General features: G+C 43.1%; 2 protein-coding genes across 4 annotated transcripts; one reads left to right on the forward strand and one right to left on the reverse strand.

The window, feature by feature from the left end:
- Positions 1 to 15,723: 15,723 nt before the first annotated feature.
- Positions 15,724 to 54,677, reverse strand: Il20ra (interleukin 20 receptor subunit alpha). Of its 3 annotated transcripts, none has more exons than XM_037200365.1 (8): positions 53,941 to 54,677; positions 52,899 to 53,285; positions 31,714 to 31,849; positions 25,909 to 26,090; positions 24,480 to 24,655; positions 23,686 to 23,830; positions 19,123 to 19,262; positions 15,724 to 16,933 (listed from the first exon to the last, which is right to left on the reverse strand). In XM_037200365.1, exons 2-8 carry the CDS (start codon positions 53,011 to 53,013, stop codon positions 16,169 to 16,171), a joined length of 1,659 nt encoding a protein of 552 aa, XP_037056260.1. In that variant the 5' UTR covers positions 53,014 to 53,285; positions 53,941 to 54,677; the 3' UTR covers positions 15,724 to 16,168. The 3 variants fall into 3 exon arrangements, with proteins under 3 accessions (XP_037056260.1, XP_028717527.2, XP_028717535.1); XM_028861694.2 differs by having other exon boundaries at positions 25,909 to 26,087; positions 53,941 to 54,675; XM_028861702.2 differs by lacking the exons at positions 25,909 to 26,090; positions 52,899 to 53,285; positions 53,941 to 54,677 and having other exon boundaries at positions 31,714 to 31,783.
- A 3,168-nt stretch (positions 54,678 to 57,845) lies between these two features.
- LOC119086842 (lactoylglutathione lyase-like) lies at positions 57,846 to 60,479 on the forward strand. Its single transcript, XM_037200340.1, has one exon. It carries the CDS (start codon positions 57,974 to 57,976, stop codon positions 58,526 to 58,528), a length of 555 nt encoding a protein of 184 aa, XP_037056235.1. The 5' UTR covers positions 57,846 to 57,973; the 3' UTR covers positions 58,529 to 60,479.
- The last annotated feature ends 1,305 nt before the right edge of the window (positions 60,480 to 61,784 follow it).

Below are 61,784 nucleotides of genomic sequence, written 5' to 3' on the forward strand. Positions count from 1 at the left end.
CCGTCAAGATGAAAACAAAACTTAGAATCATTGATCACTAAAAATCGAACACCGCAGCACTTTAATGAGCTAGATGTAAGTGACAGCTGCAGCCTGGACTGAAGCCATAGAACAAAGCTCCCCAGGCCACCGAGACAGCTTCCACAAAAATCAATGCCGTGAAACTCCTCCGCTTTATTGCAGGAGAGGGACTCACGGAGTTCACACTCTTGGTTTAAATGGTGTCCAAATAAGTGTGCTGATTGGGTTTGCTGGTCCCCAGCAGATGAAAACAACAGTTTCTTAAGTAAAATGTTGAGAGTGCTTCTAAAATATGGAGAGTGATTACTGATTGTTTTCGGGGGGGGGGGACCCACAATTGTTTGAAAAAAGCCAATGACACGTGTGTCGTTCACCACTCTTGAATACTTGTGATAGCCCGAGTGAAGGGCCTGCCCCTAGCCAATCACAATACGCATTCCCAGGGTAGAACAGTCAGAAACTTGGTGGCTACTTCAGAGAGTTATAACATAAGCATAAAACAACAGTATAATAATGTGAACGGAGACTGACTGGGCTTATGCACGAGCAATAAGCTAAATGCCTTTAAGTGCTCCCGACGAGAAGATTAAAAGCCTGAATTAAGACAGTGGCTATAAAATTGGAGAGTGGATCTGTAAGTTTGGTTTTCTGCTTTCGTGATTAAACACTGGGACTAGGCAGCTTATTTGAGCTTACAGTTGCCGAGGGTCAGAGTACTTGGTGGAGACAGCATGGCAGTAGGTAAGGCAGCTGGAACAGCCAGGCGCTCACATCTTGAACCCAAACACAAAGCAATGGCGGGAGTCCTTAAACTCTCAAAGCCCGCCTCCAGTGACGTACTTCCTCCAGCAAAGCCACTTCTTCTGAACTTGCTCTCACAGTACCACACGAAGTGAGGACCCAGTGTTCAAATGCACAGCCCTATGGGGGACACTGTCCCTCAAGCGAAGGCCCTGCTGAGACTTGAAAGATCAAAGCAGTGAACAGAGTTACTGCTGAGGTTGTGAGACGAGGTGCAAGGGAGGAGAGCGGGCAGAGCGCGAGAGTTGGGCTGGCGTGAAAGTGTTTGGGGCTCCTAACTCTCTGGAGAGCATCATTTTCATCCGGCTGACATTTGAAAGGAAGGCTTGGAAATCATCAAAAAAAAGGTCAAGGGAGCACAAAATCCACTTAGTAGTGACTTTCCCTGCCAGGGAAAGAAATGTCTCATTTTAAACCGCTGGTGCGCAGAGAGCGTGGTAAGTTCCTTGAGGGCAGAGCACGCATTGTTTATCCTACATCCCCAGTGCCCAAATATGGCAGATAATTAGTAATAATAATGCATTCATTTGATTCCTAGAAACCAATCAAAGTCACCTTGCCCTTTTCTCAACATCTCCCAGTAACACATAAAATAAGACAAGTGCATAGATGTCTTTTGTCCCTTAACTCATAGCCGCGTCCTCAGATTGGCTTCTAACTTGCTATGTAGCTGGTCTTGAACGCCTCATCTTTTCTCCACGTCCTGACTCCTATACCAACACACCTGACCAGATTTATCTTTCAACTTGTTTCTTGTCCAATGGGACAAGAGCTTGCGATATCACCCTTTCCATCTCTTCAGGCTCCAGCTGGTTTGTTTGTGTTGTTGTTGGCTTTTTTTTTTTTTTTTTTTTTTTTTTTTTTTTTTTTTTTTTTAAAGCTGCTGATGCTAATCATCTGCCTGGCTCATCAGGAGCAAGGAGCACCAAGAGAGATCTCCCAATCTGTGAGTCTACAAGCCATTGGCATCCTGTATGCTTACATATCCAGGCCAGGACTGCCACTCCCTCAACAGAGGAAGCTTCCCTTTTCCAAATTGTGGAGCAAATTGTGCCCTGAAGCTTTCCCTCTCCCCAGTACATACCTAGGGGTGGGAATGGGATGGGAGCTCATCTTTACCTGCAAACAAATCAAGACATACTCAAAGGAAAAGATCTGAATTAGGTCAGGTTTGGACACAGAGAAAGAACAGTCTAGATGCATTATGGAGCTTCTCGGAAAAGAATGCTTTCATGATTTTAGTTACTGGCGGCTACTGTGGCAATTACTTTAATTTTTTTTCCCCATTTGGATGTTTAATTTTCAAGTCTGAGAAATGGAAGCATTTTATCCTTTATCAAATAGTTCTGAGTCATGGTTGATCTCTCTGGGAAAGAAAAAAAAAGCAGTTTAAAATCTCAGTTGGCTGGGAAGCAGGAACACAAACAAAACAAAAATCTCACAAGGAAACAAGATCCCAAACCCCTCCCAATCATGTCCATTCTTGCATGAAAACTATACTCTATTATCTCAGAGTCCGATCACCCAATCTGTGAGGATGAATAGCACTTTGCACTCCTAGATCTCTGGTTGGCAGCATCATCGTGTGTAAACATTTAAACTACAATGGCAATACAGCTGCGGGCTTATTAGTCTCTTGGCCAGAGGAACCGTTTTTGCTTTATCTGCTTTCTTTTGAGTCTTTCGGAAACTGTAGCGACTTCCTACAAACCCGAGGTAAGCTGTTTTCTCCTTAGAGAAACTCTTGTACGGAGTTCATTCAGGAAAATAATTAGCAGGAGAGAGGGAGGCCTCTAAGGTTGCCTGGAGCAGATGCAGGAGCCAGGACACGCGGGCAGCTCTGGCTCTTACCATCTTACTTACCGCCCCCAGTGAGGGGCCATGGTGACGAGATAAGGATTTGGTCAAGATCAAAACTGACCCAGTGTGGGAAGAAGATAGGAAGAAAGCAAAGCCTGAGGGTGGGCAGCGGGTGGGTGGGGCAGGGTAGAGACTCTATTCCATTCCCGAACCGGGGAGGGGGTCACAGACATTGTCATCTCCCTATTAGGAAAGGTTCCAGGACACGGCAGAGTTTTCTGAGAAGACTGTGAGATCAGATGGAGTCATTTTTGGATACAAACGCCTGTGGCTTCTCCTGCGCAGTTCAAGGAAGACTTAATTGCTGTGCGCTGCCTCCCTGCCCTCCTCTTCCCGCACTTCACCACCCACCCACCTTCCCGAAGCACATCTGCAGGCTCCACAGAGACGTGGCAGGCAGCCATGAGTCTGTCCCACACTCGGCACCATCTCAACTGCCAGACTTGCTGGGATTCGGCACGTGAGGACAGGAGAGCACAGGGTACCCGAGCAGTCTGAAGAAAGTTCCTTTGCCTTGGTGCAAAACAACTTCCTAGGAACAAAGTAAAACCCGGAACCTCCTGGGCTGAAGAGACAGAGGCTGGAGTTTGTGCATGCTTTAATAAACGAAGAATTGGTTGTGTGCGTTGTTATTTTTGGTGCTGGAGACTGGAGGCAGGATATTGCACTTGCCTCTCCATGGGGCTGCAAAGAACTCTCCCATCCCTGTTTCCAAAGTATAATTCCAAACTCAGTCTTTTGGACTCAAGCTGGAAATGTAAATTCAAACCGGAAATGGTCATATTTACTCACTCCCCCACTGGACATGTAAGGGCTTTGTAAAATCCTTGATAACTTTGAATCCTTAGTAATTTTGCTTTCCATCATGTATAACGTGTGGCCTCAGAGGATACTGAATGGATTAAGACAGTTGCTTATACAATTAACACATTTGTGTATCAGGCTCTAACCAAGCCCAGCCCAGCTCTCCTAAGTGAACTTCTGTCTGGTACCTAACACTAAACCAGAAGGAAGTTCACCCCACTGCACAGCTCAATTGGGTCCACTGACTTTTTTATTTACAATGATGGACACCCAGTCCACGGTGCAAGCACTCTAGGCAAGCTCCCTGTCACTGAACGTGACCTTCAGGTTCTTCCAGTGGTTCTCACCCTTCCTAATGCTGTGTCCCTTTGATACAGTTTCTTGTGGCATGGTGACCCTCCCAACTACAGAATTATTTCATTGCTACTTTATAAATGTAATCTTGCTACTGTTACGAATTGTAATATACATTTCTGATATGCAGGGTATCTGATGTGTGACTCCTGTTGGGGTCTGGACCACAGGTGGAGAACTGCTATTTTAGACCATTACAGTTGAAGCATCCCTGGGCTGACAGCACTTTTTCTGGGGTTGACCTGAAGAACCACTATTGTTCTTACCGACAGCAGTAGGCTGTTGTTTATTTCAGGATGGCTCATGTCAGGTGTCGTTTCCTTATTTCTGATGCATTTTGAATGTTCCTATCTGAGCTTTTATGACGTGTCTGCCTTTTTAACATGGCTAGAAGGATACTACTTATTGAATTCTCACTATTCCATTTTCAAAACTTTTGCTAGAGGCTTTAGTCCTTAAAAATGCACTAGCCCCAAGGCTTCTCTGTTCCTGAGGGTGGTACCAATCACAGATTAAATATATTTAATTTCCTCTGTTCCTCTTTCACATAAATTTTAGGGGTGAGGAAGTAGCTTAGTGGGTGTTTTTAGTTTGTGGCTGTGAAGAGACACCATGACCAAGGCAACTCTTATAAGTAAAAACATTTAACTGGGGTGGCTTGCTTATGGTTTCAGAGGTTCTGTCCATTATCATCAGGATGGGGAGCATGGCAGTGTGCAGGCAGATGTGGTGCTGGAGCTGAGAGTCCTACATCTTGATTCAGAGGCAACAGGAAGTCCACTCATTGTCACACCGAGTGAAGCTGGAGAAAAAGACCTCAAAGCCGTCCCCACAGTGACATGTTACCTCCAACAAGGCCACACCTCCTAATAGTGCCACTCCCTTTGGGGGCCATTTTCTTTCGAACCACCACAGTGGGTAAGAATGCTTGATACACAGACATGAAGATTTGAGTTCAAAATCTCCAGTACCTATGTGAAAATTTAGGTGTGATCTTGCATGCCTGTAACATTGCTGCCATGGGGAGAAGGGCAGAGACAAGGGGACCATTGGGCTTGTTGGGCTGCCAGCTCTGAGTCTCAGTGAGACACTCTGTCTCAGGTGAATAAAGTGGAAAGTAACCTCCATAAATACGCCTGCAGGGGCACACACACACACACACACACACACACACACACACACACACACAAATGAAAATTTTCAAATGTCACAAGTGATGCATACCCATGGTTAAAAATGAAAACAGGAAGGAAGGAAGAAAAACCATGTACTTACATGTATATGTTTAGAAATAAGTATTTTAAAAATATGCATGTATACTTATAAAATATGTATAAAATACATATTATAAAAATTTCATTGCTTTGAAATCTTTTCCTGTTTAACATATTGTGATTATTTTCCTTAACTCAAATGGTGGTCTAATTTTGCTCTGTAGAGATGCAGTGGAATTCACTTAATTGATCTTTTTATTGGAGATGCAAATTCCTTTTAGGTCTTTGCTACTGGAGATGGCAGGATAGTATCTTAGAGTTTTGTCCCTGTGCATTTGCCCAATCTTTTTTTTTTTTTTTTTTGACATAAATTCACTAGACTCAGTTTCTTTTTGACCACAGCTCTGCTTGTAGCCTCAACCTGTCTGCTTTGATGTGAATTGACTTTGGTGATGCAGACGATGGTGTTGCCTTTATGGGACTCTTCATATTCATTCCTCTGGTGTGGACTCTTGATTTTAGCTGCTGTTTTTCGTGCTGTTTCTCACTTTGGGTTTTCTGGGTTAGAGGCTGTCTGGAGTGGGCCAGGCTTACCTTGATAATCAAGTACTCAGGCAGCCTCTCTGACCATCTGGCTGGCCCATGTTATCTTTTTAAAGTTGATGGTGCTTACTGAGCCACTTCCACAGTCAAGTTGGATAGATCAAATTGAATAGATCTTATTGACTTTATCACATTGTATCAGTCTCATGTGCAAAGCTCTCCAAGGGCTTCCCACAGATAGAAGAGTATAGTCCTAGGTACTTCTACAGTCCCTCTCTCTGTCCCTTGTCTCTGTCCCTTGCCTCTGTCCCTTGTCCCCTCTCAGCCGGCTGCTCCTGCTTCACTATGACCAGCGGCATCTCTCTCCCTCCTCTCAAGGACACACACACAAGCCAGGAACTGTGCATCTCCCCTGACCCTTTCCTGGTCCACGGACCCCTGTCTGGATTGGCCTTTGTGTATTGTAACTCAAAACCATCTTGAAACCCGAGGTCAGTTAGACTTTTCTTCTGTGGTTTTCTTTTGAGAAGCCCTCCCACATTAAACTAAATCTTATGAAAAAAGGAGAGGCTTTTGTTTAAATTCTTCTTAACATTCTTAGCAATAGATGTCCAGTTAGTTTATCACTACCTAATGAATCTACACTGTCCTTTTCTATTGAACGACTGGTGTCCTTATCAAAGCTCAATTGAATACATTTGCATGGCTTTATTTACTGACACCAGTTCAAATAATTTCAAGATGTATTCATTCATACTTTCCATCTGCAGATATTTAACCGAGAAACTACAATGCGATAGGTACTATTTTAGTTACTGGAATCATAGTAGTGGAAAAAAGATTAAAATCCTTGTCATTTTCATATTGAAAAAACAACCTTGTCCCAAAGCCACAAATAAATGAAAAACATCCTTGTCTTGATAAAGTTGACATTGCAGAAGTCATGTGGCATATTACATATTGGAGACAATCCTATACAATAAAGAAACTTCCAGAGGCATCACCATCCCTGACTTTAAGCTCTGCTATAGAGCTATAATAATAAAAACAGCTTGGTATTGGCATAGAAACAGACACATTGATCAATGGAATCAAATTGAAGACCCTGACGTTAATCCACATACCTATGAACACCTGATTTTGGACAAAGAAGCTAAAATTATACAATGAAAAAAAGAAAGCATCTTCCATAAATGGTGCTGGTATAACTGGATATCTACATGTAGAGGAATGCAAATAGATCCATATCTATCACCATGCACAAAACACAAATCCAAATGGATCAAAGACCTCAATATAAATCTAGCTACACTGAACTCCATAGAAGAGAAAGTGGGAAGTCATCCTGAACCCACTGGCACAGGAGACCACTTCCTAAATACAACACCAGTAGCACAGACACTGAGAGCAACAACTAATAAATGGGACTTCCTGAAACTGAGAAGCTTCTATAAGGCAAAGGACCCTGTCAATAAGACAAAAAGGCAGCCTACAGAATGGGAAAAGATCTTCATCAACTCCACATCTGATAGAAGGCTGATTTCAGAGGTAATTATAAACTGTTGCACAGCCAGGCACTTCGTGGGCTTCCGGTGCACCTGCTTGTTCACCACAGACTCGGGCTGACTGTCGTACACCACGTAAGGTACAGGTGATATGAACATACGCCCTTCCCCTCCCATTGCCTCTCACTCTCTTTCCATGATTTTTAACCTGTTGAGAAAGTCCAGTAGTGTGATTATGCAGACCTGAGACACTGAGCACAGTAGGAAATGGGGAGATGAGTCAAGCTATAGTTAGCCATGTAGTCATACTCCAGCAAAGCGACCTTCGTTCTAGTGTCACCTACAATGTCCCCGTGACAAACATCCAGGAGAAAGAATCTAAGGAAAGGATGGTTTCTTCTGGTTCGTGTTCTCAGAGGTGTTAGTTCGTGATTGGCTGGCTGCATTGCTAGGGGTCTGACAAGAGGCAGAAACATCGTGAGGAAAAAAATTTGCTCACCTCATGCCAGGTGGGAAGCAGGGACAGAGAGACAAGAGGTCAGGACTAGACGTGCTCTTGAAAGGCATGCTCCCAATGACCTACTTCTTCCAGCCAGGCTCCTCCTCTTTAATAGTCCATTGGGTACAAACTCAGTACATTGACCCACTGATGAAGCTAGTGAGCCCCTGTGATCCAATTGCCTCTCAATACTGCCATGACCTGGGAACCACGCCTTCAACACGTGAGCATTTTGGGGAAACATTTCATATCCAAACCACAATAACTGGCTTTGGGGTATTCTGGACAACCGAGTCAAGACCAGAAAATGTTATTCAGACTGAGGGGGAACACAGGCAGTTTCTGCCAGCTCTAAGTCTATGACTTATTCAGACCCTTGGACTGTGGCATTGACTGTATAATGTCTAGACTTGGTACAGAGTTTGGAGATGGGCCCATGATGACTTCTTTGCCTGTTTGCATAGTTTTTCCTTTTTCAATAACTCCAAATTTTCTTCAAGAGAAGTAAGAAGGAATATGCTTAATCATGGGAAGAGACTGGACAGGGAGGAAAGGATGAGGTTGAAGAGTCACACTAAGTTCTGGGAAGGCTGAGCTCAGGGCTGCCTGACCAGTGCCGACTCCTGAGTGGAAACTTCTGAATTGTCATGAGTCACCTTCCAGGAGAGAAACTACATGGCTCCTTGTAGGCATGTGGCCAAGGACAAGATCATGGTGGTCTGTGGGAAACACACTTTCAAGCTACTGAATTGCTTGGAAGAAAAAAGAAGGAAAAGAAGAAATAAAGATCATTCCAATCATCCCAGGTAATTTTATTTTTACATTTTATATTAGATATTTAGACATCGGAGACATTTTGGAGACCATCTATTTTAAGCCTTTACTCCATGGCAGGGGCTAGGGGGGAGGTGGGGTTTCTCTCTTAAAAAGCTTTAGGATAAACCAGTCTATGCTTCATCCATCCAGTGATGGAACTCAGCCTCATGTGATCAAGAATCAAGATTGCCACTTAATTATTGAAAGTTCCCCCTGACTTGGAACTGAACCCTATCTTTTAGCAAATAACTGTGTCCTAATTCCAGTCTATGACACACCAGACTGTCTAGTTTCCCCTTCACTGGAGAATCTTTGCCTGTGGCTCCTTCAGAGCATCACTAAATCCTGGATTCCATTCTTGCTTCTCTGTACATCTTAGACTCCAGATCCCTTTAAATAGCTTTCTGGTTGATTAACAATCTTTCCAAGGTGTAATGCTCAGAAGGAACAGTACAACTAGTTTTTTTTAAAGCTAGGATGTAGTTGAATGCCGATAAATGTCTCACTTACACTTACTTGTACTTCTGATTATACAAATATCTTAATTATACTTCTATTTTTATTTTTATTCTTTCCTTTTGTTTTTCTAAATTTCTTTGTTATATGTGGATTAAAGATGTGCCTACTTGAAAGTGTTCTTCAAATTTGTAATTATGCAGTCTTTCATTTTGGAAGTCAGTGACAATAAGCTACCAGGAAATGTGAAACCCAGAAAAAGCAAAGTCATTCTATTTAATAATGATCACTCTGCATTTGTAACCAAGGCCAACGTAGCAGGGGAAAAGACAGTTCCCTGAAGTGAAAAGATCAAACATTTTGACATCTTTCTTTTCTGCACACTAAAGTCTGTTGACAGAGACCAATCGTTCAGAAAGGAAAGATGGTTGCATTGGTCAGAGGGACTTCCTGCTTCTGTGCCTTTTTGACTTAGTATCAATACCTGTGAGTGGTGAAAAGGTGCCTGCATTTCAAGTTTGTGTGAATCACAGCCCTCTTCATCTCCTGCAGGGTTCAGGTGTTCCTTTCTTGAATAATTATAGTTTTTAGGAGAGTCTAGATGCTCAGCTTAAGTTCTTCAGAACAGAAGGTTTACAAGTGAAAATAATAGCCTTGCCATTCCAAAGGCTTTGACCAACATCATGAAGTCAGGAATCAGTAATGGAACCTCTGAGAATGCCATTAACGTATACCAGGGACTTTGGAGTTCCATTCTTGCTAAAGTAAATATACATGTAAGGGCACATATAGCATGCTAAATTTGAGGAAACATAATAAAAGGAGCACTCTGTCTATACTTTCATAAGGAGAATATTACAATTCGAATGATCACTCCTTCCCCACTCTGTCCTCTGATTCCAAAGGGAAACTGTGATTTTGCATATTGCATTGGTCATTTGTCCACGTTCCTTTATAGTTTTGGCACTTTGTTCTTTTAAAAGCAAAACAGTGAATTAGACCACCAACCTCACATCTCCTTTTGGTGGGGTCGGGATGGAAATCTTCATGTTTCCCCTCTCACATCAAATATCTTGAAATGTCTACATATTAAAGCAGCATGAGTAGATTTAAATATATCCATCAATCTCCATCCAAAGACTGGGGGATATACGAAGAGAAGGCATACTATGTAACATATCACAATTACATAAAGCCCTTTGGAGTAGTGTCTAGCTTTTTGTTCCCCATGGAAACCAGTTGCAGAAGTGCAAGTGGCTGGTCATGCATCTCCCTATCAGCGTTCATCTGTTTCAGTGCTCTGTGTGTGAGGGGAAGCCTGTGAGTACTGCCTTACCCAGAGATGACAGATCCAGAAACAAAAAAAGACATCTATTGAGCAGCATAAGGCAGAACCTGAACGCCTATGCTTCCTTAGGCAGCAGAAGGCAGATGTATCTCCTTCTGCTGGAAGGAGCTTCACCCCACCAACACAAATATTAACAGGAGGCTGTCATATGATGCAAAACTGCAGCTGACATTAGGTGGGTAACCACTCAGGAAGAACCTTAATCTCGATTTTCCTGGAATTAAAATCAGAATGAAAAACAATGGGAAACGTTGCTAAATATGAAGATGAGAAAAGTAGTATCAGAAGGCTGTGGCTGCCCAGGCGGGGAGGCGATGGTATGGCTGCACAGACATGGCGGCCTTCGATCACCTGTCTGCGATGAGGGTCAGCAGTCTCTCATCAGAGTGACAGAGGACCAAAGGCAGTACCCATAGGGGAAGATGCATCTGACAGTCATCAGGGAACTTGGGAGAGGTAGCGATCATCAAGAAACAATGTTTTTAGAGACTCAGTCATATCGAAAGCACACACTATGTATGTTCTAGAACAACCAGGTCCTAGTGTATGAGAATGGATCCAAGGTTCTGAAAGCATGGAGAATGAGGCAAGCAGATTCAGGGTAGATGCTGTAGCTGACTAGGGACTTATGGACAGAGGCTTGGTCCTGCGTAGCAGCAAGAACAGTGGATCCTGGTGTTTAGATGCAAGGTAAGGGGCTTATAAAGTGGTTGAGACGAAGGTGACTTCATCCAAGCTGAAACGTACCTAGTTTAGCTTAAGCTAGTATCAAGGACATGAGCTACACGAGGTGTAGGCCGCACCAGGCTCTAGTCATTAAGTTCCACATGTACTTGCTATGATTTGAATGTGAATTGTCCCCAGAAGTCTCCTGCACGTGAACAGTTACTTCCTGGATGTGGTGCTGTTTTGGGAAGTTGTGAACTTTTGAACATGAGCCCTGGGAGGCAGATATGGGGTTGTAGGCTAAGCGGGGTGTGGGCTAAAGGATTATAACCTCTGGGCTTCTCGATCGATGGAACTGTATCAGGCCACATCACAAGCTCTCATTACCCCGGTTAGAGTCCCAGTACCATGCCCCTGTCAAGAACCTGTAAGCTAAGATAAATTCTCCTTTGGCTAAGTTGCTTCCTGTTGGGTGGTTTTTTTTTTTTTTTTTTTTGTCCCAGTGAAAAGGAAAGTATCAAATACATTATCGGTTTACTTCTTTATAGTGTATTGGCAAGCTTTGTGGTAAAACCAACCAGGGATACTCTGGGCAGTAATGTCAGTTATAGCTCAGAATTGCTACAGTCATGTCAAATTGAATCCTTATGGAATCTATAAAGCCTCCCACCCCCCGCCCATGTTTTTGAAAAAAGGTCCCATATAGCCAAGGCTGGCTTCAAACTCACATAGCTAAGGCTAGCCCTGAACTCCTGATTCACCCATTTCCATTTCCCAAGTGCTGGAATTACAGGCATAGCCATCATGTGTGGCTTATGCAGGATGCTTAATATCTTCAATTTTTGGTCACTGTTTTTTACTATTACAAAGCAGAAATATTATGCTCAGAGAAAGTAATTCCCACTATGCTGTTAAATTCTGCCACAGATAAGACTGGTACACCAACGTGTAGTCATTATTAAAATAAAACAGTTAATAAGACGTTTGTGTGTGTGTGTGTGTGTGTGTGTGTGTGTGTGTGTGTGTGTGTGTGAAAGAACCAAGTCACAGACTAATTCAACATGATCTCCATTTAGGAGTATATGCGTATAAGAGTCTAGAAATTTCTACAGCAGGACTAATTTGGGCTGTGTAATTCTTTGTTATAGGGGCTTCAAAATAAAACATTTAGAATATTCTCAGATTCTATCTCCATTAGGAGCCATCAGATGCTTCCCTCAGAGGCGTGGCAATAAAAAACATGTCTCCAAGCCAGGTGTGATGGCGCATGCCTCTAGGGCCAGCCACTCAGGGAGCCTGGAGCAGGATGTCCAATAGCCTCTTGGTTTCCAAACCTAGTTCCAGGTAAACTTGGGCTGCATTGTGAGACTCAGAAAACAAAAACAAAAACATCTCCAGACATTGCTAATGTCCCCTGGGGGACAAAATGGTCCCAAACTGAGAACAGTTTCTCTGCCCTAATACACTTAGAGTGGTTAAATTTGTGTGGGATTTAATTACAAATAAAACTATTTCCATTTCTAGTTGGTTTATGATCAATATACATATACATATATATGCAGATATATTCATGCATTTTCTATAATAAAAATAAAAATTATTAAAATACCCAAAGCCAAACTATTAAAAATTTAGGCACTTTTTAAAAAATAAAGGCTTTGGAAAACAACTGTAGCTAAAAGATTTGTGGTTGATGTAATGTGAGGAACCAAAGAAGGAAAAAGTGAAAAACAATTCTAAGATAATTTAGCTTGAATTCATCTGGAAGATGTGGGGGTGGTAATGTGTGGGCCAGAGAGAATATGATTTATGACCCAGCCTTGATGATCAACTCTCTGTTTAATGCTCTCATTATGTTTATCACACTGGGCAGCTTGTGCTCTGGGCTGTACAAAGAGTTTTTCCCTGCTTTACTGATTTCCTTGGAGTGGGTACAACCCAGAGCATCAGCTCTTTCTCTTGTTGCTGGGAGACAAATTCCCTTTACCCACTCTCATCCCTTGGGCAAGATATTACTTTATTTTATTTTTTATCTGTATGGGTGCTTTGCCTACCTGTATATCTGTGTACCACATGTGTGCCTGGTGCTTGTGGACAGAAGAGGGCATCTGATACCTGAAACTGGAATTACAGATGGTTGTGAGCCACCGTGTGGGTGCTGGGAATTGAACCTGGGTCCTCTGGAAGATTAGACAGTGCTCTTAACCATTAAGCCATCTCTCCAGCCCCAGTGGTGGCATTTGCATGTATCAGTTGTTTAGGAGTTATGGGCTATGGGTATAGATTCAGTGATGAATGTTTTCATGAGTAAAAGAAATCTAATGTGGAAGCAGTATGTAGACCCTGGTTTTATCTTGAGTGAAAACCAGTGATAAGTTGAGTAGCACTGGTCAAGAATCCTGACACTTCACAGCTACACTTGTTCCTCAGAGATAGACTCCTATGAAGATGTAGAGGAGGTGTTGGGGCCTGACCACAGAAGAAAGGACCCAGGACAGTTGCTTCCCACATCTGAGACATAGTCATCTCCTACAAGAAATATGCCATAGGCTTGCTTGGATGTATGGATATGACTATCCATCACAGATGGAAAATATACCTTGAAAATGAATTTAATATGCTCTATTAGTTTCACATAGTCATAATAATATACCCGGCACAGGCTGCTCACAAAGTAAAGAAATATTGCCCTTTGGCTCACAGTTCTGGAGGTCTGAGCTAAAAAGGGGACAGCCTCCTGGATCTGGGCTTCTTTGAGGGCGGCATATAGTCAAGAGTGCACACAGAAACCTGTGTTCAGAGCACAAACCAGGAAACAAAGACTGGGAGACCTGAGTCTCACAATTCCCTTCAAGGGGGTTTCCCCAATGACCTAAGTCCCTTCTACTAAGCTTGAGGCCCGCGGTTGATTTTAATAGTACAGCCTTGGGAACCAACTTTTCAACATATGGACCTGAGGAGATACTCAATATTAGCATCACTAGCCCAGCTACCATGGTAACTCAGTTCGCCACAGAGCTATTTCTCCTTTGTGACCACAGGGCTGACTGGGAGCTGTGACTCCCCAGCATTAAGCCATTAACAGAAACAATGGCGTACCACTAGATACACAGCGATCAACTCTTAAAACTGGAGCTATGTAGTTTCTATAGAATGCATATATCTTTGATCCAATGAGCAAGTTGAAAATTCTAAGTTGAATCCTAAGTCAGGGATTCTTCCTCTGTCTCTGTCTCTGTCTCTGTCTCCCCCTGTGTGTATGTTCACATGTTGCAAGATGCTGAAATGCTGAATACTTTTGATATGCTTAAAATGACAAGAGACAGAAAGACAACCCAGAATTAGATTTCTCGTTTAAAGGCAAAAAAAAAAAAAAAAAAAAAAAATGTGGTTCGACATGGGAAGATTTCAGCGAAGGCACCGAGTAGGAAGCAAATTACTATTGTACTTTCAGGTGAGAAAAACAATGTGAGGCAAGGCATACATTTGCGTCACTCTCTTGTCAAGATGGCTTCTGGCTCTGACGCCGAGCACACAGATCGGTAGGGAATAAGGATAATTTCACATAGCCACCATTCCATGTACTGGCCTGCTCTAAGTGCCCCCTGTAGTCTAGCTCTTTTCATCCTCAAAACAGTGATCAGGAAGTTTTTATTTGTATTTCACTGATGAGGACATTGAAGAATGTAGTAGGTACTTCACAAACAAATATTTTGCAAAATTAATAAGCCAAACTCTCACCAATTATTTTCCTTTTTGCTCTTAAAAACAACCTATGCTCTCCTAATCCTGAACTTCATTTCCAGTTTGTAATATAAATCTGTTCTTCCACCAGAATCATTTCTACAAAGACCAAGGAGAACAGAACACTCTGATTAATATGATTATGCTCTAAATTAAACCATTAAATCAGAAACTGTTTGGATTTGTGGATAATTGCAAAAGACCATGACCCCAGAATCCATCTCTTCTACCAGGGCTGTCTGCTTCTGCCAAGCATATGACTAAGGAAATAGGATCATATCTGTCTTCCTGAAAGAGACTCTGTGGACTGAGTTTATAATTAAACAAATACATAAAACGTTGATGTTTCTGTAGGTCTAAAACATTGAAACACCAACCGTCTTCCATGGTTCAACTTTATAGATTCTGTCGTGTTTAATGTAGTGTGATGTAGAATTTAATTAAGTAGGGAAGACGCTGGGTAGTTACTGGAATTGCCAGGAAGGTGTTTTATGATGTACTTCACTTCCCACAATAAACGGCGTCAAACTTTAATAAACCCTTCCTCACATATTCATTTAACTTGCTTTTCTATGCCCCGTGTTTACTTACTACTGATTTTACTATTATGTGGTGAGGTCGTATTCATTCACACATTTTCCTAAGAGACTCTGCAGTATTGACTGCCCCTTCGTCAATTAATTAGTGATTCAGCATTTCAACCATGGAACATTGCTAGTTTACAGTTACGTAAGTATATTTTTTATCAATACATGTACCCAAATAAGTGTGGTATTCTATTATAAAATGTGGCAGGTCTTTCGGGCAACAATAGCTCTACTAAATTATTGAGCGGGCATTTTCCTGACTACAAAGGGATAGTCACTTAAGCTCACACTCCAGAACTGCTGCTCAAAAACTGATAAACACCGCCCCTTACAGAAGACAGACACACAAAGGCTGACCTGATTGGCTCATTTTGAACTTGGATTATCATGACTAAACAGTGAGTTGAGCTCTCTATATGTAAACCACTCTCCCTCCATTTAGTGGCACGGGTGTGTTTTGAAGTGTCCTAACATTCTCATAATCAACAAATTCTAGAAAAAAAGGTGTTTATAAAATAAATGACTTTTATGAAACATTTTACCGTGGTACATATGTATGATAAAAAAATCTAGAAAATAACTGTACTATAGGCATACTTGTTAGAAAATAATAAACCATGTCCACAGTGCAAGCTCCTGTAGAAAGTCTCCATCCAACTTGGAGATGCTTACTCTGTCTACAACAAAGCTCAGGGCCCTGTATTCCAGAAGTTCCTGTACTCCAGGATTTGCTATGGATTGGGACGATGGTCCTGTAGAAGTCAACCACCTGGAGGAGGCAGGGCCGACCAAGTGCATGAACAGAGACAGGAAAGTCATGTCTGACACTGGGAATCTGGACACAGGTTGACCTACTCGTCTCCATGGTTCACTCACTGGAATGGTTCATTCATTTGTTGACAGGCGCATGCCCTGTCACTGGAGACATCAAGTCAACAGGAAGTCCGGGTTTAGCTTTCCATGTGTACGTGTAACCCCCATTCCACCATAAATTGTACAAGATAGTTTTCATCTTCGTCCTCTGGCTTGTCAGGTGCCTGGTTCTCATAGAATCTGAACAAAAGACCATCCTCTGAAAGCCGGTCTCTCTCACAATGTCCGTAGTCCACAGGATCCTGGCCAAAGCTAGGTAAGGAAGGGATGCACAGCCTGCCAGTTTGAGGGTCCCAATCCACCAGTGTTGTGGATGACTCTTCCTCTGGCCCCTCTTCTGAGCCAGGATGCTCCTGTCCCGGGTGATGTAGGTCTTCAAGAGGTGGGCCCAAGTTTGCTAAAGCTGCCTGAGGCTCAGATAATTCTCCTGCTCTGGATGCCTCGTCCTGCCCACAGGACTGGTGGTCTTCGGCCTGCCTGTAGAAATCAGTTGGGATACCATACTCAGGTTCAGCGTCTGCCTCCCCTGTGGGCATGGTGCTGCTGAGCCATTCGTGATGGGCTAGGCGAGCATTTTTGTCTCTTTGCTCAGCACTACAGACAACATCCACCAAATGCGAAGAGTATCCTACATGCTGCCCCTCCATCTCCTCCAGATGGGGCTCCTGGCTCTCACTGAACTCAGGGTCGTTAAAGCTGGAACCATCACTGCTTTTTTCCAGGAAGCTCATATCCTTTTGAGAAATTTTAGAATCATCCAACACATTGAGGGTGATAAAATTAAGCGTAATTGTTTCAGCAGGCTCCAAGACTCTTTTAATTTCATTTCCATAAATCAAAATCTGCAGAGAGAAGAGAATGGACGTCACCTTCTCACTTTAGAGAGATGTTACAAATAGCGGCCAACTAGAACTTCCAGGGTCACCTGATGGTGTGAGACCTTCTCTGACCAACTCAGGAGAGGGCATTACGCCTGGCCTAGAGAGGACACTTCCCTCGACCCCCAAAACGCAGCCGGAAGTGAACTGTGTCACTAGTGAAGGTTCCTCTGGTGTGAGGCTCATGGGTGTCACTGAGAGAGGGGCTGCTGGTGAGTCAGTTAAGTTCTGGAATCTTCTCAATTCCTTGAGATTGGAAACTCTGCTAGATGAAGACTGGTGATGAGTAAGACAGGTGAAAGTGAATTCTGTTTGTAGTTAGTCAGCTGGGGCTGCCCAGACGACTAGCCCTTTCCCAGATAGACTGTGGATATGAGATGCACTCAGGCATCAAAGTAGGATATAGAAAGGGAGTATGATGTTTGGTTTCTATTGTCACCTGAGGAGAAACTCAATGAGGAAGTGTCTATGTCCGGATTAGGTTGGTCTGCGGGCAGGCACGCCTGTGAGAGATTTTCTTAATTAAGCTAAGGGAGGTGAGAGGGACACACCCTGAACATGGGTATCATCTTTTCCTAGGCTGTGCCATGGAGGCATTAAATCGTGCTTCTCTGTGGTACTCTGCTTCAAGCTCCTACCACCTACCACCCTTCCCCACCCCTGGCCCCAACTGATAGGCTGTAACCTGGAACTGTGAGCTGAAACAATCCCCTTCCCCTATAAATGGATTTAGTCAAAGTACTCAATTACAGTACCAGAAAAGGGAATGGATACAGGGATATAATGTTCAAATTGTGCTAGAAAAAGGCAAAAAGGAAAAAAGGGGCAGAAAAGGTTATTTCATCTGCTAGTATATGGGAAAATTTAAGAAGTCTAAACCATGTCAAGGACACACAAGAATAAAGAAAACCAATAAGGTTCCCATAACCCCAGCTACGCTGGAAGCTAAGAGAGGAAGGGCCAGCTGGAGCAATTCAGCCAGACCTTGTCTCAGAAGAAAAGACAAAGAATTGCTTGGAGATAGAGCTAAGGGGTGTAATACCGTCTGCATGAGGAAGGCCCTAGGCTCCATCCTGAGTACCACAGACATAATTTTTGTTCTGCTCTGGGGTCTGCAGAAGGTGGCTGTTATTGAGGGAAGCATCAGTGACAAGGTTCCATCTTCCTGTCACCCCAAGGCATGCTTTCATTTCACCATTGAGCATCCTCCCATCAGATGGTCCTGTAACATCTCATTTGTTTCTTCAAGTTGCTCCTCTTTCAGTGGATGCTCAAGCCCTGGCCTTGTGCCTCCTAAGCGTGTTTAGATTCCATGTTCCAAACCCCTACCCCCATGTCCCATTCTTCTCTTCTTTTCTCCCCCGGATGGCGTCTTAGCTGCATTTACTTTACTAGAACAAGCTGTCTTTATTTTCTAAAAGATCTAAGACATAATGGTGATCATAACATTGCAGCTCAGAACCTTACTGAAAATTCTCTGAAGACTAAATAAAGTTCAACCCCGAGAAGAGCACCACATACTCCCACTCTGCGGCCTGGTGCCTCCTCTCCAGCGTAGCTCCTCATGGAGGACATGATAGGTTGGTCATATGATAAGCTTTCCCATCATGGCATCCACCTCCCCTTTCCCTGCTACTTCTGCTTGTAATAAGTATCCTATCTCTTACCTCCACATTCTTGAACATGAGAACTGATCACCCCCCCATATTAAAGGTTTCAGGGCTTCATTGTACCCCATGAGTCCTCAAAAACTTGTTTTCTTTAGCCTTCACATGCTATCTCTAACGAGGCTTGAACTTTGAGAAAGACGGAGTGATCATGACCAGTTATTTGTTTAGCCCACAGCCTTATCTCAAGCACTCACTAATTATGAAAGTATTTCAAACCTGAGGAAGTTTTAGTGTTGGTATATTTGCGAGTGAATTCAGTACAAAGCTGTTTTTTGTTTGGTTTTGGGGTGCAGGTGGGGTCAAACCCAGCATGGCACACATGCTGTGTAAGGACTCTCTTACTCAGTTACTCCCGGCTCAGAATGTGTTTTAGAATTCATCAACGGCTTAAGGCCACTCCGCTGATGTGAGACTGTATCTGTTCTACCCCCTTCTCCTCTCTTCCTGTTGCCATAACAGTCTCCCACCATGCCAAGCACTCACCAAATTCGATGGGTGTTTTTCTTTGCCAACGTGGATGTAACGGTAAATTGAGTAGCCAATCACAGAAAAAAGAAAGACGATTACAGATGTGGGCAAGACATACCAGAAGATGACTTTAACCTTCAGTGCTGACATTTGATCTGTTAAAGAAAAATCATAGGTCAGGACTGGATAGTTGTGTTTCTCATCTATACACTGAGAAGTTTCAGCTAATATAGTAAAGGGTCTCAGAATTTGTCATCTCTCTGACAATGAAGTTCTCAAGGCACCGTCTATAAACTCACCCCCGTCTTTACAGTAAGGCTGCATTAATAATATTAGTTACTGGGTATTCTAAAATCTTACGTCAGGCTCTGACATCCATCCTGGCTCATGTATGAGAAAATCAATGGCTCTGTCAGCCCAGGAATTCATAGCTCTTCAAATTGAACAGCAGCACCCTCTTTAACGAAATCCCTAGTGCCAGACAAGGGAAACCTCCCTTTGAGTTAGTCAGAGGAGTCCAGGAAACTCCTCAAATGTTACAGACCACAGCCATTGCCCTTTGTGGCATCCTAGAACTCGAAGGTAAGACCCTATTACTGAAGATACCACACACTCTGGACACAAAAGTTGGAGAAGTCAAGCTGGTTTTGACCTAGAGGCCTTTTTTCTGAGAACCAGATCTCAGTATTTAAAGGTACAATGCAAGCTGCCGGGAGAGAAGCAATCAATAGTCCTACCCTACTATAAAGCCTGCAGACCTCAATAATGATCGGCATGACGTCATATACTCAAGGGTACAGCAGTGGCTCCTCCATTTTGGGGGTAACCAACAACCATCTAATTTGGCCTAGCGTTGGCCAACAGGAGGGAATTCATGGCTGATTCTATAAACCTCGCCAACTACCCATGGCTGGTGAGGTCATGGACCTCAGAGGAGACCCTACTACCTACTGCCACTTTCCTAAACCAATATCATTTCTAATTGCATTTTAAATACGTACCTGTATCCTTATACTCAAAGACAAGTGTAGCTCCTACCTCTCCCTCATCAAACAAGCTGGTTTTTTGCAGCAAAGACCATTACAGAAATCCACAACCGGACAAAATGCAGATAGCAACTGACTATGGAGTGCTCAGTCCCAACTGATCCATATACCTAACTGGTCGTTACATCGAAGGCCCAGGGAACATTCTGAAGTGTAGGCGGGACAATTGTAAGAGCCAGAGGACCAGGATGACTGCTGTGAGAGAGTGTCTTCTAAATGTGACAAGGAAACTACACCCAGGGAATCTAAACATCATGGCCACCTAAACAAGACCAGCTGACATGGCAATGTGGATGGGGAAATGTTTCAAGGCCCCAACCCATAGATAAAGAGCCATAGGCAATTAATGGCTGCTGAGAGAGCCATTTTTCTCCAGGGACAAGGACCCTGGTAGCTTAGCTATTTCCAAGTGGTCAGTCCTAAACATGTATACATAGAAACAACATTGAACTGACTGAGCAGGTTAGAGTGTGTGTGTGTGTGTGTGTGTGTGTGTGTGTGTGTGTGTGTGAGAGAGAGAGAGAGAGAGAGAGAGAGAGAGAGAGAGAGAGAGAGAGGGAGAGAGGGAGAGAGGGAGAGAGGGAGAGAGGATGAGGTCATGAATTTGAGAAGTAGTGGGTAATACACAGAGGGAGTGTTGGAGGGGAAGAAGGAGGGGCTAGATTATGTAAATTCAGTGCTTATATATGAAAGCCTCAAAAAAGCTTAAAAATTTTAAGTTAAAACAAAAGATCTCATACTCTGCCATGCTCCTGGTGGGTTTCATTGTCCTCTGTATATATTCAGTACGTGACATGAAGATATGGCACCCTCATACGGTGGCTAACAGATTCATTTTGTGCTGGTGGACCAGTCCTTCAGGGTAGAGCTAAAGCTAAGGGATAATTGTCGGAGGGTGATAACTCACTCTTGGTCCTGTTCAGCCGTAGGCCTATAATGACTGAAAGTCTGTCTAATAATGAAAAGGCTTAGTGAAGAGTTTGAAGAGGAATACCCTGGCTGGCTGCTGACCAGATCACAGAGCTGATGCCGGCTCCACTGTGCCTGACAAAGTGGTGGAGCTTGTGGGAACCACTGGAAGTTGGGCTGGTTAATTTTATATGCCAACTTGTATAGGCCATAGATATTTGCTAAACACCATTCTAGACATTCCTTTAGATGTATAATTTTTAGATGAGATTTAACATTTTAATGAGTAGATTGTGAGCAAGGAAAATTGCTCTCTATAATGTAGCTGATCCTCGTCTACTCAACTGATGCTCTTAAATAAAAGGGACTGATGGAGTTGAGTTAGAGGGAATTCTACTACCACATGGCCTTTGGGGATGAACTACAATGCCGGTTGTCCCTAGAGTCCCCAGCTTGATGCCTACCCTAAAGATTTTGTGCTTTCCAGCTACACAATGACAAGAGTTGACTCCTTAAAACCTGTGTTGTAGCTATCTATCTTGTTGTAAATGTTGCAAATGTTGGGCACTTGTCCTACTTTAGACGGGACCTGTTCTGGTTTAGATGGTAGCTCAGCCCTCAGCATAGCCCCTGATGTCACCATTAGACCAGGCTTATCCTGCCAAAGAAGATCATGACAAATGTAGCACATTTGCTACATTTTCATCTGGGAGGATTTAGTTGAGAAACTTCAGGGAACAGAGATATCTTTCAAGGCAAAGTCCCTAAAGAGACTATATATATATATATGGCAGTGTCTTAGAAGGTGTCATTGACTGAGTGAGATAGTACGGGAAACTTCAGTACTAGAAATGGTGTGCCTGTATCTGTTCCTTTTACTGCACCGGTGAGGAAATGGGCTCCATGTTCTTACAGGGAAGAAGCTGGTTGAGGTTGAGCTGTTCTTAGTTGCATTAGCTCTGCCGGTTGAGTAGACGAGCTCCTTCGGACAGTAGGTAAACGACCTGCCATTCGGCACTGATCAAACTGTTAGGGAACACAGCACTTATTCCAGACATAAAATGGATTCCTCCAGCCTGCTTTGTGTCCCGTTCCTGCTTGCTTGGCATTTGAGTTTTTTTTTTTTTTTTTTTTTTTTTTTTTTGGTTTTTCGAGACAGGGTTTCTCTGTGTAGCTTTGCGCCTTTCCTGGAACTCACTTGGTAGCCCAGGCTGGCCTCGAACTCACAGAGATCCGGCTGGCTCTGCCTCCCGAGTGCTGGGATTAAAGGCGTGCGCCACCACCGCCTGGCGAGAATCCTTTCTTGTCAAAGAGATAACATGAAAGAGTGAGACTCAAAAGTAAAGCTGTTCATATGTGCTTCCAACACTTTTCCTTTTCCTGGGGACTGTTTCACCTTGAAAGGGAAGAGGAACACAACAGGAGTGGGGTGGGGAAGGGGGAAGGGGGAAGGGTGGGACTGGGGCTGGAGATTCTTTTATTTTTTTTCTTTTCATTTTTCGAGACAGGGTTTCTCTATGTAGCCCTGGTTGTCCTGGAACTCACTCTGTAGACCAGGCTAGCCTCAAACTCAGAGATTCATTGCCTCTGTCTCCTAAGTGCTGGGATTAAAGGTGTGCGTTCTCAGTCAAGGATGGGGAAAGAACCAGAACCTGCAAGAGATTGAGAGCATGTTAGAGGGAGGACCAGAATGATAATGGATGAAGACCATCCTGATGAGGGAGGACCAGAATGATAATGGTTGAAGACCTCCCAATGAAGGAGGACCAGAATGATAATGGATGAAGACCATCCTGATGAGGGAGGACCAGAATGATAATGGTTGAAGACCTCCCAATGAAGGAGGACCAGAATGATAATGGATGAAGACCTCCCTGATGAAGGAGGATCAGAATGATCATGGATGAAGACCATCTGATGATGCAGCAGAACTTGAAGGTCTATCTGTCTTCCATTTCCAGGGTTTGAGCTGAAGTTCTCACTCTAGGGCAGACTTATTAAACAAACACAAGGCTCAGAACTCCAGGTCTCTTAAAAGAAGCACCCCAAACTACAGTTCCCTGGGAGCCTTGCTCAGAAAACACAGGAAGGAGGCAGAGAGAAGCAGCGGTAAGAGACTGATTCTGGTGATCCCACATCCGCCCGCAGCTGACAAGTGACAGGTGATGTCTGAAGGCAACTTAAGGGGCCTGTAATTTGTATCCCAAGGGAGATCAGGGCAGTGGCATTTGAAAGTGTTCCCAGGGCAATGCTTTGCTTCCTGCCGTATAGTTCTTGGGTGTTCTCCAAGGCTTGGCTAGAGGGACTATGGCTGGATAGATGAAAAATGATTCCTATGAAAGTTCTTATTCCCAAGGTAGGAAACTATGTTAACTGGGGAGGATTGTTGCCAGTGGACTCCTGCTGACGGTTTCCAGGTGTTGTGACAACCCTCCTTAATACTGACCAAGTTCAACGGCAAAACCTCAGACAGTTCAATGTATTTAGAGAAGTAGTTGTTTTACCAGGTTTTAGCCTGATTTTCATAGACATGGCTTTGTTAAGACTCTATCTAAACTGTTATATTTTTTTCTGTTTTATCAGCTTTCTTTCCTAAGGCTAGCTAAAGTCTCTTGCAGCTTACCTTCCAGAGTACTAATGCATTGCTTCTGAGAAGGCAGAGTGAGGCGAGGAGGCCCTGGGACAAAGGACTCCACATGGACACAGTACAGAGTGCTCGGTTCCAGCCAGCTGAGTACCAGTGTGCTGTTGGTGATACACTGTGACCACTGGGGTAGGAAATTGCAGAGATTAGAACCAAAGATGCCAGGACCTTCCCAGGAACAGCTCTAGATAGAAGTGAAAGGCCAAGTGCCACCAGATCCTTCCTGTCACTATAAGCTTTTATTTTTTTCCAACGTAGGTTTAAAAATATATTTTCATTTAGCTGAGCAGAACATTGTTAGAAATGGACCAATTCAAGGAGCACCACTAAGTAATAACTCAAGATAGAGTTCTTGTTTAACTTTGTCCTGTGTTCTTGCTCATATGTATATATATAAAAAATATTCTATATTATATATTCTAATATACAACTATAACTATAACTATATATATACATAAATATATATATATATAATATATATATATATATATATGCCTGGAAAATGATTGATAGATGCTGTGTAAGTAAAGACGCTTCATCAGGTAAAATGCCTAATTTCTCTATACTCCAGTTGTGACTTCATGCACTGTTAACAATGCACTTCTGCAGGGAAAGGCCTGAAGTCTCCTCAGCTCTCAACTGATCTTGTACAATATCTCTTTTGAATAGTGTCAGCTGCCACATTCTCAAAAGAGAACGGGAGCACCAGGACTGCCTGCGGCGGCCCAGAAAGTGACACCCAGAGGCTAGACCCCATCCCAGGCAGGGCTCACCCTTCTTCTGGATTTAGTGTCGTACAGAGACACGTTGTATCTCAGATTGGAGTATATTTGTTGCATAGAAACAGTGTCATCTGTGGGATTTCTTTTCCATTTCTCTGGTGCTGTCAGGGCAATAGAGATGGACTTCTCGCCACTTGTCAGGGCAACCTCTGGTGGGCCAACTTGTGCTTAGAGGAGAAGAGGGTATTAGCATTTTCAGGTGAGAAAAAACCCTGAGGTAAAGCTTCAGTACAATCTTACTTGGATCAAAGACCTAAAACCACCCTCTTATGGGAGATCCTGCCACCATAAAAGCCCAGAGGCTCTTTGCTGGCCACAGGATCTCTGTTGCAAGGACTCCACTCAGGTTGTGGTTCAAAAGCAGTCATTGGCAGCAGTATAAACACGTGAACAAGGTTGCTGTTCTGGAGAATTTTAGACACAGACACTGAAATTTACAAAATATTTTCTAGATAATTTATTTTTAAAATTTATTTATTTTTATTTTATGTGTATTGGGTGCTTTGCCTGCATGTGTGTCTGTGGACCACATTGCATGCATTGCCAGTGGAGGCCAGAAGAGGGCATCGGATCCTGTGGAACTGGAGCTAGATGTGGCTGTGAGCCATGTGGGTGCTGGGAACTAAACCTGAGTCCTCTGCCAAGAGCAACATGTGTTCTTTACTGCTGAGCCATCGCTCCAGCCCCTGACATTGAAATTTAAATTTCGTATCATTTTCACACGTCAAAAATACTATTTTACTTAAAAAGCTATTTTTAAAAATATAAATACTATTCTTAGCTCATGACCTCATTACCTGTTGAAAAACAGAGGTGCTAGATCTGACCTGAGGGCATGGGTTACCAGTCTCCCACTGGGCAGACTCCTAGAAAAGGCACCACCTTTTGGGGCCTCTGCAGCCCTTGGCTATTTCATTATGGTGGCTCTATCTGCATTCTTCATGGTTGGGTCAGTCACATATCAGGGGAAGGAAAATTATAAAAGCAAATGGCAGGAGTATTCTTGCCTTAATTTGAGTTACACCTAGAAACCACAGTACAATGCCAAGTTTAATGAAAAAGAGATTTTGTTGTGCGTTCAGGGTACATGTCAATAATTGACTAACCTACAATGTATTTTCTAATGTATAGCCTCTGCTATGATAAAACAATGGCAAGACAAAATCAAAGTTTGCTATTATTGACACCTGTCTTTAACTCTGAATCTGAGAGAGACCTTAAAGAAGCCTTGGCCAAATCTATCGATCTACAGATTTGACTTTGGAGTTCACCCACATGAAACACCAGGGCAGGTTATTCAACCGGTTCTACAGACCAGGGTCAAGCGGACCCTTTCTTCTGGGCAAAGTTGCCTATGAGGCCAGCGTATCACAGCAGGAATCCATATTAGTTATGCTTAGTGGACAGCGGCATTACTCACTTTCTAAGAAAGGATAGAACCGTCCCGTTTCAACCCATTCGGAGCACTTGGTTTCCTGAATGGCCTTCACCTTGGCATAGTACTGATGCTCATAGTCTGAGGTCTCTGCAGAGAGATCGCAGTAGGTCCTGCTGATGTTGGTGCATTCAGATGCACTCAGCCATTTCTTCTGCCCATATCTGCTAAGAAAGAAACTGTGAATTAATAATGAGCCCCCTTACATGCTTTACGATTTAAAAAAAAAAAGTCATTATATAAAAGTGAATGGAGGACCTTCTCTTAAGTAAAACACAGATGCTTGTCATTCTGATAAAATTGAATCCCCTTTTGTGGTTGTCGATATTTTTATTGGCTGTCAGGAGCCTGAGTCAGAGTTTCTATAAACACTATGCTTTTCTGTGAATTACAATGTGCATAGTGCATTCTGGAAGCATGTTACAGTTTCATACTTCAATGACAGTAAAATTTTTATATACTGTGTGATCAATCTCTAGTAATTAAGTTTTTAGTCTATATGAGGTTAGTTTGATGGATGCATTAATGGAAAGTTAACCTTTTTTTTTATTGAAAAAGACATTACTTTGACATTCTCATAAAATTTGAAACTTTGCTAAGTATTAGGAGTCTGGGGAAATTTTACTAAGATACAGCGTGTCTGAGTGTACCATAACTGTATTGCTATTAAATTGAGGACATTGTCCATATTGTTTGGTTGTTGTTGTTGTTAAAATACAACATCCAAAGAAAATGGGGAGGGAGAAATATTTTCAGCACTTCTCAGGTAAGAGAGACTGTGGCATACAAAGCTCAGTGAAGTGGTTAAGTCAGCTGGGGAGACAGGGTTGTCCTGAAGGCTACTGAAGACACTAAAGCAGGACTTTGGGGACAAAGATGACAGGCGTGGTTTAGAAGGCTGGCCAGTCATCTCCAGAGAGTGCAGTGTGTTGGTGGTAGTAATGCACAGAGCAGTTTGGAGGACAGTGCTGTGGTCCAGGAGGAAGGTGTGAGCAGTATGAATAAGGATGGTAGTGAAATGAATAAGGACACAATAAAAACAAGAACTGATAGGGGCCAGGACCAGGCGACTGAGTGCGTGCCAGGGACCACACAGTAAAGATGATGGAATGTCTCTTTCTGCTTAGGGCAAGAGCATGGACTATGGCAATATTTACAAGATAGAGATCACCAAAGAAGAGTGGGTTTGGTAAATTGGGGAGGGGAGGGATAGGAGGAGGGGAAACTAATGAATTCAGCAGTGCCAGGCTGCATTTGAGCTGTGTGGAGAGTTCTCCAAATGCAGGAGCTCGGGGTTCAAGAGAGAGGTATGAGGGGGCGGTAGTGATTTTGGAGTCAATAGACGGAGTGCGCATGGATGGCTTAGGCAGGAATCCCCAGAGCGAAGTCTGGATTAAAACCTCAGAAGCATTAAGGTGGGTGCAAAATAGACTTGGGAATAGCAGCAAAAGCGGGGAGTGGAGAAACATTCGTCACAAAAGTCATGGCAGAGTATGTCTTGATAAGGAGGATTTGGCAACATTACTGAGTATTGCTAAATTTGTCAAAAGATGTGGCAACAGAGTCCCGAGGCAAATCTCTTCCAGGTCATAAATGCCACATCTGCCAAAAGGTGTTAGACATACAGTCATATCTCAATCACCTTCTCCTTGTAGATTATCAACAGTGCCTGGGGGCTTTCTGATCAATGATGAAAGGAAAAAATGGGTCTGCATTTACATATATAGTTACATTTTGGTTCAGTTTGTAAAACAGATTATCTAACACTGAGAAACAGGTTTTACCAGATTGTACCCAAACTTCTCTTCTTGCTGTGCATTTGGTTGTCCATACCATTCCATTTCTTTCCTTAAAAGATACTATTCATGTTACTCAAAACTGATTTACTTTTCAATTCCATTTTACTGTTTTGTTTTTGGTCTTTCAAGATAGGAGTCTTGTATGATCTAGGCTAGTCTCGAACTCTCTGTGTAGCTGACAATGACCTTGAACTCCTGATCCCCCTGCTTCTACCTTCCAGGTGTTAGGATTAGGAATGTGGCTTCCTGCTGATTTCTTGACCTGTCAGCAGGTCTTGACTTGAAGTCAGAAAAATACTGTCACTGCATCCTTTGTATTCCCTTTTGTAAACTGCCTCACCCTGCCAAGGGCAGGGCACCTTCTTATCATGCAGATGCTGACCGAGAAGAAAATGCCTGTCGCAGATATCTGAATGGGAGATCTGACAAATATTCCAGTGGCAATAACCTCCCACAGGATGAATCTTGTGGGGACCTCACTGGTCTCCATCTATTTCTAGTAAGCACAGCAAACACCTGTGAGTGCCCATAATGAGACGAGGGTGGTACTCCAGGCTTACATATATCACCTCACTGGACTGTGTGGCAAGCCCGGTAAGTGGCCTTCACTGTTTTTGTCCCATTTCTACAGAGCTGGAAATTGAAACTCAGGAAGATTAAGGGATCCAGTCAAGTTTGCAGAAGTGGCAAGAGTTTTTCTGAAGTTGGAATCACTTTTCCCAGTGTCAAAGCTGGTGTTTTGGGTGCCATGCCATTTTCTACACCAAATTATTTTGTGGGTATAATATAAACTTTAAACATTTTGCTCTGGAAACAAACCTCACTAAACTGTATAAAAGCATGTAACCTGCTCAAGGTTCCTCAGCTAGGTTCACAACCTGGCCATGAATCCAGGACTGTCCGACTCCAGCATTGCACTCTGTGTCCCTGTCCACTTGGTTCATACCCAGGGATGTCAGAACTCCTATGGGACAAGTGTCTTTTTTAAGGACTCATTTTAGAAAGTTGCACAGTATAACTTATTTGTTCTCATACAGCAATGATGATCCTGGTTATTATTATTTTTTTTAAGTTCTTTCTGAAGCACTGGGAAGTCAGGAGGACAGAGCAAGCTCTTTGCCCCACCTAATGGAAGGAGGAGTGAGGACATGCTGGTGAGCCATTGCTCTGTGCAAAGCTGAAGTCTTTCTTTAAACACCCGCTCCCGAGACTATCCTTGGAAATGAGAATGGGGTGCTAGAAAAAGGCAACCTGGAGTATTCCCTGAAGTTTTTGCCCAGCTTTCGTGGTCCGAATTCATTTTCCAAGGACAAAGATGGTCATTCTCTTTTGCAAATGTGGTGCATGCTTTTAAAATTCAAGAAGTATAACCAAGGGAGAAATAAATTACCCTTACAACTCATTAACAAGAAACATTTGATGTGAATGATGCTGGGCACTTTATCCTACTTATAGAAGGAAGGATGATTAGACAGCTACATAGACAGAAATCAGGTCATACCTGAAGCACATATTTCTAATAAAGCAGTGACTTTCACTTTATTTGAATCTTAATCAAAAGAAATGAGGTAACCTGAAAAGAATTGCTGAAATCCAAATGTTCTGTTACCATGAGAAATATTATTTCCTTATGACTTTCTAAATGAAGAAAATGGTTTTGAAGACTACTGGAAAAGTTAGTTATTAAATGATGATACACAGGCATTGTATCCATGGGTTCCACTTTTGTGTATTAAATCTGCTGTGGATTAAAAACATTGGAGAAAGAATTGCTTCTTTACTGAACATCTGTAGTATGGCAGTACTTTGATAGCATTTATACTGGTAGCATGCATTATAATAACCTAGGGTAGCTTGAAGAGTATAGGCAGGTATGTACAGATTATAGGCAAATGACATGTCATCTAATAGAAAGGTCTGATGCATCTGTGGAAGGTCCAGAACCAATTCCTCATGGATGCTAAGAAAACAAGGAGGTTCTACAGTCACACTTCCTGTCACCATTCAGTCTAGAAGAATTCTATATTCAACCCTGTTTTTCAGTACATGCTTGTAATCCTGGCTCTTGGGAGCTAGACAGAAGAATTAGGAGTTCAAAGTCACCCTCAGCTGTATTGAAAGTCAGAGGCTAGCCTGGGCTACATGAGGCCCCATCTCAAAAACAAGAACAAGCAAACATACAGAAAAGATTGGGTTGTCTATCTACTTTAATAGAACAACATAGACCATTATTCTATGAATTCTTCTCTTACTCCCATGGGAAAGGTCTTGGAGGAACTTTTTTTATTTGAATTCACTTGCCTCTTTCACTCTCAATAATTACGGGTAGGTGCTATCCCATTTCTTACCAGGGCTTCGAATGTGGCTACCTGTTGACTAATTAAACAAGCCTCACCTGTCCTAGACTAAAAGCTGCGTGAAAGATCCCGAGCGAAGCCAGCAAAAGAACCATCTAGCCAAGCCCACGAGACCACAGTTCTCGAACTGTGAGAAAGAATTAAAATAATATTTAAAAGTCTGAGGGGTAGGAGTGGGAGTCAGATAATGAGCTTTCTCCGTGCAGAATTTCAAACTTCTGCTTCTGTCAAATTCTCTTGTATCAAATCTATATTATTCCCTCCGCTGGAGCGCCTGCTTGCCTTTAGCTTGTGGACTCCTGGGGGCTGATGTGGCTCATGGCACTCCTGTAAGGTCACGGTCTGCTTGGGCTGCCGCTTCTTTCTTCCCGCGCCTCTCTCTTACTCTAGATTTGTCACCGCCCTGTGACTGGGCCTCCATGATGAGTGTGTCACTGCCGGTCCCCTTCCTATGACATTCTGTGGCACCAAGCTGTGGCTCCTTGGGGCTGTCTCATCAGACTGGTGGTGAAGACATTAAATTACCCCTTCTTAGAGTGTTAGATGTGCACTTGAGCACCTATTACTGAGGAATCATCCTCACCCATGAAGCTCAACGGGTAGAGATGGCTCAGTGGTTAGGAGCACTTGCTATTCTTCCAGAGGTTTCCAGCACCCACACCAAGGGCACACAACCGCCTATAACTCCAGCTCCAGGTGATCTGGACCCTCCTGTGGCCTTCATGGGCACCTACACACATTTGGCATACCCTCACACAGACACGTACACATGTGAAACACATACACATAAAGGAAAAGAAACCTTAAATAAAAAGCAGTTCTTAAAAATGAAAGAAAGAAGAGCTGGTTTGCTTTTGGCGTCTGTGGTGGTTTCACTCTGGGTTCTACAGGATTTGGTTTGCTTGCTTCACAGTTGGTGGTCTGGGTTATGTCCCTTTCCTTAGTCTCTGGAGATGAACACTGTCTTGTCTATTTTGCATTCTCTCTTGCCGGTGAAGGGTCTTGAAGGACAAGTGAAAAGGGTCCATGTGCTGCTCTGTTTAGTAGGAACAGGCCATCACATAGAATTCTGCCCTGTTTGAGCTAAGAACGATCATTCCCTTAAGCTTAGAGGTCTCAGAGTTGGTGGATCGCTTTGTTTGCCTATGCAGAGTCTACCTCTCTAACCGACGTCTTTTCTCTACTCATTTGTTACTGACCCTGTGTGTATCTGCATGTGCACTGGTGTGTGCACACATGCCCACGCACATACCACACTGTGCACATGTGGGCGGAAGAGGACACTGGCTGGAGTCAGTTCTCGCTTCCAGCATGTGGGTACCAAGAATGGAATTCAGGTCCTCAGGCTTGGTGACAAACACCTCAACCTGCTGAACCATCTTGCAGGTCCCCTTTCTCAGTTTTTGTAAGCATGCCCTCATGCTCTTGCCTGAATGTTGAATGCTTCTGGCTCAAAAAAACAAAAAAACAAAAAAAAACCACTTTATAATTTATTATAACATCAAAGAAACAGGAAATGTCTGAACTTTTCCTTTTCAAAGAACTTAATGCCATAGAAAGTTTGCCTTTACACAATCAGCAGGAGTCTGAGACTTGTGCTTAGAAAAGACTTGCAAGGAAAAGAAGCAACTTACATGAAATACTGCACCATGTACGTGACTTCAACTCCACGTAGACCCTGGGGTGGCTTCCAATGCAGGACATTCTTCATGTTGACAGATAAGAAGCTGATATTTGTAGGTTTAGGCAAACCGCCAGAGACACAAGGAACTGGAAAAGGAGTGGAAAAGAATTGGCTTTTTAATGAAAGGAAGGAAAACTTAATCCCTAAAGTAAGTGCTGACCTTTAAGATGGCCCTAATGCCCCAGACTCTGCATTTCTTCTCACACTCAACCTGAGTGGGGGCTGATTTAGGTCGCCCAAAAGCGTCTAGCAAATGTGACTCTGGAATTAAGGCATAAGCATCCTTGAAGCATCCACTTTTTGTGCTTTTAGCCTTCTGAGTGGCATACAAAATGGGAGCCAGGGTGATGGAGAAGGACAACTCTGAGGGGTGATTTGAAGGAAAGAGAGGGTCGGCTGCCCCGATATCCCAGCTGAGCTCAGGCTTCCACAGGAAGTAGCTGTGCCCACTCCAGCTCCACCTGCCCTAGACTGACGCTGCAGGAAGGACCTCAAACGAAACCAGCCAGACTGCAGCTGAGCCCTAGGCAACCCTGAGAACCGAGAGCAGTACTTGGTTGGGGTGCAGTTTGTTATGCACAGCAGGGAAATGAACAATCCATCTTCTAGAGTTAGCTATAAAACCCATGAGTCTGCACTGGAGGCCATCCTCACCACACAGCCAGTCACGCCTCACTTCCTACCGTGACTCAGCATGCACTCAGTGAGCCAAAGACGTTGTGGGTGTTAGAGCACAGAGCCTGGCACTACCCTGACAACCTGCCCGCCTTCTCTTCTCTAAAGTGCGGTGGCAACTGCCAGCGACTGTGCAGGCTGCAGACCCGTTTTAAAGATCGAAACAGAAACTGGTCTTAAAATGTTGGGAGTCTCAATGCTGATATTATTCAGATCTTAAAGTTAATAGGGAAGCCTGGAAAAAATTTCCTTTATGGTGATACACCCAAAGTTTTATTTAAGCACGAATCATTTTAAAATACACAATTATGGTATTAGAGATGATAAAATTTCTGATGGATATTATTGAAAGGCTGGCATGTTGGTGGCTGGAGCTTGATTGGATTCACTAAAGTGTATAACAAGGTGACAGACAGAAAACTAGCCGTACAAGAGGAAGTTATTCATTTATTATGCATGTGTGTGCACATGTGAGTGAGTGTGCATGTGCAGTGTGTGTGTGTGTGTGTGTGTGTGTGTGTGTGTGTATACACATGTGTGCAAGTGCTCAGATCCAAGGATGGCAGAAAAGGCACTGGATCCCCTGGACTTTCTGTTACAGACAGATGTGAGCCACACTGTATGGGTTCTGGTCCTCCCCAAGAGCAGTAAGTACCCTTAACCGAGATTTCATTTTAAATACTAGCACGCTCACATAATTATTTCAAAGCAAAACTCTGTCTTAAAGGATCTATTTATAGAAATCCTCTGAAAGAAATCATCGAGAACTGAGACGCTACCAAAAAAATAGGAAGAATACATTTTTTTCTGAAATAGGATGATCTGTGCCAGCAAGATGCCTTCGCTGGGTAAAGGCTCTTACAGTCAAGCCTGAGGACCTGTTCCGGGGACCAACAGCATGGAAGGAGAGAACTAACTCCTAAAAGCTGTCCCCATGGACTTGTGTGTCCTTGTCCCCTAAAATAAATAAAATGTAATTTAAAAAATAAAATAGGCTGATCCTTTTTCTAGGTGTGTGGCCGAGCTGAGGATGGGAATCCTGGGTCTTGAATATGCTAAGCATGTCCTGTATCACTGAGCTATCTCCAAGATCAGGGATGGTCCATGAATTAAAATGAATGAAAAAGTTTAGTGTTAACGTGTAGGAATCAAAGCATTAACACTGGAGAGATCACAACATATCGAATAATAAATAGTCCACCAGATTCCGTGAGGAGCTTATCCCTTTGTAAATATACATATTCTAGTCTATGAACCTGAGAAACATAAGGTTCGATATTTGCAAATGAAGCTTAGGAAATACGATTTAGCTCAGTCGCTGACATGGGGGTCCCTTGACACTTGTGTGAATTAGCTGGAACTAATGTCAAGGAAAGGAATTAGCTTAATGCTTTGGGCAGTCCTCGGCTCAGATTAGCTCTAAATGATGAATTATAATACCACAAGGCAAATAAGGAAAAGAAAAAAATTATTTGTTCTAGAATTAAACTTTGCAATATGACCCCGATTCTAAGCAAGATAAGCTCTTTAACTGCTAGGTGGTCGAGTGCGGGGTGGGGGGTGGGAGGGTGGGGGAGGTGGGGTCATGTGTGCACATGCGCAGTGTTCGCCACCTCCCACTGCACCTCGATCGGTTTTAAAAAATACTTCAGTATTATTTTTAATAAGAAAGTTAAACACTCAAAGAGAAGTTCCGTCAGCTTATCCAGTCTCTGCACACAGGGCTAGTGTGGTAATGTGTGCGCGAGAGGCTCTGAAGGGCCGGCTTGCTCTCACACCTTCGCTTTTCACACTTCTCTTCGGAAACACTTTGTGAACACTGATGCTGGCAGTTTCTGTAGAGTACGGATAATGTACGGTGAGCAGTTAGTGGTGATTTAATGTCGTTCCATGCATTAGGAGGTCCTAAATTTTAATCAGATTTTTGAAGAGGGAACAAGGAATGTAGAGAGGCAGTAAGTACCGTTGACTGAAATAAAACGTTCCAGTCCTTCAAGAGAGAGGAATTGCTTTAACAAAAAGACACCTCTAAGATCCTCTCAGGTCTAAAATCCTGTGGTCCCACAGTTTTAAATGGCCCTGGCATGTGTGGAGTGGGAGGTATCTTAATCAGAAACAAAACTAAAATAGACTGCATTATGATGCCACTGATGAAAGAAATTGCCGAAACATGGCTTTATAGACATAACTGATAAGGAATGGAATATTCTGATGTGTAGCAACATGATCTAGAGATAAGATACCAAATCATCTTAGATCTTACAGTCCAGGCATATTTCCTCAAAGTTTATACACATAAGTATTGTCTTCTGCTAAAAACTAGTTTCTATTTGCCTTTTAAAATAAGTAAACAATGCACAAACTAAAGATGCCTAAAATATGCCCCCAAAAGATTTAAGAAACATTTTGGATTAAAAAGAATGGATTGCTCATTTAAGTTAAATTTGCTGATTATTTTAAGGAAACAAAGCAATTTTACTCTCCTGAAATTAATTTTACTCTGGAATATGCCATCAACCATCATGTTTACTGATCAATAGACCTCTCTCTCTTCCATGTGTGTGTGGTATATGCATGTGTGTGTCCATGAGAACACTTGCCTCTGCATGATGCATGGTAGCCAGATGTTGACATATGTTTCTTTTTTTGCCACTCTCCATTTTTATCTATCTATCTATCTATCTATCTATCTATCTATCTATCTATCTATCTATCTGTCTGTCTGTCTGTCTGTCTGTCTGTCTGTCTATCTGTCTATCTGTCTATCTATCTGTCTGTCTGTCTATCTATCTATCTATCTATCTATCTATCTATCTATCTATCTATTCATTCATTCATTTTGAGAAAGAGTCCTACTCTGAACTTGGAACTCATTGTTTGGGCTAGATTGGCTGGCCAGTGAGTCACTGGGATCGACCTGTCTCTCTCTGCCTGTGCCTCCTTTACATTGAGATTACAGATGTGTGCTGCCATGTTTGCATTTTTCTATTTTTACATGTGCTGGGGATCTTTTGCAGCAAGCACTTAATCTACTGAGCCATTCCCATAGCCCCTCAACAGAGATCTTGATTAATATTTTGTCATTGCTTAAACGGACTTTCACAAATGCTGGCCTAATTATAAAAACTCTGGTGATGATGGGTTCCAGAGTGTGCACAGCTTTTGTAGGAACACATTTAAAGCAGATGTTACTGTTGCGCTTACTACATCTCAGAAGAACACTGTAGTCTCTAGCCCTGCAGATTCGTCACTGGGATCAACATTATTTGTCTTATTGCTTAGGCAGAAAATATATTGGTTTTGGATCATCTCCTTGTCAACGAATCAAATCCGGGGGGTGGCCCCATTATAGGCAAAGTAGGTCACATCTTATCTCTCCATCTCTCCAGGATATAGAATATATTCCTTGTTGTGACATGGCTTGCTGGTTTCCAAACTGTTTTTTATCAGAGCACATTAAGCCATGTTAATCATCTTCACTCAAGCACAGTACATTTTGTTCCTCTGCTCACAGACTGTTTATTTCCAGAAATGGATGCCAATCAGTTGCTGTGGATCGATGGTAATTTGTCTAGCTGCCTCAGCCATACCTTTTGTTAGCTATGGGATTTTAATGATTTGTCTTTGGTCAATGACAATAAATGGTTCTAACTACAGTGAAGGGGTTATGAGTATTCTCACAGCTGCTTGCTCTCTTTGTCCAGGTCTCATTTCAGTAGATAAGGGGTCTTTAGGGACAACTGAAAATGGTAGGTAAGTGGCCTGTTTTAATAGTGGATAGTATGTTCCTAAAACTCAACTTGCACAAGACTGTATAAAACATAGGAATTGCGAATATCTTCATATCTTATAGTATTTAGTTGATGACAAGCAAGTGTGCAATAGAAATAGTTGCTCAGGCTTAGAATCCCTACTGCGACAGCATAATTTTATGTGTTTTATACAACCAACTCAGTCAGTCTCCGCAGAAGCCCTATGGTAGGCACTGTTATCATCCTAATTTGTAGATAAAGCAACCGACGCACAGAGAAGATAATTGTATAAGTCCATGCAGCTAATGTGAAGAGAAATGGACTTGGGAGCACACAATACCATTTTAACATCGCTCACCTACCACCACTGCAAAGCAGTTATACAAAGAGAAGTCAGAGCATATGGGAAAGCATGGATATTCTATGACGTTGATATATAAAATAATTCAAGTGTTATAATGATTTGATACTGACCTGATGAACACATTTAAAAAAAAAACACACATCATATAATAGAAGGCCTTTCCTTTTCCTGTCAGAATACGGTCTTCTATTTCCTCCTACATCTGACCCTGAAGAATACAAGTAGAAGCCATCTACTACTGTGTCCTATTAAACACATTCCCCAACCATGAGGTGGCAGCAAAGGTAAGGGGTCCCAGACTGCTGTGTCTGAGTTTATTCAAGTTTCTTTTAAGTTGATAAGTATAGGATCTCTATTCATTTGCAACCATAGTAAAACTATATATTTCTAAAACTTTCACCTTAGCCTTGAACTGCAGCGCATTGCCTTTCATATTGAACAAACTCCAGTTGATTCCACCTGTATGAATGTGAACTACTGGTTCATCACTTTATTTATCATTTAACTTATTTTTTTTTTGTACTATAAGTTGAATTGTGTCCTTCCCTTCCCTAGACACATTGAAGTCCTAATTCTCAGTGTCTCTGGATGCGATCTCATTTGGAAATAGGTTTGGTGCAGAAACTCCATTAAGCTGAGGTCACCCAGGAGCAGCACGGACTCTTAGTTCCAAGTGACTGGTGTCTTTATAAAAATACAGTCACATGAAGAGACACAGACACATAAAGGCACCCATGTGACCGTGGTGACCAAAGCTAGGATGATGCATCCGCATGCATGTCCCAAACTCCCTAGGACTTCCAGAAGATAGGTGGAGGGTGGACACAACATATTGTGGAGGCTTCCAGAAGGAGCTCAAGGTGGCCAACCACTGGATTTTCACTCATGGCTTCCAAACCGTGAAGGAACAAATTCTGCCATTTCAAGCCAGCCATACTGTGGAGCCAAAGCTGGAGACTACTCTGTGGGTATCTAATGGTGACCAATCAGATGGTTTAGATGGCACTAAAAAGCTAATTATTTACTTAAACAGGTACATTCTTACACAATGGTGATCAGACTGGAAAAGGGTGTATGTTACTATTGTGAGTCACAGAACATAGTTGGATAGGCATTTAGGGAGAAACCTGGGCTTGGGAGAGCAGCGTTCCCAGCAGAGACTCTGTGATGAGAAAAGCCATCCAAGAAGACAGGGCTCTTGCAACCATCAAAAAATAGATGTTATGCCAGGCGGTGGTGGCGCATGCCTTTAATCCCAGCACTTGGGAGGCAGAGGCAGGCAGATCTCTGTGAGTTCGAGGCCAGCCTGGTCTACAAAGCAAGTTCCAGGAAAGGTGCAAAGCTACACAGAGAAAACCCGTCTCAAAAAATAAAACAAACAAACAAAAAAAAGATGTTGCTGTAAATATGTTGAAAAGAGCCTGGCCAAGATGATGTTGGAAGAGTACATAGAGGTTAAATCCTCCCAGTCTCTAAAAACCCTGGGGAGGCAACTGGATCACATTTGAAGCTCAGTGAGAAAGTGGTCCAGCCTCTTCAGCAGGAGATGCTATAAGCCTATTTATAGCTAAACGAATGACCTCACTCTGGAGGGTGTTGAATACAAGTTTGAAGGGGATGGACAGAACAGAAGAGGAGACCAGCAAGACGATCCCAGCATCATCCCAGGGAACAGACAGGGCTTGCACCGTGATGCAGGCTTGGGGTTGGCAATGGACAGAGCTGGGCCAGTTTTCCAGGAAGAGCACTGTGGAATCACTAGGTGAAGATGTATCAAGGAACCCTTATCCTTTTGCTTGTTTCAATGATACAAAGGAAAACTTAAAAAACAGGAATAATACTTTTATAACAAAGATAATAAAACATATTTGAAAAAGAAGAAACATGCACTAGGTAGATTGCTCATTCAGTAAAGTGCTTACCATGCAAGTAGCGGATCAGAGTTCAATCCTCAGCAACTATGTAGGAGCCAAGTGTGAAGTTCTTTATATCTGGGCTTGCTGGCTAGCCAGCCTGACTTAACCAGTGAGTCCAGGTCCCAGTGAGAGATACTATCTCCATGAACAAGGCGGACAGCTCCGGGTGAACAACACTTGGCCTCCATGTATACCCACACACATGAGTACATGCAAGCCCCCCAACACAAACATGCACACCCACACACTCACCTACACCTACATAATGAAAAGTAATTTGATAATTAGTAATTCTTTTGTGTTAAAGAAAAAACTACAAAATTTTACGCAAAATTTCAAGCTTGGAAACTAGAAAGATCCTCCTGGATAAACACTCTTGTTGAAATGAGTTATTTCTCTAACCTCCTACTGCTAAGACAATCTAGTCAATATTAAAGTAAAAATAAGTCACACCCACATTGTTAATAAGAGCCACTCGCCAATTTAAGGGTAAGAAAAACAGCACCATTTCCATAGATTATGGCCCAAAAGCGTAACTCTAAGTTTCTAATAAACTGTCACAACTGAAATTGGCACATGGATTCTTCATGGTCAGTCCTGGTCTCTCTCTTTGCTGTTATCCCAATGCACCAACTTCACCAGCGATATCTAATCACTGTCCATACCAGAACTCAGTCTGCTCTTTTATGTCCTTCGATATTGGTGTTCTGACTCTGCCATGGCATTTGGAATTAAAACACTCTCAATACTCTACCTGTGCATCGTTTACTATCAGCCTGTGCTATTTTTAGCACTATTATTATGGTGTGGTGTTCTATATCTCACGTGTGATCTCTATGCCACTGAGTGTTTGTGACTACGACATCTGGGTGGAAACTGGTCTTTAGAAGGAATGTGGAACTCTTAAGACCCAGTGGAATGTGCTGGAACTCTGGGCTCTCTTCTGACTCTCTTGACTACTGTGGACACTTAAGATCCCTTTGAGTTTTTGGAAATTAAAATGATCCCCATCTCAACGAAGCTGTAAGGGATTGGCAGGGACGTTTCAACTTAATGAACTTTAAAATAAAAACGGGTTGCCTGCACTTGGGAACTAACTCACTTATAATTATGGCCTTCTCTGTGCTTATTTCCTCCCCTTATGATTGGTGCCAAGTGTGCCCCCACTCATACGCTAAACCTGAATGTTCAATGTTATATTTGAAAGTAGGGCTTGGAGGAAATGGTTAGATTGTACAGGCTAAGCCACATGGATGCTGTTGATGTCCCGCCCCCCTTTTTAAAGATCCTAAAGAGATCCGTTTTGCCCCAGAGCCACTAGTGTCTTGATCCTGGACTTTCTCACCCCAGCCTCAAAAGCTGTGAGAAACTAACTTCTGTTTAGAAGCCCTCCGTCTGTGGTATCTGTTATAGCAGCCTGGGCTGATGAGGACACTTGTCCTTTAAAAGAGACACCGAGCTCAGTTTCTTCTGAGAAACAGCTCTGCAATGAGGAGTCCTGTGCCTGCACTTGGCTCCTTCCAAAAACAGATTGGAAAACTGAGACTGACCACCGGAGCGTCTAAGACAATTCCATTAATGGAAGTCGATTGACTGACTGATATTGTAATAATCAGGGTTGAGCCCAGGTTACAGTTTACAGTTAAGCAAGTGCCCTACCACTCAGATATGACTTCAGTCCTTTGAAATCTTTTTTTTTTTTTTTTTTTTAAATTTGAAACAGAGTCTTATTAAGTTGTCTGAGCTGGCCTCAAACTTGCAGTCTTTGCTACTTCACCCTGCAGAGTAGATGGAGCTACAGGCATTCACAGCTGCTCCTAGTTTTGTTAGGTGAGTTTTACAATATGGCTGTTACATTGTTTCTAAGAGTTATCTGGATACAGTTCTCTAGGTATAGCAGGATGGTATGTGGTATTTTCTTAACGGCTTCAAAGCTAATAATATCAAAACCATTATGTAATAATGCTGTAGTTGAGGGGTTGGAAAGATGGCTTAGCAGGTGAGATCCTTCGGGGCTCTTGCAGAGGACCAGAGTTTAGTTCCGCCGCCTACATGGGGGCAGCTCAGAACTGCCTGTAATTCTCACAATAGGGGATCTGATGCTCTCATCTGGGCTCTGGGGCACTTGCACCCATGCGTGTGTGTGTGTGTGTGTGTGTGTGTGTGTGTGTGTGTGTGTTAAATACATAAAATGAATATAAATAAAAATAAAAGAAATATGAATGTTGCGGTTTTAATTTAATACTTGAGAAGAGCAGGTATTTTCATGTTGCTGTGCTGCAGAAAGTGAGGAGGCATTGACTAGAGCTGCTGAGCGCTCACAAAAAGTGCACTGCTCTAAGAGAATGCACGAAGAGCCAGGGGAAGCAGTCTCTGGGATTCCTCACACTTCCCTCCTTTGAAGTTGAGGCATTCTGACTTTCCCATCAGAAAGTTCAAAAAGCAACAAGAAACAGACTGAGACAAGGAGGGGCCACATGCAACCACTCCTGGGGACTTAGGCGAGGTCAAGGTGCTCATGCCCGTGACTAACTAGAAAAATCTTGAGATGGAGGACATCCTGCCCAGCCTTGCCCAGAAAAAAAAAAAAAAAGTGTCCCCAGATGCCCAAGCCCACTCTGTTCTTCTAAGCTGGAGCAGTAAAGACTCACAGGCCTGTGAGTTAACTGGCAGAGGGGACATTGTATCTTATGGACTTTGAATACATCATATGACAAATACATGCCTTGTTAGGAGCCAAACTGAGCAGAGACCTGTCAGGCTGACAGAATCATGGCGATGGAGCAGACCCCAGACTCACTGGGGCATCTCAACTGTGGTGAAACAGCTTGAGCCACCAAATCATTACAGTTTGATTGATAGCTTGAAATCACCTGGGTGTGCTCCCATGGCATGCAGGAGCGGCATGACCTGCAGATGCTCAGCACCTGTTTTATTACCATTTTTTTTTTTTTAAATGAAGGAAGAACAGTCTATGATGAGTGGCTGGTCCATTTTGTAAACTCGTTTCTCAATGGAGAAATACCTCAATAGGCTTGTGAGAGAAGATGCAACGTGACAGAAAACGAGCCCCTCGGCCCTGAGTGAGTTTGCTTCTGTGGAAAACAAGGGTAAAAGGAGCTCACATACAAAAAACACCAGAGGGGGACTGGCCCATTTCAGAGAGTAGACGTCTTAGTGACTGTATCCTAATATCCAAAGAGCAAAACAGGTACATCTGCTTTTGAGTGGGTTGTCTGAAACTCTGGCCTGACTTCAGCATGCCGGAAACAAAGGCGTTTTTCTGTCTCAAGTTGTAAATCATTTACCTTGAACTATATTAGCTGCTCCCTCTTCCCCTCCCACCTAATTGCACACTAAGTACCCTTGAAAAGTTAAGTCCTCCAAACAGTACTTCATGACTCAGTACTTACCTGGGAAGGAAGATACACACCGCCCAGCTGTACCGTTTGGTGCTACCATTTAGTTCCTTTGAACTTGATTTTCTTCTAGTCACCATCCCTGCTATTATTTCTGAGTACTCTCGGTTGTACTTGTGTGTGCCTCGGTTTCTCTGAATTGTCCATTATATAGGGCACTGCCACTTGCTGTATCTCACTGGCCTCTAATAATAGTTTACAGGAGCAGGTCAGAGAGGTTCTAGACACACACCGGAGCCTACGCCTATTTTACCACTTATCAGCAGAGCATCTAAGTGAGTTACTTAACTTTGTCTTCATTTCTGCACTTGCAACAGTGAAACAATCAGCTAGCCTCACAGGCTTGCTGCAACGATTAAACAGTATTCTTAATGTAAAGCTCTTGCCAGAGCATGGCACAAAGAAAGAGCTGAATAACATCATTGCTAGCTTGGCATTATCCTTTGTGGTAACTATTCTCATTTTATAGCTGCCTAGATGGAAGCCTAGGGACGCTAGATGACTTGCTCAGAGTAATTCAGTTATTTGGCAGATGTATAAGCCCAAGTATCCTTGGCAGGGCTCTCTCTGCTAGGACACTCACCCACTGACTTCACAAAATGCTCCAAAGAACAGCATCGTGGAAGGAAGGATTATGTAATCACTCTGTTTTGCATGTTGTAGATGGTAGCTTCTTGGGTCAGCAGAAAGCTCATATGATTCATTTAGTGAGGTGTAAGTGGGCAGCTATGATGGGCTGAAAATAGAAATTATGATAGGCACTGAGGTATGATTGGGAACAGAAATACACATAAGGTTCCCCTCTCACAGAGCAAAGATTCTGTATCTGGGGCATCACCCATCCCTATGTATGATTGGAGAATGGCCATCTGGGTCTAACATGACCCTCAGCCATCATGAAGCAGACACTGCTATGGTGACTGACATAATGTTTGAGCCCTAAATAATGACATAAAAAGTAAGAATGTTGCAGTAACAGCTACATCCATGACAATGATAACAGGCTATCGGTAGAAAGAGAGGGCAGGGTGACAGGATGTTCACCTGGAATTCCACCCACCAAACACTCCTGCCTTCTGACCGCACCTGGTCTTGGAGCTCTTAGAAAAGATGAGTATAGAAAAGGTAGGAGGTGATGTGGCTTCCTCCAGGTTGCCACCTATATTGTGAGGGCTCTGGAAGTGGTGGGGTGGGGATGGGAACAGGAGGGATCCGGTCAGGGGAGGATGGAGGGAGAGAGTACTGGGAGGAACAACTGGATTCTAGAGGCATCTCTGGGACGAGCTAGAATCTTCGTGGAATGGAAACTCCCAGGAATCTATGAAGGTGACCCTAGCTAAGACTCCCAGCAAATGGGGATGTAGAACCTGAACCAGCCATCTCCTGTAACTGGGCAAGACCTCCAGTGGACGGACGGGGACACCAACCCAGCCACAAACCCTTTCACCTACAATTCGCCCTGCCTACAAGATGTGCTGGGGTAATGGGGGTGCAGAAATTGTGGGAATGGCCAACCAATGACTGGTCCAGCTTGAGACCCATGCCATGAGAGGGAGCTCACCCCTGAGGGTCAGGTCCCAAAGACGGGACAGCCCAGAGACAGGATAGAATCAAACACAACTGGGAAAGGAAGGAAAAAAAAGAAGGAAGAAAAAAAAAAAAAAAAAAAAAAAAAAAAAAAAAAAAAAAAAAAAAAAAAAAGAAGGAAGGAAAGAAGGAAAGAAAGAAAGAAAGTCAATTAGATGATTCCCAGTGATATTCTGCTATACTCATAGATTGGTGCCTGGCCCAACTATCGTCAGAGAGGCTTCACCCAGCACCTGATGGAAACAGATGCAGAGACCCACAGCCAAACATTAGGTGGAGATCAGGGAATCCTGCAGAAGAGGGGGAGGACGGATTGCAGAAGCAAGTGAGGTCAAGGACACCACAAGAAAACTCACGGAATCAGCTCACCTAGGCTCCCAGGGGCTCCCAGAGACTGAACCGACAACCAGGGAGCCTGCATGGGACTGACCTAAGCCTCTGCATATATGTTACAGTTGTGTAACTTGGTCCTCTTGTGGGACTCCTAACAGTGGAAGCAGGGGCTGTCTCTGACTCCGTTGCCTGCTTTTGGGACCCTTTCCTCCTAGCAGATTGCCTTGCCCAGCCTTAGTAGAAGAGGAGGTGCCTAGTCTCACTGGAACTTGACCTGCCATGACTGGCTGGTGTCCATGGGAGACCTGCCCTCTTCTAAAGAGAAACTGAAGAGGGGGGAGTGGGTGGGATGGGGTTAGGAATGGGGTGGGGGAGGGACTTGGAGGCGAGGAGGGAGAGGAAACTTGGGTCAGGATGCAAAAACGAAAAAAAATAAATGAGTAAACAAAACAAAAACAAAAAAAAAAAAAAAAAAAAAAAAAAAAAAAGAGGTGGGAGGTGACCCGAAGCACCACTGAGGCAGCTAGCTCCCTTCGGCTGTCACCTCTGCTGGGATGGGACTGTTGAGCGACACTCTTGTATCCCAGTCACCTACTCTCCTGTAAGTAAACCCAAGACACTCCCGGGTTCACCAAGTTGGACCCGGGAGGAACCATGTCTACAGTTAGTCAAGGGCTCCAAATCCGGGATGACTGTTCATCCTTCTCCTGCTGGGTATGTGCACACTTACGTGGGAGAGTGTAGATTAAGTCATGAAGTAAAAAAATAAAAATTAAAAAATTAAAAAATATATTAGCTAATTAAAAAATCAGTATTATTCCTTTTTAGTCACACCTTAATACCTCAATATGTAAATCTACATGTTTAAACATGTTTTTGTGTGTTTTGCTGCTTGTACTTGAAAAGCAAGTAGGATTTCAAATAGAGACTTTTTATTTGAATGGACATATTGGAGTCTACCCATCGAAGACGGTGTAGCTTTGAAACAGTTTCAGAGGTTTCTGACTGTCCCCATGGTACTGATTAGCTGGGGCATTTGGATCATGCTTCCTTTTAGCAACAGTGTCTTCATAGGCAGTTTCTAAACAAGCAACATAATCCAGTGTTGCTCTTCACTCACCATGTTTTGTTTTTGCTCAGCGTGGCATTTCTCAGCTGAATGGTTCAAGGTTCTTAAAGTGACAGTGAATGCCTTGGGAACTGGAGTTTGCACCCCCAAAGAGGCGGGTCAGTTACTGAATGGGATCTCCTGACTCATGTATGCGAGGCTCTACCTGCAATTCTGAAGAAAAGGGATTTAAGAAAGCCTCCATTGTCTCACAATGGAGCATAGCCTGCCAGGTGCCTAGTTGGGAGATGCTGTGGTTCCTTTGAATATGCCAGAGGACTGTGTATACAGATCCCGGCCCACTGTCACAGCATCCCTGGGGTCACCTTCTCTCCCCCTCCTCTTTCCCGTCCCTTCTCCTTTAGAAAAGGACCCTTTTAGGAACAAGTACCTAATTATTTTTCCACATTTTATGACATTAGATTTTCATAGTATTTGTGGGGCAGTAGATTGAAATGTAGACCTGCATCTCTAATCCTTGATTATATGCCTCAGAAAGAAACGTCTGACAAGGCAAAGCATCTGGGATCACTGAAGTATTGGAATGAACTGTGACTGGAAACACCAAGTTCAATTACGAGACACTTTTTAATATCAGTGCACATCTCCCATGTTACTTTTCAACTCCCTTTTACAACTTGTCCTTTCTCTCCTCCCTCCTAGAGGCATCATAATTCTTCACTGACATCACCATTGTTAAAAAATTCAGAACGCTGACAGGATAAAAAATGTGAAAAAAAAGCCCATAAAGTAAGGGAGCTTTAAAGTAATAATATATTGAGAATTGGAAATAAAATATGAGGTGATTAAAAATGGAAAAGATGGACAAAGGGTTAGTAGAGGGAGAGAGGGAAGAAAGCAGACTCCCTCCCACCTCCATTTGTAACAATGAATTATAGTGAAGAATGTCCTGTGCAGATTTAAAACACACATGTGGATGTGCACATATGAATACACAAATGCATGCATGAATGCACACATACACACACACATGCGTACACACACACACACACACACACACACACACACACACACACACACACTATGTATCCTTAATCTGAAAATCTGATGGATGCAGGGATGATTCAACTGATGGACGCAGGGATGATTTAACATACGTAAGCAAACAAATATCTTGAGCCATATAAATGGACTCAAAGACAGAATCACACGATCATCTCAATGGATGCATAAAGGACTCTTGATAGCTGAAATGCAACACAGTCCAAGCCTTGTTCCATTTTGTTTTAAGTTTCGAGAAAGTCATCGATGGAATCTACTTCTGTTCACTGTTGGTTTAGCTATTGAGGGAAATGAGGTCAACAGATAGATCTCAGACTGTCTAATTTAGCAGTTCTCAAAAGGGTTCTCTCAATGACCCTTTCACAGGGGTCATCTAAGATCATCTGCATATCAGATATTTACATTAAGATTCATAACAGTAACAAAATTACATTTATGATGTAGCAACAGAAATAATGTCATGGCTGGGGTCACTACGACACAATGAACTGTATTAAAGGGTCACAGCATTAGGAAGGTTGAGAACCACTGTGCTAATTGAACACCACAGAAGTAGAGTGAGCCACCATTCCAAACACTGTTAGAAAGGAGAATGGCTTTTCTCTAGACTGGCTCTCCTCTATAGTGGCAAGCTGGTGCTTTGGTGTTTCTGAGAGGGAGCAGGGTGGGGGGCAGACCTTTTTGAAGTTGAATTATGCCTTGGGGGAAGCTACAGAGCTACATGAAATAAAATGAATGGGGTTCCATTTGCTGTATGTGCCTTGAAGAAGGCTGGCTGATTGAGGTACTTATATTGTTGTGTCATAATCCCAAAGAGAGAATTTCATGATAGAAGCAGTCAGCAAAAAACGATGGCTTCATAGAGAAGAATCCAAGACCAGGGGCAGCTTCCTAGTGCTATTGTGGTAACATAACACACAGGGGTGGGTCTGAGATATAGATGTGTCTATTGCAATTCTGGAGGATAGATGTCTCAAACCACAGTGTCTTCTGGCCATGCTGTCTTTGAAGGTTCTTTGAAAGTCTGCTCTCGCATCTCTTCCAATTCCTGGGGCCCACAGGGTTTCTGGGCTTATGGTGACTGTAACTTCAAGCTTTGCACATCTTTGCTTCCATGGGGTCTTTCAGAGTTCTATCTTCCTGTAAGTCTGGCTCAATTCCAAAATGACTGGGTCATGAGATCTTCGAGTTATGTCCACAAAGATCCCATCTCCAAATATCATATTCTGGAGTTGTGAGCGACCTGAGTCTTCAGACATTAGTATCAGCCAATCCATTGCTGCTCTGACAGCGTTAGGATTTTTCTAGAAACAGGGTGGAAACTGGAACAATAAGCCACCCACTGCACACTTATTCATTAAAAATTAGCAGGGCCTTTCAAGACCTGTGTTGAAGCAGGAAGTGGGACACGGCACCTTTATTTAAAAACCACGTCTTAACATTTGTGCCTTTTCATAACTGTTTGTGGTTTGATTCAATGCTGCAGAGGGCTGCAGACCACAGTAACTTGTGGAGTCTGCCAACGACCTTGAGGTCAGTCTATACCCACAGAGCTCCTAACTCCTGCCCACTCTGTAACCACCACTTTCAGAAAGAGCATCCTTTCTACGAGGTGGCTGTTTCTTTGTTCAGATGTGTTTTGTAAATATAAAGTGTACGGGGGTGGGGAGGAACATTAGTACCTGGTAATTTAGAGATAGGATTCACTCAGTGTGGGACTTACCCCCTCCGCCGCCTACCTTTTACAAATATTTAAATTAAAAAAGATTAGATGTATATTGAATTATAAATATTTGATGCAATATATAGGAAACTGTTTTTGGTTATTTGCTGAATTTATATGTGTTTTCTGGAAAGCATGTAATGTTTCTTTTTCTATTAAGATGTGTTTATCTTCTGTTGTATCTTCCCTTCTGACGCAGGGAGAATGTGATGTGGTGCATTATCTTAGTTGCGTTTGCACCAGGGCGACAGGAACGCCTGACAGAAGTTAGGACAGAAAGGCATGTTTTAGATCAAGATTTCAGAGAAGTTTATGTTTAGGGTAAGGAGGAAGTTTGGGGGGGGCGGGGGGAGGGGGGCAGCTCTGCTGCAGAGGTAGAAACACTAGGCAACGGCTGTGCACCAGGCATGGACCAGGATGCAGAAACTGCAGGCCAGAACCAGGGAGAACAGTGATGCCCATTTCTAGTCATCTACTTCTGCTGGCTGAGCCCACATCATAAAGACTCTAAGGCCTTTAGAACGGGCCTACGAGCTGGGGAGGAACATTCAAGACATGTATGTGAGTGGGGCATTTCAGATTCAGACCTCCACACTCCCATGTTATAGTGAGACTTTTCCTATAGGAGTCCAACCTTGCCCTAGTTCAGATGTCTTGTTCTGTATGTCGATGAAACGTTTCCCTCAGTTCTGGCATTTGCACCCTAATTTTTCTGTCTTTCTCTGGAGACTACATGAAGAAAGGGTCTTTTTCTTGTACAATTAGGAGCCTGGGACAGTTCCCACTTACATGAATGAATGGTACTTAATGAGTGGATGGGTAGGTAAATGAAAGTCCTCAAAGAGAGATTATTTAAAAATCACATTGAGTAAGGATATATTTAAATTTGGGGGAACTCAAAATGGATGCATAGGACATTCCACTAATCTCATTTTTGTGTAATCTGACCACTTCAAACTTCTCATTTCTTTGTACATGCAATTCTAGTTTGCACTAAAAGTCTATGAACTACTTTTTAAAATAACACATTGAGCACTTAGGAAGTAATTTAGCAGACATTCTGCAACATACATATTTTAATATAAAATGGAGGGAGAGCTGGGTTGGAATAAAATGGGCAGTTTTACCTCACACATATTTGGATCAATTAATTGCAAAAATGGGAGGCAGAGGTCTTTGGAGAGAGCTTCCCAGATGCAAAAAGTTAAACACCAGCCGTCTCTGTTGAGAGCCCACGATGGCTGTCCTTCATGTTTATGATATGGAAAACATAAGAGAAGACCTCATATTCACTCTCAACCTTCTCAGTGCAGACTTCCAGGTCTGACACTTCCACAAAACTTCCTTTCAGTAGTGGACACAGACCACTAGTGGTACTAAAGAGGAAGAACTACTGTGGATACAGCTGAAAAGCACCCTTCCCCCCCCCCCCCCCCCGGCACCAGAGAAGCCAAGTCCACACATCTTACCATCTGTCTACAGATCTTGGAGTGTATGGTAGGTGTTGTGAGTTGAACTGTACTGCCCAAGAGAAATAACTGAAATTCTAATGCCCCCCCACACACATAAGCTGCCCTTATTTGGAAACATGGCCTTTACAATCCATAGGTTGGGTTGAAATCCTCATAAAAAGGCAAAACTTGAACAAAGAAGCAGACACACACAGCCTTCAAGGAGACCATGCAAAGGGACACAAAGAGGTGGCCACTTGGAGACAAGATCAAGATCAGACAGGGCAGCGATTGGGGCAGCATGTCTACAAGTCTAGGAATACCAAGTACTGTTAGCAACTGAAAGCAGAGAGAGAGCCACGCACCAGACCTCATCCTCCCCACCTGTGCTTGGGAAGAGTGGCCCTGCCAGCACCTAGCACCTGGACTTCCAGTCTCCACAACTGTGAGCAATAAAGTCACGTGATTTTAAGCTGCCCAGCTTGTGGTACTCTTACGACAGCCCTAAAACAATTGATGTAGTTATCTATTTCCTCAGAAAGAATACCTAGTTTCTTTAAGAGAATTCTGTAAGCACTGCTAGTTCACCTGAAGGTAGGAAGGTCCGGGAACCTGACGTAGGAAGAACAATTGCTAAGAAGAGAAGGGGGATCAAATAGTGGAAACATGTAAGCACATGTGCCGGAAATATCCATTGTCAGCAAAACACTTTAATTCTTTAGCTGTATGGAAGGAGACTCTGACTCCCATCCCAGAGGAAATGAAGTGTGACTGGGACAAGTGTGGACAGGACGGAGTACTTATTTCCACACTGTGTGGTCCAAGCAGAACTGGCATCAGATTAGGTAGTGGAGAGAGTGATCAGTGTTGTCATCTTGGTGGCTCAAGATGGAATGTGATCACCCTCCTCAAAGAGCAGGAAGAATTCTGTACAGACAATGTTTAAAATCAATTAAAATTTCCCTTCCTGAAGAGTGCCTTGGTTGTACTAACAGCTCACCACCACAGACATCGGGAATTCTAGATAAAACATCAAACCATGCTTTCTTTCTCTATACCCCAAGAGGCCAGCAGGAAGCCATCTTGGCCAGACAAGTGAAATTGTACTAGTATGAAATTCTGAATCTGGTCAGAGTGCATCTCCTAGAAGACAAAAGAGATAAGAGGGCCCATGTAGGCCTTAGAAATGGCATATGTCTCAGTTCCATGTTTGGCAAGTTAGCCATTCCATCAAGCTCTGTAGGGAGTCAGCCCAAGAAGTCGCACACCTTGGGAGACATCATGGAAACAACACAGGGAAGGGACATGGCACAGATATCACGTAAGAGGCTGTGAGCAGAGACTAAAGAGGCAGCTGAAACGTGACAGCTGCACCCCCAATACCAACACATTTTCCTTATCCTATGGGGGCTTTTTCAGCTCAAAATAAATACAAACAATGGATGAAAATAGCAAGCACCAAGTATTTTGCTAGTTTACGGAAGGACTTTTTAGTAGTTGGCGGGGGCATCTTGCCTATCTGGGTGCTGGTAGCGAGTTTCCTGTGGTGAGAGGTAAATAATTTCCCTGGACCGATGCTGTGCAGGGGGTGATTCAAAGAAGTAGCAGTTGGGTGGGATGACCAGTAAGTCCTGTGAAGGCTGCTTCCACATTGGAGATTAAGAGACGGCCTCCCTGCGAGAGTCACACTGAGGTGAGATGCAGACCCTGAGCAGGGTTAGCCAGTGCAGATCGGGGAGGGGCATTCTAGCAGAGGGAACTGCAAGGATGGATCCTGGACATGTGGTTTGCTCTGGGAACTGGAAGAAGACCAGAAGAGGAGTAATTAAAGTAGAGCTGGAGAGGGAGAGGAGGGAACAGGTCACACAGAACACTGCAGGATTTAGAAAATTCTGCAAGCAATGGAAGGCCTTTGAGGGATTTTGAACAGAGGCATATTGTCCTGGGCAATCACTGTTTTCAGTCTCATATAGGCTTAAGACATGTTTATATAATGCTGGCCATTATATGAACTCTGTTTTACATGAAACAGCATCATGGAGCTCCTCCTCCTCACGGACATACACTAATGACACACAGCACTGAAGATTCAGGATTATCGACAGAACCCAGTTTGATAGGCCAGAGGGACAAACCGTCTGGTAAAACCAGAGAGCCAGGAGAGTCAATAACAGGGCTACAGCAGCCTTGGGGAACAGCAGAGACATTCAGAATTCCTGTAATGGTTTACCTTAAATGAGACATCAAGATCGATATAAAATATTGGTGCTGCATGCGACATTCATTTCTCTTTGGGTGTTTTGGCTTATATACTCTGATCTTGTGAAACTCTGAATTGTCGTGCAAAAGAAAAAATCCAGAAAAGTTCAAGTACTATCTACCCAGGAGTGGCTTGTCATTACAACTCCTAAAAGTCCACATTTCTGTAGAGTGGGAGGCTTATCTACTGGTTAAGCAATCATGTGTAGGAATGGTATCTAGGCAGCTAATCCACCTTCTAACTGGTTTTCCTAGTAGCTCGCAGAGTATCTATAGAGGACAGCAACACGTTAAATGCTGAGAAAATTTCTGGGTCTCGTGCATCAAAAAAGCACGTTTCTATGTGTGTGTGTTTGCTTGCAAATTTTGCTTTTAAGTTAGGAATATTGCTGACTTCTAATGTCATTCTCTTTGTCCAATTAGTGAGCAAGTTTTATTTCTCTGATTAAAACCAAGCAAATTCAGGATGCTGGCTCTATTGCATGTGCTATATGTGGAGAGCTTCCCTTAACCATTCACACACACACACACACACACACACACACACACACACACACACGCTCCCCTCTCATTCCCCTTGATGCCTGTACTTAAATCTCTGCTAAAACCTTTTGTAATAAACTTCAACTATGCTTTAAAAACCACTCCCCCCCTTTTTTTTAAATCGGCGACATTTGAATAAGTCTCTTCACATTTGGCTTATCTGGGATTACTAAAATACAATCATTTTCATCAATTTAGAAGTTAGCAAAGAAACTTTTTGTATCGAATATACTGCCCAGCAGTCTCCCTGAGACCGGTGTGCACATTTCTTGCCCCTGAAAGCACGCTGAGCTCCTTGTTTTCTCTGGCTGCCGTCTCGTGGACAACTCTGCCCCAACTCGCCCTTCAGTTCCAGGCTAAACGGCACAGGTGCCTGAATCAATTTTATATAAACTACAATCGATATTTTGGGAAGCCTTGTGGCTGTTGTCTTTAATGAAAAACTTAAAGGGGGCGTGTGAGATATCTTGCTTTTTAAAAAGTATGCTTTTATATGGGAGAAATAAAAAGAAAAGAAAAAAAAACTTTCTTTAGCGAATCATACTCTCTTTCTGAATCACAGCGGTTACAGCTTAAACTTTCAAACAACAAAGAAAAACCCCTCTAGGGCCTTAAGTCACAGCTCGGTTTTGTTACTTCTGAAAAAATCAGAGTGCATATCTGTACATGTCACGATTCTGGAGGCAAGACTGTGCCCAGAAGAGTGAGATGTGGGTTTCCCATCTTTGGTTTTTCCAAGCTCTGACCTGACCTTCCAGGGGCCGCTCCGTCTAGGAGCCTTGGACCCGGCCCCGCGTTAGTGCGAGCCGCCCCTCGACGTCACAGTCACCGGCTTCGTGGACCACTCCAGTGCTACTATTACCCCTCCACCCCCAGCCCCATCTCGGATCCAGCAAGCCAGAGCCCAGTCCCGGAGCACGGGAGGCCGAGTTAACCTCCCGGCGAGGGTCCCTCTAGGCTCCCGCCCGGGTGACCCTCCTACCTGCCCGTCCCGAAGCGCTCAGCAGCAGCAGCAACAGCAGCAGCAACCCGGGCAACCCGGGCAGCAGCCGCGGCAGCGCCGGGCGGCCGGGCGCCGGGGTCCCGGGAGCGCGCATGAGCAGACAGCTGGGGTCACATATCTGGGAACGCGGCGTGACCTCTCCAGGGCTCCTCTCTACACGCGGGACGAGGGCGATGGAACCCAGAGGTCAGCGCTGCTCACACACGGCTTTCCCCGCAGGGTGTCCCCGCGCGCTGGAACAGCTTTGGTCCACAGGCTTCAAGGACTGGTGGAGATCAATCAGATCGAAGCAGGTAAAGGCTCACCCCAGCACCGCATAGTCTGATCCCTCACTTGAAATGTCAGATTTCATCCCGGAAGAAGATGCTGGAAGAGGGAAATAGATATTTCTCAACGTACTGTTTGTTGGGCATGCCGTCTTACCTTGTTCAGGATTTCCTTCCACCCTGCCTGCCACCTGAAGTCAGGACTCTGCGTTTTACAGACGGGCAGACGCATTCTCAAAACCCAACAAAGAGCCTGTGAGAGGTGACCCCCCAACTAAGAAAGAAAGAGGGAAGGAAAGAAGGAAGGAAGGAAGAAAGAAAGAGGGAAGGAAGAATGAAAGAAAAGGAAGGAAGGAAGAGAAAGAAAGAGAGAGAGAGAGAGAGAAAGAAAGAAAGAAAGAAAGAAGAAAGAAAGAAAGAAAGAAAGAAAGAAAGAAAGAAAGAAAGAAAGTAAGCATTGGAACAGTGTGAGAAAAATATGCAAGCAGATCTCACCTGCAGTCCTTTCTAGGTAGTTGTATTAAGTATAAAGCGAAAACAAACAAATTAACCACGTACTTCAGGCATGTTCTCTCTCTCTCTCTCTCTCTCTCTCTCTCTCTCTCTCTCTCTCTCTCTCTCTCTCTCTCTCTCCTGCTCCGATTCCTGTTGCAAATGCACAAATTAAGAGAAATGACCCTTACATTGCATCAAATGCCCTTAGGAAGAAAGGAGTCTCAATAATTGCACCAAAACAAGTAAACAAACAAGCAAACCTCTTTTTGGTGGTGGAAGTAGTTAGGAAGGCAGCAATTTTCGGAGTGTCTTAAATTCCTGTTTTCTTCCGTCTCAAAGAGACCGAGTCCAGGTCCAGTGTCTCCTGATGGCTTCTGAGGGCTAAAGCGGTCCAGTGTGTCAGCTGTGCCTCCAGTTTCCACAGGTAGGGGGCACTAGAGGAGGACGGACAGGACTTGTTCTCTGTTTATTTGATGTTTTCTTAGTAATTTTCTCCTAGTCTTTACCCTGGCAGAAGCAATTTAGCTCCAGCAGCCTTTGGTCCTAGTTTCCAGCTTCTTCGTGTACTTGAAGACTCTGCCTCATTGGCCAGACTCAGTTCTCACGGGTCTGAATCTCGCATCTCCTTTTTGTGAAGTTCCTTTATCACTATGTAGTCCTTAGGTCTCCACTTCGTTTCCTCAGCCCTAAGAGGGGAAGTCGCAATGCAATCAGTAGCTACTCAGTTTCCATCTCAGCTTCCTTTTCAGCTGTTAGTTCTCTGACATCTGCCTCTTAAGATAACCATGGTGTTCCTCACCCTTCCTCCCAAACTGGGCTCTCACTAATTCATATGCAATTCCTGAAAACTCTAAGGACTCTAAGCTAGTAATACATTATTTTTATACCAGTGTTAGGACTTGTAAAAAGTTTCTGTTTAAATATGACTCATCCATAGCCTAAAAGGGGTTAGCTCAAGCAGACATATATCTGGCCCTTACTTAACCTGAACACTGGTATTTCTTGGGCGATAGTCTGCACCCTGCCTTCTTAGGATAGAGGCTGAGAGACAGCCAGATGCTGCCCTCTCTGGTGGTTCTCTGCTAGGAGTGCTTGTGGGTGGCCAATCCAAGGTTCAGTTGTAAGAAATGACATTTCCAGGGCAACAGGCTTCTTCCTCACTGTGTCCTCAGGAAGGCTGAGTGTAGCCCTAGAACTTTAGGCTCAGCTTGGATGGTGACGTCTCCCATGCACTGAAGTAGAGAGCATCATTATCTTGTTTTTACTTGTCACCCAGAGTTCATCTTTGTGGTGGGATGTCTTTCTGTAGGCTGTGAATATGTGTCGCTCTGATTGGTTGATAAATAAAACTGCATTGGCCTATGGCAGGGCAGGATGGAGCCAGGTGGGAAAATCCAAGGGAGATAATAAGGGGAGATGCTAGTCGCTGCCCAAGGAGCAGCAAGATGCCAGCAGACTGGTAACAACATGGCCACGTAGCAACATATAGATTAATAGAAATTGGTTGAGTTAAGTTATAAGAGCTAGCTAAGAAGAAGCTTGACCCATAGGCCTTACAGTTTGTAATTATTATAAGCTTCTGAGTGATTATTTTATAATCAGCTACAGGACCATGGAGCCAAGCAGGAATGGATAAACCTTCCGGGCTACACTCCTTAAGACATTTTCTTAGCATCTTTATGTATTTTTGTGGTGCTGGACCTTAGCAGCTTTGCATTCTAAGCTCCACCATATTTGTTAAGTCCAGGGAGTGCAGTTCTTGTCCTTCCTAGGCTAAATAAACTCCAGTGTATCCTCCAAGGATCTGTGAAATAACTAATCACATAGGTATTTTCTTACTTATCTACATTACAGTCACTGTTAATTGTGTTGAAATCTTAGCTGGGTGGACTAGGAGTTTCTGGGTTTTGTAGTTAAAAAAAAAACCCAAAAACATACACTAGTATCACCTCACTACTCCCACCACCAAGCACTAACACCACACACACACACACACACACACACACACACACCACATCACACTTTTTTTTTCTAGTCCACTTTAAGTCCTAAATAGTGTCCAGGCATGATGCTTCGCTTTGTCGACTTGACACAAGCTAGTATCACACAAACTGGAAAGAGAGTCTCAACCAGGAATTGTCTACATTGGGTTGACCTGTGGGCATATCTGTGTGGGATTGCCTTACTTTAATTGATGTGGAAGATCGAACCCATTACAGGCAACACCATTCCCTAGCTAGGAGGTTCTGCCCCATGCAAGAGTGTAGAAGCTGAGCTGATACAAGCCAGTAAGTGAACATATACACATTCATTTCTGTCATCTCTTGATTGTGGGTGTGGTGTAACTAGCCAATAGAAGTTTCTGCCTTGACTTCCCCCACAGTGATGAACCTTAGCCTTGAACTGTAAGCTCAAATAATGCCCCCACAGCTGCTTTTTGCCGGGGTCTTTTTATCATAACAACTGAAATGAAACTAGAACACCAAGCATGCTTCATAACGTCGATACTATGAAGTTAGTGAATCCTTCATTTGAGCCGGATACGACACTAAGATTTCGACATGTGATGACTCCTTTAATGCCAACAATCCTGTGAATTAGTCACATTACCTGAGTATTAGAGGAAGGAGACAGGCTAAGACAGGTTGTTCTTTAAGAGCCACAGAAGTGGAACCAGAGTTCTGGTTGCTCTCATTTCTAAGTCTGTGCCTTTAATATTTTCTCTATGCCTCTTGCATTAAGAAATGAGGTGTGAACGATATATTAAAAAGCCAGTTGAAATGTATACTTGTTCATTTATGGTTTCTAGATGTAAACTACCTTGAGAATGGGAGAAAATGTTCATTCCTGAAAGTCAAGTATAGTCAGAGGCAGGTCCGTATAAATATGACTACTTTTAAAGTCAATGAGTTGGTGGTGGTTACAGGAGAACTCGGTGAGATAAGGTTCTTTGTAATAGGTTGAGGGTGGGATGCAAATGCAGAAAACAGAGTCCAAGGAAGGAGGTGCAATAAACATCTGGGGCTTATGTGGTTCCTAAGGTGTTTCAGTTATCCTGTCTTCCTGTGTGGGTATTTACAGAGTCTTAGCAACTTTTCACATCACGCCATCAGCTTAAATACTACTTTTATATAATATCTAAAATCCCATGGAATTCCATCCTACCAACTCTTCCACAAAACCATTTTATTTAATCATCTTCTAAAGAAATAGATTATGCTTTTTTAAAAAAAGTCATTCTTGGATATGCTCAGCAGCAGAACACTTGACTAGCTTTAGAAGTCCTTCTGTTCAACTCCCAGCCCTGAAAAACAGTTGTAACTTGAAGCATCATATTCAAAGAGAAAAATGAAACGAGTAGATGTTGCAGCTCTCTAAACCATCACCAAGGGAATGTGCTGGTAAGCACCATGCAAGGCCCAGGAGCAAGCAGAATAATGTTCTGATGCCAGATGCCCAGTTAAGAGCTTTCATGTTAGAATAATTCCCTGTGTTCTCTCACATCTGGATCCCGTCACTTAACACGACCCTTACAAATATTATCCATGTTGGAGCTGGAGAGTGCTCACTGGTCAAGAGCACTTGCTGCTCTTTCAGAGGACCCAGGTTTAGTTCCCAGCACCAGCGTGGCAGCTCACAGCTGTCTATATTTCCAGTTCTAAGGGATCTGGCACCCTCTTCTGGCCAACACAGGTACCAGGCACGCATGTGGTACACATACATATAGGCAGGCAAGCCTTCATCTGCATAAAATAAAAATAAATAAAATAAATCAACCTTAACTTTTTAAAAAAAGCATCCATGTTGTTGCTTATAACTGCAGAATTATCCATTTTATACCTTTCCCTCAAGTTTCATATTCATTCTGTTTTTGATGATATTTTTCTAGTTTGGGTCTTTTGGCCATTGTACTATATTGAGCATTCTTGCAAATGCTACTTGCATGTGCATGTGTATTTCTGTCATCTATATAATTAAGGATACAATTTTAGGGCCATAGGTTAGATGTGATTTTAACTTAAATAATTGGTGCCAAACTAGGTTTCCAAAGAAATTGTACCAGTTTGCCTTCTTTTTACTGTCTTTTTTGTTTGTTTGTTTGTTTGTTTTTTTCGAGACATTATTTCTCTGTGTAGCTTTGCTCCTTTCCTGGAACTCACTTGGTTGACCAGACTGGCCTCGAACTCACAGCGATCTGTCTGCCTCTGCCTCCTAATGCTGGGATTAAAGGCGTGTACCACCGGTGGCCGCTGGTTTGTTGGCAGAACTGGTCAGTGATTCTCCAGGGCGGCCATGGCAGAGCCACAGCCCGCACCCAGCGGCCTCGCTGATAAGGTCGCCCTCAGCTGCTGCTCCGACCCGGAACCCTGCGCCAAGGACTTCCTATTGCAGCAGACGATGCTGAGAATTAAGGATCCTAAGAAGTCCCTGGATTTTTATACTAGGGTTCTTGTAATGACGCTACTCCAAAAGTTTGATTTTCCTGCAATTAAATTTTCCCTCTACTTCTTGGCTTACGAGGATAAAAATGGCATCCCTAAAGATAAGGATGAAAGAACAGCATGGGCGCTTTCCAGAAAAGCTACACTTGAGTTGACACTCAACTGGGGCACCGAAGATGATGAGACCCAGAGTTACCACAGCAGCAACTCAGACCCTCGGGGATTCGGTCACCCTGGGATTGCCGTTCCTGATGTCTACAGTGCCTGTAAAAGATTTGAAGAACTGGGAGTCAAGTTTGTAAAGAAACCCGACGATAGTAAAATGAAGGGTCTGGCATTCATTCAAAATCCTGACGGCTACTGGGTTGAAATTCTGAATCTTAACGAAATAACAAAGATTATTTAGTTCTGTGAGAATGCCCCTTGGAGGTGTCGGTGACGGTGGGGACAAGAAACAGCGTGATACAAGAAGCATTGAGAGCCGATGGATCTTTGCTCCAGTTCAAGTCATTCTGAAATCCTTGTCATTGTCCTGTTTCAGTGGTTTCTTTAAAATCCTCCCTCCTCTGTTTAGTCAACCTAATTTTCAAGTACCAGTTTGTCTTATGACTTTGACAAAGTTGTGTGACTTTGCTTTTTAGGTAATAATTAGAACGATTCCCTTCAGAGACTACATTTGCTACCCTGTCTTTAAGTATTACTCGTCTGGTTTTGATTCATCATTTAAATTTTTGTTTTAAATGTTTTTTTTTTCTTACCTTCTGGGGTTTCAATTCCTCAGAAATAACTTTTCATAATGGAAAGTAAAGAACATTGAACAGAAATGAAACTTCATATGTACTTCAAAAAGCATAGTGTTTATTTTACAAAAGAGAAGGCACTCTTGAGAGAATTCTGAATCACACTGACTAGGAAACTGACAGAAATACTAATATATATTATATATATAAAATATATATACATAATATATATATATATATATATATTACTTTCAAAGTTCAAGGACTAACTTTACTTTGTGGGAATGTGAAGAAGGAGGGATTGATATTACTAGGTACTTCGACAATGGGCTGGCTAGGCTGCGGCATACTTTATGTGAATGAATACTGCAACTACGATGGGAGAAAGCAAGCGGCTAGACAAATTGACTAACCTGATTGTGTCATTGTTTTTAGTGTCTGGATGATGCCTCACTGGACCTCCTGTGCTAGTCTTCTCCTCTGAGGCCTGCAGTGAGCTTGGCTTTGTGCCCTTTGTTCTCAGGCTTGAATACCACAGGGAAAGAAGCATAGACGTCTGTAGATAAACGAGGCTGTTCTGGGGGACTTTCTGTGTGAGGGGGCTCCCATGAGTCTCCCCCACCCCAGGGGCCTATGAATTCACTTAGGATAAATTATTTCCAATGGGAACTCAGATATCAGGAGTTAGCTCAGTGCTCTACCCTGCTGACTGACTGGTGGTGGATTTCTAAGGCAATTTTGAAAACTTTTGGTCTGGAGGATAAAACCCAATTTGAGATCGAACTACACTGAAGCTTTCTGCGGGCTGTAGTGGAAGCTGTCTGGATGGGTGATGTCAAAGGTTACACCTCTAGGAGCATTCTGTTTCTTTTGGGGATGAAATAGATTAATGTGAACAGTTTAAACAAATCATAGACTGAAATAAAACTTTAATGCTGTTTAATATGATAAAAAAAAAAAGCGGGGCACCACCGCCCGGCTGCCAGTTTGCATTCTTATCAGCCATGGCACACAGTTCTTCTACCTTTTTGCCAGAACATCCTGTTTACTTCCTAACTGTGGATGTTTTAGAGGGTAGGTAATGGTTCCCATTGTGGGGTTCATCTACATTTTCCTGATGATGACTGTCGCTGAGAATGTTTTCATGTTTTTATTTTTGACAGTATGTACTTGTATACAGTGTATTGTGATTATATTTTCCTTCTATTACCAGTTTTTATTCTCCCTTTCCTACTGAGCTCTTTCTCCTAACTGGTACCTCTCCCACCTTCGTGTCACACACACACACACACACACACACACACACACACACACACACACACACACGTCTAGGTCTTGTGCAGGTGTTCACAGCTGCTGTGTGTTTGTGATTTTATAGTGGCCATGTGGTGTCTAGAAGATAGCATTGTATAACATTCTTTCCTACCCTCTGGCTCTCACAGTCTTTCTGCAATGTTCACTGGCCTAAAGTGGGTATTATAGATATCTGTTTAGGGCTTTGAAAATGTAAAGAGTGAAAAATAACAAAGTACTTAAATGAGAACAAGGCAGAAGTAATTGCTCTGTTGACAAAAGGACCACCTATTGTATATTAACATAATAACATAAACAGATTAATGGGGCAGAATATTGCCCATAAACAAACCTACCCATTAGATTGTCTTTGTTCATAATTTTATCTTCTTTTAATTGTTAGTGTGTTTCATAAGTTTGTTTTTTTTCTTCTTTTTATAACAGGGTCTTACTGTGTTTCCAAGGCTAGTTTCCAATTTATGATCCTCCTGTCTCAGCTTTTTAAGTGCTTGGATCACAGAGATGTGCCTCCCTTTCCACCTTTCATCATTCTTTTCTGAATCAGGGTCTCACTGTCTACACAGGCTAGCCTTGAACTCGAAGTATTCTAGGAGTGTCTTGAACTCTGGATGCTCTAACTCAACCCCCAAGTGGTGGGATTACAAATGTATGCTACCATGCTCAACATTCTATAAAACGTAATGCCTATATTCATTCTTCTTTAGCCTAAAGACAAATTGAGTTTTCAGTGTAGAATTTAGAATTATTCTTTTTTTTTTTTTTTTTTTTTTTTTTTTGGTTTTTTTTGAGACAGGGTTTCTCTGTGTAGCTTTGCGCCTTTCCTGGAACTCACTCTGTAGACCGGGTTGGCCTCAAACTCACAGAGATCCACCTGGCTCTGCCTCCCGAGTGCTGGGGTTAAAGGCGTGCGCCACCACCGCCCGGCCAGAATTATTCTTAATAGCAATGATGGACATTCATTCCCAAGCCATCCAGTTCTTCTTCCTCTTCTGAGACAATGAGATGAGCTGAGGGATTCACATGAACACAGCATAGGAGAAGGAACCACAAATGTTGAGCAAGTGGAGCAGAGGGGATGATTTTAGAAGCTACACACTGCTTACTGCTACTCTCCTTCTCAGAGAAGGAAAGAATCCTCCCTCTTCAATGGGAATAAATTCTTTAGAAATTCAATTAATTCTCCTGAGAAGGTGACGGGTAAAGTATCTCCCTGGAATGCAGACAGTTGGCTATGGAGGAGATAATTTTTATTACCCTCATCATGGAAACAGTTGGTGCCAAGTCTAACACCCTTAGGATAGGAGAAGGAAATGAGTCTGCTGCAGAGCAGATAATCTGTGGCAGGCTGATTTCCTTGGTTCAGAAAGACACACAGTCTGGGATCACGAAAGCATGGAGCACTGATTCTCTGACACTATTTTAGTATGCTCTCATGTGTCCATTTCCTGCTAACCAGTACTTGGCTTCTTTCTTATCATCGATCTGTGTATATCCCACATTCAGATTCTTGGCCAGGTGCATGTCACAGCGGGTTTCCCGGGTTATGGTTCACCTTCATTTTTTTAATAATTTATTTATTTTATATCATGTGCATTGGTGTTTTGCAGG

The sequence above is a fragment of the Peromyscus leucopus genome, chromosome 8a (assembly GCF_004664715.2).
Source record: "Peromyscus leucopus breed LL Stock chromosome 8a, UCI_PerLeu_2.1, whole genome shotgun sequence".
NCBI lineage: Eukaryota > Metazoa > Chordata > Mammalia > Rodentia > Cricetidae > Peromyscus > Peromyscus leucopus.

Bases quoted from the DNA above. Each gene is read 5' to 3' on its own strand.
- LOC119086842 (XM_037200340.1), top strand. From the start codon at position 57,974: ATGGCAGAGCCACAGCCCGCACCCAGCGGCCTCGCTGATAAGGTCGCC.
- Il20ra (XM_037200365.1), bottom strand. From the start codon at position 53,013: ATGCGCGCTCCCGGGACCCCGGCGCCCGGCCGCCCGGCGCTGCCGCGG. The intron at 23,831-24,479 runs GTGAGCCCTGCC...TTCCTACCCCAG, and splicing joins ACACTAAATCCAGAAGAAGG to TGGTCACAGTGTATCACCAA. The intron at 16,934-19,122 runs GTGAGTGCTTGG...TTCTCTCTGCAG, and splicing joins AAAAACACCCATCGAATTTG to ATTTTGATTTATGGAAATGA.